The sequence below is a fragment of the Mesoplodon densirostris genome, chromosome 1 (assembly GCF_025265405.1).
Source record: "Mesoplodon densirostris isolate mMesDen1 chromosome 1, mMesDen1 primary haplotype, whole genome shotgun sequence".
Taxonomy (NCBI): Eukaryota; Metazoa; Chordata; class Mammalia; order Artiodactyla; family Ziphiidae; genus Mesoplodon; species Mesoplodon densirostris.
The window spans coordinates 144,490,859-144,562,947 of NC_082661.1; the positions used below are offsets into that span (position 1 = coordinate 144,490,859).

Here is a 72,089-nt window from a genome sequence, read left to right on the forward strand (position 1 = left end):
AATCAGCTATATGTATACATATATGCCCATATCCCCTCCCTCTTGCATCTCCCTCCCACCCTCCCTATCCCACCCCTCTAGGTGGTCACAGAACACTGAACTAGTCTCCCTGTGCGATGCAGCTGCTTCCCACTAGCTAGCTATTTTACATTTGGTAGTGTATATATAACAATTTTCTTTTCTGCATATGTGTGTAAAAAGTATTCTGTGATTCTTGAAGATCATTTAAGTCCTCCGTATTTTTCTCAAATAACCACTGTTAAATTCTGATGTGTATATCTTCAGTCTGTTTTCTGTACACGAGCATACACATAAAGACATTTTCCAACTTTTTGAAACACGAGCTCATAAAGAATTTTAGAGATGTTTGTAGTCTGGGGTCCTCATTTTTAGACCCTGAAGAATTCTTGTAACTGAATATAAGAACTAGTGCTACATGTCACTCCAATTCATTGGAATTTGGCTTTTGATTTTAGGAGCTAAGGAAGGGTGAAAGATAACGTCACATACTGCATTGCATTCAGCAGTGCTTCTAGATCAGAGAAACTGATTTAGATAATTCATCTTTCTTGAAACTCAATTTGGGTGTCTTCCTCCTTCCCAACCTCCCCCAGGCAGTTCTTTCATTCAGAATAGCATTTATCGAAAGGCATAACTCAGAAAGAATGGGAGAGTTGCCTCAGTACACATAAAAAGCTTATCTTCTTTTTGAAGCTCTAATTCTTTGTATCAAAATGAATTGTTGTTACCAGACTGTTGACTTCAGACTCTTTTACTTGCTTGACATTTACTTCAGCAGTAGCTAGGAACATTTCAAGCTGTACATATTGAATTAAAATTTGAAATACTCTATGGAGGAGGCTTTAAGATCTTTTTATGTTGTAGGTGCTCTTACTTTTGGAAGACTCATCCTGAATCATGGCAAACACATTAAAATGTACTGCCATCTCACATATTTTTTTGGTTGAAAATATTTAAAAGTATTTTTAATAACGTTGAGTTTGCTAAGAATAATTTTGTTCTTATGAGTTATACTTTTAAAATTTCTCACATATTTTTATACTTTTTAGAAATCTCACTGTGACTATAGTACCCAATGCATGAAATAGTCCTGAAGCTATAATGTTTTCATTTCAAAGTTTCAGAAGGATATTTTCTGTTCTCATGAACAAGAGTTTAACGTGATGTTTCTCTGCTCTGGCTGCACATTAGAATCACATTCGAATGCAAAAACAAAAGTCTGTTGGTCAGGTTTTCCTCCCAGAGATTCTGATTTAATTGATGTAGGATGGTTCCAGGTACTAGTATTTTTTCAAAGCTCCCCAGACCCAGGAGATTCTAATGTGTAGTCAGGATTGAGAATCACTGTTTTGTTGTTAATAAGTGAATTCTCTAATAAATAGAAAAGTAGATAAAATAATTTAATAAATTTATAAATAAGACTAAAATAATAAATGTCCAATAAAGCCTTTAATAAAAACATGAACAATATATCTAGTTCAACTACTTTTAGAGAGTCTAAAATTCTGGTGTTTGCGTAGATATGTCATAAATCACTTGCTACTAAAAAGTAAATTAATAATTTGCTGAATGAATAGGAATTACTCAGAAATCTGCCATCTGTACTCAAGGAGCAGGCCTCTGGTACTATAGCAGGTTTCTGGGTACAGAGTATGAGGTGAGACCTCATGGTGTTGACATCTTGGGAAGACTCTGTCACAGTCACATGCTAGAAAAGATTCTGTGCTGCTGAGTGTGGTTGTGAAGAATCTTTTCAGTATTTCTTCAAGAGGCAAATAATCAAGACCTGTCTTTAGTGGCTAATGACTTGTTGACTAAAGACAGGAGACTGAGTGGAATAATCTCTTAAGGGCCCCTGTAGTTCTGTGAGTTCCGTTTCCTGGGAGGGACAGCATCAAGGAGTTAGTTGACTTGCAGTCTCATAAGAATTATTGTCAGGAGCAACTCCAAATATGACCCAACATCAGTTCCTCATGGTACATGATTATGAGGTGAAAGACATTAACTATTTGATATTGGAGATCAGGTCAGGAAGAAGAGTGTAGAGACTAGGAGGATAGTTTGGGGTCAACACATGAGATTGATTGATTTTCAAATGTATTATTCTAGAAGTTGAGCCAAGAGATGGTCATAACTTGATGGTCAGTTTAATATAAGAGTAAATTAGAAAGAACAAATATGTTAGGAAAGGAGAATTGGCAATATTGAGTGATGCTTGGGATGGGAGGGATGAAAGACAAGCAGTAGCTTTTTAGTGACCGTTTTACCAAGAGGTGTATTTTTTGAGAGATGAACTAGCACGAATCTGCTTTAGAGTGTATCTTTGGATTCATCCTGCTTTGGCTCAAACCCTGGCTCTACCACATGCAAGCTACATGGCAGCAGGCAAGTTACTTAACCTCTCTGAGCCTTAGTTTCCACATCTAGGAATTGAAGATAATAATAATTCCTACTTTGTAAGACAGTGGTGAGGATTAAGGGAGTCAACACATGTAAAGTGCTTACAACAGGGCCTGACTTAATAAATGTTAGTCATTTTTATGATACGTTATGATGATAACATTGGAAGAAAGGGGAATATTTCCAGAAGACTGAAAAGGCTTGTCTTCAATTACTTGGAAGGTTAGAGAAAACAGCTATGAAAGCTACACTAAACTGGTCCTCAATCTCACGATATAATGAAGAAGACAGATACACAGACCAAATAAATCTGATATAAAGCAGGATATCATATAGCTACAACAGATATAGAATAATGTATTCTTGGAGTATGGGGAATATAGTAGTCATTAGTTGGTTGTCTCCTTAACATTCATATCCCCCTACTTTCTACAAAAACCTTCAGATTTTTCTTTGAGAAACAGTCCCTTCCCCATTTCAATGATGTGGTTTTGATGTTATTGACCCCACTTCTAATTTCAGGCATGGACTCTGATTAACCTAACCCTACTGGCATCCTTCTTGTCTACTATGGTCTGAATGTTTGTGTCCCCCAAAATTCATATGTTGAAATTGTAACCTGGAAGGTGATGGTATTAGTAGATGGAGCCTTTGATAGGTGATTAGGCCATGAGGGTGGAGCCCTCATGAATGGGATTAATGCTCTTATAAAAGAGGCCCCACAGAGCTCCCCAGCCTTTTTTGTCATGTGAGGATACAATGAGAAGTCTGCACCTTCAAAAAGGGCCCTCACTCAACCATGCTGGCACCCTGATCTCAGACTTCCAGCCTCCAGAATTGTGAGAAATAAGTTTCTGTTGTTTGTATGCCACCCAGTCTGTGGTGTCTTGTTATAGCAGCCTAAATGGGCTAAGATACTGCCCTAGTAACTGGTATAGGGATGAGCAAATGAGATGCAAGAGAATGTTTGCTGGGAACAGAGTCTTCCTCATTTTTTCTCAAGAGCTTCTGGCAGAGAATTTTCTGTGGACAGTGTGGTGTGAAGATATACAGCCTTTTTTTTTTTTTTTTTTTTTTACAGTGAGCCTGAGGGCAGAATTGAGAAACTTACACAGAAAAATAGCAGGATGACACACTGAGATTCTAGATAAAACTATCTGAAATCAGCCCAGAATGTACAGCAGCATGATGCTATACATTTAAGCCAGATTGAGTTGGTTTTTTCTGTTGCTTACAATCCAAGGAATCCTAACTATTGCAAGTAGGGAACAAGTAATTCAGTTGGCCAGGGGTGCAGCAGTAGGGATTGAGGAGACTTCTTGGGGCCTGGTTTTGAAGGGAGGCCAGTCTCCTATAGGCAGATCTTGGAATAAAGTACATTCTAAACAAAGAGAACATATATTGGGCAAAGCCTGGAGACGAGAGAGTATAAAGCATTTTTTGGAAGTGGCCAGTGGACTCTATATGGCTGGAATATACAGTATGTCTATGGTATACTAGAAGATAAGCTGGAAAAACAGGAAGCAGGCGAGGAATGAAGCTTTGAACACTAGGCTTAGGATTTGGGGCTTTATGCTGTGTGCAAATGCCAACTGTCAAAGATAAAGGACAGATGAACCTTGTGTTTTAGGGAGATAACTTTGGCAGCAGAGTGATGGATGGATTGGAAAATTCCAGGACAAAGGCAAAATGGTCATGAATCAGGGCAGTCTGGTGAATGAAAATAGGGGATAGATATGAGAGATATAAAGAATGTAGACAAGATTGGTTTGGGTGGGAGAAAAACATCAGGGGAGTAACATAGCTGCAAGGTATGGAGTATAAGCACTTGGAAGGACTGCACTTGAGGGTGCTGCAGGAGGCAGTACAGGAGTAAGAGAAACAGTGTTCAGTTTTGTACACTTTGAATTTCAGAGCCTGGTGGGATGTACACAGGGAGATATCCAGGAAGGGCTGGAGGTTAGAGTCTGGAGCTAGGGTAGAAACCAGAGCTGGAAAGCACAACTTTGCATGTTATCCCCATAAAAAAGACAGTTGAAGTCACAAGGGGGAATGAGGTCCCTGAGAGAGTCATGGAAGAGGAAATGGGATGATGACCAAGAATGATTTGGAGATTCTCTATGTTTAAGGTTGAGCAAAGGAGCTTAAGCCAGTGAAAGGCATTGGCTGGAGAGGTAGGCATGTACAGTGTAATGAGAATCAAGCAAAGACAGAGCTTTAAGATGGGGTGGACAATGGAATGGATGTGCTGGAGATGCTGGGCAGAGTCAAAACTGAGAAGAAGCTATTGTATTTGAGAAGAGAAGATGCGGGCTCGCCTCTCTCTTTCCAGAACTTTTTTTTGTGTGTGTGGTACGTGGGCCTCTCACTGTTGTGGCCTCTCCTGTTGTGGAGCACAGGCTCTGGACGTGCAGGCTCAGCGGCCATGGCTCACGGGCCCAGCCGCTCCACGGCATGTGGGATCCTCCCGGACCGGGGCACGAACCCGTGTCGCCTGCATCAGCAGGCAGACTCTCAACCACTGCACCACCAGGGAAGCCCACTTTCCAGAACTTTTACAATGAGGAATGGTAAAAGTAACCAACAACCAAGTAGCTTTAGGAAGAAGCAAGGTCAAGGTCCTTATTTCTTAAGATAAGGAGATCTAAGTGTTTTTGTATACAATCCAAAGACCATTTTAGTGTCTAATATTTTCTATGTGTTGCTTTGTTACAAGACTCATTTTCTCTACATCTGGAACTTCTATTTATATTATGTGGTCAGATGCATGAAATGACTCCCTTATGGCCTTTCATCTGCCTATAACCAGCCTGACTAATTTTGGGATGATTATCAGTTAGATCTGAAGTTGTATTTTTTACTTTATTTAAAACTGTCTCTCTGTGTGAGGTGTTCCTTGCTGAGTTGTTCTGCTTGGTTTTATTATGTTCACCAAAGCAGTAACGTATGAGAAATGAATGTTCAGAAACACACGGAAAGAGAATTTTTATTTGTGCCTCAAGGGACTCCTCACCAATGTTTTGGAAACTCTGGAAACTAAATTTCTATACAAAGACCATAAAACTTTTCTGCTTCCATTGATTAGCTGTCATTGCTGGTGAAGCAACACTAGTGGAAAATGCTATCTTTATTCTGGAGAAATGTGAAAAGCACTGAATACTAATACAACTAAACTGGAAGTGGATATATTCTTCTGTGAGGGATGAGTGACTTATAATAATTCTCTAGGAAACAAAAGCATTTGTTTTTGCACTGTTCAGTTCCTTGAAAGCTTGAGAAACTTTTAAGAGGGGAGATGACATTAATTCACTGGGTTACAACCTGCAAAAGGCACAGACATAAAATTCGGGACACACATTTTTTGTATAGCACATGCAAACCTTATAAATGCTCTTTTTCTTTGTTACTCAAAATAAAAAAAAAAAAAACTCCAATCTCCACTGATTAATAAATTAAGAACTTTTCCACTCTGTGTCTATGTTGATGTTGTATAGTTCTATTTATTCCAGTAAGTTGCTTCCTGTAAAGGTAATTGTGATGGATACCCAAGAGGCATGTGATTCTGAGGGGGAAAAAAGTGAAGAAGAAACAAAGAACAGCAGAAATGGAAATAATAAAAATAATTTGAACTTTTTCAAAGTATTGAGAAGAGAGGATGCACAGAGGCTGTGCTAGGCATTGAAAATACAAAATAGATTTGACCTAAACTCCTGCTTTTGAGGGAGAAACATTCACATAAACGTAGTCATATTATCGTATATCATATCATAAAAGTGCTGTGTGTATATAGGAAAAGGAAAGTAATTTCCTGGCTCTGTGAATAACAAAATAGTCCAAATTAATTGGTCTAGGATAAAGTATAAATTTAGTATAGCTCTGGATATATTTATTAAATGTATGACTATTGTTTAAATGTGAATTTAAGAATGATTTGTAAGGTACATTTTACATAGCTAGTACATATCATTTGAACCCCACAATATTTTTGATGATAGCTCTATTTAACTAGACATATCATGATAAATATGTAATGTACAGGGTACATTTTACTAAATAAGCATCAACATCATGCATTTCACCATTCTTATTATACCTTAACCACCATCCTTCTACTCAATCACCTGCTCAAGTAAGATTTAACCTCTGCCTGTTTTTTCTGGGAGGATCTCAGTTGAAGAAGGCAGTTGAATAAAAAGCTAAAACATTACTTGGGAAGGACATTTGAGCTGGGTATTGAAGGTCAAATAAAAGTTTTCCAAGACACTAAAGGACAAAAAAAAATCCATGGCAGAAAACAAATACCCCAAATGCCCAAATGATTATGTACATAGGAGCAACTGCTTCTCTTTGAAGGGGTAAGAAGGTGAAGATCCAGTTGGGTTGGGGCTCCTGGGGTTGGGGAGAGGGAGATCTGGTTACCTGCCTTTAATTCTGCCTTGATTGTCTGTCGCAGAGTGATTCTCCTAAGTCACACTTGGCCTTCCATCCACCTAGGAAAATGGAAGCCATCATCATGGAGAGGCTAAGGAAGCCAATGACATCTATTGACTCAGCCTCACCCCTTAAAGGAGACCAGTCCTCATCAAGAAACTATGTGCTTGAATTATACTCCAATAAAGACGTTTAAAAAAAAAAGAAAGGAATTATGTTCAATAAAAATATTAAACTATTCCCTTAAAAAAATAAAAAGAAAGAAAGAAACTGTATGCTTGGAGGAGTCTGTCTTGGATGTTTACTACCTCTCTGCTTTCAAGTCCTGATTCCACTCTTATAGTTGTGGGACTTTGGAAAAGTTACCTAAACCTTCAAATCCCATCCCCCACCCCCATATGAAAATAATTATAGTATCTTCACTGAGTTATTGTAAACATTACAATAAGTTAAGCGAAAGAAAATACCTGGCATATAATAAGTGCTCCAAAAATCGACTTCTTATTATTATATAAAAAAAGCAAAGAGTGTCTTGATTTTTAACCAATCATTAACTAATGGTGAGAAAACTATGCATTGATTGTTTGCAAAGAGATAAAACAACTTTTTTTTTTTCTTTTTTGCAAGACTTTTAGGAAACAAAGGAACATTTACTTAAGGATAAACAATTCCTTGTCTTCACTCTTCTTCTTCACTGATAATTGCTAACCATGCTTGCTGCCTTCATGGGATGTTGCAAGGATGAAGCAAAGGATGCAGCGAAGCATTCAGAACAGTGCCTGCTCACAGAATGTGCTCAGTGAGTGTTGGCTACTTTTATTATTTTCTAAAAATCCTTCTCTGGTGTTATGTGGATTTTCAGTTGGTTACTTAAATTCCCTGCATGCTTTCCACTTTTTAAAATTGTTATATTTTGGGCTTCCCTGGTGGTGCAGTGGTTGAGAATCTGCCTGCCAATGCAGGGGATACGGGTTCGAGCCCTGGTCTGGGAAGATCCCACATGCCGCAGAGCAACTAGGCCCGTGAGCCACAACTACTGAGCCTGCGCATCTGGAGCCTGTGCTCCGCAACATGAGGGGCCGCGACAGTGAGAGGCCCGCACACCGCTATGAAGAGTGGCCCCCGCTTGCCACAACTAGAGAAAGCCCTCACACAGAAACGAAGACCCAACACAGCCAAAAATAAATAAATTTATAAAATTGTTATATTTATCCTTGTGAGATATAGCAGGCAACTATATGGGTGAGTTTGGGGAGGGCACATAGGCGTGCATATTTATAGTAACTGAGATTTTTCCTGTGCAGGTGGCAAGTAATGAAGTTCTGTTTCATTTGTCTCACCAAAAGAATGAGGAGTTTGTTTTATATTTATTAGAATGTAAGACTTGATGAATGAAGCCAAACACTGATAGAAACATCCAAGGCAAGCCTGGCTTTGTGGTGACAAAACCTTCTTTTCCTTGAACATACAAATATGTTTTAAGTTTAAGTTAAAAATAAGTCACACACAGAGAAAAATACACATAGGTGTGTAAGGAAGGTGGATAATGAGAGATAAATGGTGCTCAGGATCTCCCAGTGCATGATAGTCATGAGTACAATGGGCTATGAAATCCAGCCAACATCTGGCAAGGTAGTCAGGGCTCTGGTAAGTTAGAGCATAAATAAATATTGGAAACAAATTAAGTGAAGTAAACAGGAGAAAGTGACATGCAAATACATAATCAACAAATAGCAGTATTTGAAAACTGTAACAGCCACTACTAGAAGGGAGAGTTGAATCTTGATTTATATATTTTATTTGTAAAAGTTACACTTTCTCATTCTGACACAATGTTATAGAAATACATGAAGTAAAAAGTGCAAGTTCCCATCCACCTGCCTCTCTGCTTCAACCATTTCCCAGAGGTAATGTCAAGACTGACTATGGAAAAGTCAATGGTATTATACAAAACTGGCCAGCACTTTGATTATAGTTACTTAAAACAGATTTTTTTTAATCCTGGAAAAATTTAAATGTGTAACTGTAGAGAGAATAGTAAAATGAACCTTTATGTACTCATCATCCAACTTCCTCAGTTATTAACCTTTTGCTAGCCTTCGTATTTACTTTTTTAAGATATGAAGTCCAAAATACTGGTGGCAATGGAACAAAAGTTGGCACTGTCGAGTGTAATTTATGCAGTATGCTTTGATGATATGAACAATTTATATTCTTTGTGCACAAAGCCCGATGCAACAGCTGGAGATACAGAGCAGTCTGTGATTAAGTTAAATTTGCCCTGGGTGGAGCTATTGTGAGGACGGCTCATTTCTGCTCACGTTCACCACTGTAACCCTAGTCTCTCCTGTAATGTCTAGCATGTAGTAGGACCAGAAACTGTTGTTGAAGAAATGAGCCTTATTTACCATTCAGATCTTAGCAACATGAAGGAGATAGTATAATTAATCTTTGCACAATGCTTCCCAATGTGCATTGGGTGCTTACTATGTGCTAGGTGCTTGTGCTTACTAGGTATTAGGTCAGGCTTTATGTGCAGTAACTCATTCAATTCCTGCAAAAACCCCAGGGACACGGTTCTATTATCATCTTTTGTGTTTCATAGATACACAACCAGTAAGTTGGTCAAGATCATGTGGATAGTAAAGCGGTAGACCTGGGAGGCAAGCCCAGCCAGTGTGGCCCCTGTGTACTTAGCACCACTCTTGGCTGCTTCACCCCCAAAGGTGTCTGAATACCATTTATGGGGCACTGAACACACTTGCCTACTTTGATAGGTGGTGATCTTACCTGTACGGTCTGATGAACTCACAAATCACTCCTTTGCAGCAGTGCCAGATAATGGGAGGGTGTTGCACATGGAACAGACTTTAAAAAAAAGAAAGAAAGAAAGAAAGAAAGAAAACAAAAAAACCAAAAAAACCCCACCAGACTTTGTCATTTTTCATGAACACAAGGCACTTCTTAGTGCCGTGTGGGAGGGAATGTGGTAGACTGATTTCATTGAGACCCTGCCAAATTCTGGTCTTGTGGCCATCAAAGACGCATCATTTCCTCCAAGACTTCTAAAGGGGGCTATTACCATGGGCCTGCAGGTTCTGGTTTGCATTCAGAGGAGACACTATCTTCTTAAGTGAGACGTGGAAGAGGAAGTGTCATGAATTGTAAATAAAGCTGAGAGAGAAGAATTGTTTGGAGATGGAGATGGAGAAAAACTGCCTGCTCCAAACCAGGTTCCATCTCCCTCCCCCTTATCCAACTTTGCCAGAGCCCATCCTGTTTTCCTTGCTAAGTTTACTTGCAGGAAGAGAGGAGTTTCTTTTAAGTATACCCCTGGCCCTGATGAATACCTCCTAGATTAAATATTACTGCATCTATACAGTGCAACACCATGCCACTATGAAAAAGAACAAGATGGAGCCCTAAAGCTTGATGTAGGATGACCTCCAAGTTATATTTTAAAGTGAAAAAAAGCCAACACTCAAGCACTATTTATACCAAGGATACCCTTTGTGGAAGGAGGAGCATTATATACTTATACCTATATGTGCATAGAATTTGCTTGGGAAAAAAGGAAAGGTAAAAATGCCTGCCTCTGCCGAAGGAAGGACTTTTCATTCTAAACCTTTTCATATTAAAAAGATTTTTTAAGCATAATGCACTCATTATATTTCAGAGTTAAAGTATTTCAACTGTCACCCCCGCAAAGTAGAAGAGTAAATACAGTACATATAAAAAATAGCAGAAGATGGGCTTCCCTGGTGGCGCAGTGCTTGAGAGTCCGCCTGCCGATGCAGGGGACACGGGTTCCTGCCCCGGTCCGGGAGGATCCCACATGCCGCGGAGCGGCTGGGCCCGTGAACCATGGCCGCTGAGCCTGCGCGTCCGGAGCCTGTGCTCCGCAACGGGAGAGGCCACAACAGTGAGAAGCCCGCGTACCGCAAAAAAAAAAAAAAAAAAAAGGCAGAAGAGAAGAAACACTTTACATTAATGGGTATTTCAGGAGGAGGAGTTTGGACTAGATGTAGAAATAAAATATTTCTACCTCTTCATCTCCCTGAAGGATGGTCCTTTAAGTTGTCATTTAAAAGCACCTGCGAAGTAAGAGACGGAGGATCTGGAAGATCCCATTTAATGAAGTTAGGGGACATCTGTCACTTCCCAGGTGTGGGGACAGATGGAGAGAAAAGAACAAATGTGGTTAGAAAGGAAACAGAGAGTCTACAGAGCCACAGGGAATCTACACCTGCTGAGAGAGTTGGGAGGTTTGGTACAGAGTGTTCTGGGTGCCCAGGGTCTGGGCAGTAACTCATTGTCTCATTGTCAAAGTGAGACAGGGTCTGGGCTTTGCTTAATTGCGTCTCCAGGGAAGCCCGCCGCTGCGGGCCTCCTTCCCCGCGGCTTAAGGAGAGCTCGGCTGGAATCTCTGCTCTGAAAATGCCCGGGAAGCGTCAAGCGACGGACTCCTGGTCGGGTAACCCGGTGGACAAAACCTTTTCTCAAGGAGACCCACACGCGCCGCGGATATTCCAGAGCCCTGGGTACTTCCAGCTCCCCGGAAGCCTGAGGTAGGTTTTTGGTGAAAGCCAGGTAGAGGGGGAGGGTCTCAAATTTAAATGCTTTTGGGGGCGAGGCAGGTAACTTAAAAACAATTGAAGCCGTCAGGTGTACGAGGAAATAGTGGGAACTTTGGAGAGCTGGGCAAGTGAATATTCGGACTAAAGGCATTCAGCTTCAGATTTTTAAACTACAACTATGCTGGCCAAGCAAAACATTCATACTGGCTGGAGTCACAGTTTGCGATCCTGCATTCGCCTCTGCTCAGTATCCGCTTCTGCCTCGTTGCTTCAGCCTGCCGCTGATCCTCAGCCTGTCCCCCAGCCACTTCAGAGGCGCGCAGAGCCAAGACTCCCAAACTTTGGCGCTCCTCCTGAGGGCGCAGTGTCCCTCGCAGCACTCCCAGTGTTGCTCCCCAACATCTCGGGGTGGGAGGGCAGCCACCGACTGAAACTTGGACTGGCTCAGAACCCGTTATGGGCTACATTTTCTTTCAGAAATGGAGTGGTTGCGCCCGGAGCGTTCACCCTCGGGCCACTGCGGGCCAGAAGCAGTCCGGGGCAAGTGGGGAGATGGGGAGATGTAGTGGGCGTGGGAAGCACCGGGTCCACTCACAGAACCCGGCTGAGGGGCGGGGCCGGCTGCGAAGGGAAGCCCCGCCCCGCATAGCCCCGCCCCCGCGCTCTAGAGTTTCGGCTCTGGCTCCCCACCCAGCACTGAATCCCGGGACCCCGGGAGAGCCGGAGGTGTACGGTTGCGTTTCGTCTGCCCGCGCGGGGTATCACTTGCGCGCTACAGAAAAGCCCGAAGCTGTCTGGCAGCCGGGATACCCTCTCCTACTGGCACAAGCAGACGCCCCTGCAGCCGCGGCCGAAGCCGGGGCACCCTCGCCCTGCGAGTGCCGGAGCCCTGCGCGGCGGCGCGCATTCCACCTCCGCGCCTTGTTCGCGGAGCAGGACCAGGGAGAGAGAACCGCTGGCCGAGTTCGGTGCACTGCGCCCGGCGCGAGGTGCGGGATGGAGAGCAAGGCGCTGCTGGCCTTTGCTCTGTGGCTCTGCGTGGAGACCCGGGCTGCCTCTGTGGGTAAGGAGCCCACTCCCTAGAAGGAAAGCGGAGAGGTCGGGTACGGGCGGAGAGATAGGGATGCGGAGAGGACCTGGAGGCCGGACCTAACTCAGAGTCATAGAGCTGGAGAGGTGAAAGTGACTTCACACTGTGTTCTTTCATTTACCAAAGAGGAAACTGAAGCTCAGTGACTGGCCCAAGATTACGCAGCGAGTTGGTGGTCTCCTGAGCCCAGTTCCATTTCCGCGACTCTGGCCTCCGACAGAGCCTGGGCTGGAGCGTGTCCTGCAGAGCCGATACACCCGTGCTCTTAGGAGGCGGGAGTGGGAAAGCGCCTGTGGCTGGCAGGCAGGAGGTGCCCCCGCAGGCGGGAACAGGCGATGAAATGTTGTCCGGCTGCGCGCACCATCCTAGCCAGGACGCGGGGAAGGAAGCCCTTAGGGGGCCGCGAGCCGGCTCGGCAGACGGCACCGTGCGCTTAGCTCTGCCTCTGTAGGAGTCGAACCGGGAACCCGGTCTACTGTTCCCTTTTGGTTCGAACTCACATACACACCCAGTGTATAAGGTGGGGTCTAGGGGAGAGGGAAACTTTTTCTTCTTCCTGGTGCAGGACGCCGCTCTCCTCGCAGAGAGTAAGGGGAATTGGGCTTGGACCTGGGGCTGTGACAGCTTCCCGAAGTGTCTCCAAGTAATAGTCACCTTCTTATGTAAAACAGTTTAACATCTTTCAAAGCGCTTTGGTCTTTCGGGTAAGCACAGGTCAGAAGTTCACGTTCTGAAAACTTACTCTGAGGGTTTTGGTACCTAGACTGGGCGCCATTCGCCACTCTCCTTGTCTAAAATTTCACTCTCCTTCAAGATTAGGAACACTCATGCCCTTGGTGCAATACATTCTGTCTCTCTCCCCCATCCCTATTTCCTTCTCTGTTTATCTCTCTCTTTCTCATCTCTCTCTAATCTCTTTCCTGTAGCCAGTTTGCTGATTTACAGATTTCCACTCTTCGGAGGGTGAGAAAGGGTAGAGGGTGGAAAAGGAAGAAAAGGTAAAATGATTCAGGTGAAAATTCCTTATAAATTAAAGAATCACATGTCTTTTTTTTTTAAGACACCCACACACATATACAGCAACAAGATCATCTGTCTATAGTTACTGAATTTTCTGAATAATGACTTGGTTCATCCAGGCCAGCTCCACCAGGAACACTCATTTGTCCCTGACAAGACCTCTCTCTTCCCCTTTATGGTGAGAGAATGAAGGTCTGGAACTTGTGGTTTGTTCTGTATCCCACAAAGAAGTGAGTTGCTTTTAAGCCTGGGGTGTTTCATAGCACAGCAGTAGTAACCATAATCGGGTTGCCCTGAATATAATGATGAGGTTGCCCTTTTGGAGTGTGTGACTTGCTTAATTGGATTGGGCTATAATTGATGCCATCAAATTCTAGAGACAGAGGCACTGTTGTTTTTCCTTCCTGTCTTTGAGCTGGAAGGGTAATAGTGCACAAATGAATTAATTTTGGCTATGGAATTTGAACATAGAAGAGCTTTTTATTGAGTAGCAGCGTATGTACTTCTTAGAGTTATTTCTTTAGAACTTTCTGAAGAACAGAACTCAAACTTGTCAGTGAAAATGAATGAAGCTTATTGGAGCAAAAAGAAATTGAGTGTTGGTCTACATATATGAATTTGAAGTTATCATTATTGATAGCCTTGTTGAATAGTTTTTTGTTGGAGACATGTCTCTAGAATAGTATGGTGTTGTTTTGGCTCCCTATGAATGGAGAACCTTTTTTTTTTTTTAACATTGGAAAGTGTGTCTAGAGTGTGAGATAACCTGTGGCAGTGATTTACAGGAGAGGTTCAAGAATCTTTTATTTTTGTGGTGGGGTGAGCTTGGCTTAATTAGAGCTTAGTCTTTACTACCATTTTTTTTCTCACATGAATGTGCCCAAATAATGGGTTCTTTCTCATTTGGGTCATCATAGGAATTGTATTAAGTTACTGTTTTTGACATGTCTCTCAACCTAGTGTTTCCCAGTCAAGTTTGATATCTGTGCTCATCCAAATGAATTATTTTCATTTTCCTTCTGTTAGACAAAATGAGGCTCCATTATTGGAAGACTTTTCTTTTGCTTTTAAACACTTTATTGTTTGCCTACTTTGGGAGCAGTTATTTCCTTCATATTGAAAAGTGTCCTGCTGATTAACTGAGCATGACCACCCAGACCAATAGCCATCCAACAGTGGCCCATAGACCATGTATGACTGCGTCACCTACAAATGCAGATTTGTAGGCCTAGGCATATTCTGACACATGCTAAAGTTTAAGAACCACTGCCCCAAACCCATGGCAGTTCCAATGCCACTTAGTTTCTGAGATTTATTGATATAAAGTAATTTCCAGTTAAAAAAATTTTTTTAATATTGATTAACAAATCTACAGCAACCTATTTTACACGTCTGAGTGAGTGTATGAGAGCACGAGTGATCAGCTAGCTGTTCATTCTGCCTGCAGCTGTTCACGTTGGGGTCCACAGATTCAATGCTCTGCATATTTACACTAGATATTTGCTCATACTCTATTTATTCGTACTCTTTCATATTTGCTAACACTCTTTTACTTGCCCAACAATGTCAATCCCAGTTTAGGCCTAGAGAGTCATTTGTTCTTAGTGGATGTGAGTTAAGGATCATATGAACCTTGGGTGCTTACCCAGCATCAATCACTTTTTAAGGTGGTGTTTTGAAGATCTAGATATGAGTTAAGACCCTGACATGGTGGACAATTTTTCTTTCTCTGATGCTTTTTCAACAGCTGGTATTTCTTTGCATTTAGTTGCAGAGAACTCAGTCTTCTTGCTGTAGAGTGACCCATGGCAAGGAATCTGTCCCATGATATATTTAGGTAGACACTTTTCCTGTGTTCCAAGCTTGGTGTCAGGACAAGCTCAGCGCTTTGATCAGTAAGTTGAGATTCCCCAGTTGTAACTCATTAGCGTTACCCCTTTTTTTAAACTTATTTTTTCTTTAATTTTATTATTTATTTATTTATTTACGGCTGTGCTGGGTCTTCGTAGCTAGCTGTGTGCAAGCTTTCTCTAGTTGCGGCGAGCAGGGGCTACTCTTCGTTGTGGTGCACAGGCTTCTCACTGCCATGGCTTCTCTTGTTGCAGAGCATGGGCTCTAGGTGCATGGGCTCAGCAGTGGTGGCTCGCGAGCTCTAGAGCGGGGGCTAAGTAGTTGCAGTGCATGGGCTTAGTTGCTCCGCGGCATGTGGGATCGTCCCAGACCAGGAATCAAACTCATGTCCCCCGCACTAGCAGGCAGATTCTTATCCACTGAACTACCAGGGAAGTCCTGCATTACCCTTTTTAAGTTCTGTTTTTGAGGGAAAGTATATGCATGTTATATGACATGGGAACATGTTTCTTTCCTCAATTCCTCTCATCTAGTTTTAATGTACAGTCTTTCAACCTTGGCAGTTCAGTTACCAGAGGAAGTGCACTAGAAAATTGATAAAGGAAAATGAGACAATGTCATGGACATTCCCACCACCCTCAAAGTACATGGATGAACTATATAGAAATCTCTCTAAGTAGTATTCATTAATCAGCAATTTAGTCGAATGTGTGCATCCTATGTTTTATAAGAAATGTCAGTGGGTCCTTTCCCAGGGGAGTGAGATCATCAGATGAAGGTTCATTTGGTTTCAATGTCCCATATCCTTTTGTAAGACCTTGAAGTTGGCAATGCAGGAAAACAGGAACTCCACCCTCGCTCAATGAATTGCAGAACTGTTGTGTTGGTTTATGACCATCTGCCCATTCTTCCTGTTATGACACAGCTTGTGAACTTTTACTGGGAATGGTGAAAAGTAAATTCACAAGTTTTACACAATGAATTGCTGAAGAGGCCTTTTAAAGTATAGAGTGTGCATTGTTTATGGAAGGTGTTTCCTATTGGGTCTGAGTGGCAATTATATTCATTTATTTAATTTGTTTCTAGGTTTGTCTAGTGTTTCTCTTGATCCACCCAGACTCAGCATAAAAAAAGATATACTTACAATTATGGCTAACACAACGCTTCAAATTACTTGCAGGTAAGGATACATTTTAGATACAGATTTCCTGTGTCAAATATCATTGTTTATTAAAGAAAAAATAATTTCCATACAGCAGAATTATAATAGAGTCATCATAATTGTGTATAAGTAGTGAGGTTTCTAAGAGCTAATGTAATAATGAAAACATGAGGAAGGTCTTCTCTGGAAAATTCTGTACAATTTTGCTGACATTTTTTCCCTACTACCCTCTGCCAACACACACACACACACACACACACACACACACACATACACACACACACACACACCCTAATAATGAGTACAGCACCTAGCATATATTATGTAATACACATTCAATAAATATTGAATGAATAAATGAAATCTTTAGAGTTAAAGAAGTTTGGGGACATATTTGTTACACTCAGAATGGCTCTTAGACATCTGTTTAGCACTTTTCAAGAACTTTATTTTATGGTAAAATTCTGACTGTAGTAGCAATTTTATATTCAGTCATTAATATTGCTGAGTGCATGTCATGCTCTGGCTTGAGGTTCTGGCATGTCTCTTTCACCAGCTAGCAAGAAGTCATGCTCTTGATTTTTGCTAACTGGGGAAATAGGCCTCTTTGACAAGATGAGGAGGCTTCTAAATTTTGCTTTCCAGCCCCCTACCTCAGGAAGAAAAGTAGAAGACTTTAGGGTTTAATGTAGTGATTATGCATGACAGAGCCAGAGGCTTCTTGGGACCGGTGTGGTTTTGGCAGAAATGGTGGGTAGAGGTGATCTTGCCCCCTGAGAAGAGTGCTGATGGTCCACAAAGAACCTTGGGGAGCTTGTTGCCATTGTTTCTGCTTGATGAATGCCAAGTGTTCAGCACAGTGACACAGATCTGTTTTAGCTTGCCGAGTGTAAAGGATACCCTAGTTGCCTTATCAAGGGTAGGGCACCAATACCCAACCCTTGGGAAAAAACATAGTAACAGGTGCTGTTTGCCTAGCTTTGCTACTTCAAGATGCATTTTTTTCCTCTTACCCACCCTTAACAGATTAAGATTTTCCTCTTACCCACCCTTAACAACAAAGGTTATTTAAAATTCCCCAAGATTCTATATATACTCCTCTTATGTCCCCAGAAAAACAATGGAGTGTGTTAAAAGTAACTTCATTAATGTAGCTGCAACTTCGTGGAAATTTCAAGTTCTTTAAAGAAGGGTCAGTGATGTTACATTCTTCTTGATGTTGACTGTCTTCCTTGGGGCTTTGTAGAGAAATGCTGCAATGAAAGTAATCTGTGCTTTAATGCCATCCTTCCAAGGTCCTACAAGGCCCTTAGACAGTTGCATCCCCTTCCTTCCTAACCTCACCTCTTACTCTCCTGACTGCCCACTCTTCTCTAGCTGCTCTGGCTTCCTTGCCATTCCCCGAATACTCCAGATAGGCACCCACCCCAGGGCCTTGACACTGGCTGTTCTCTCTGCCTGAAACTCTGTTCCTCCTGATATCTATAAGGCCCACTTCACCAATCCCCCTCCCTATAGAACTCTTCACTTGTTTCTTTGCATCTTCTATGCTTTCTTCATAGTATTTATCACCACCTTTTATACAATATATTTTACTTACTTTTTAAAAGTTTCAGCTTTATTGAAGTTTACTTACTTTTTTACTGCCTGTCTCCTCCAACTAGACTGAAGTTCCATGAAGACATTGATTTTTATCTGATTTGTTCACTGCTGTATTCCCAGTCTTCAACAACATTTGACACATAGCACATGCTTAATAAATATTTGTTGGTTGAATGAAATAAGTAATAGAAAACTCGGGAATCCTTATAAGTGATTTCTGAAGCTGAGATTCTGGCTTTCTGTCATTTGTCTGTATAATCTGTCATTGTTGGTAGAAGGCTATGAATCTGTCTGTTGAGGAGTTTGTATAAGTTTGAGAACTAAACCTTCTATTTTCTTAGAAATAGCCTCATAGGCATTTCACTTGAATACTTGCTTGGAATGAATTTTTCAGGGGTCAGAGGGACTTGGACTGGCTCTGGCCCAACAATCAGAGCGGCTCTGAGAAAAGAGTGGAGGTGACGGATTGCAGTGACAGCGTCTTCTGTAAGATGCTCACCATTCCAAAAGTGATCGGAAATGATACTGGAGCCTACAAGTGCTTCTACCAGGACACTGACATGGCCTCTGTCGTCTATGTGTATGTTCAAGGTAAGTGGTTAAATGGAATTCACTTCCCAAGTTAATTTACCAGTTACAAAACACAATAAGTGCAAAGAAGAATCCGGACAACAAACGCTCGCTCTAAAGGCTCTCTGCCAACAGGAATCTACAAAATTCTTCTCTCCCAAGGCCTCCTCTTGGTACAAGACTCAGTGATTTGTTCTGCAGCTTGGGCCTTGCTACATCTCTATTGCCCAATTAGTTTGGTTCTGATCTTTGTTTCTAAGGGAAATCTGTGTTCACAGTTGGCAATGGAGATTTATAAGAAGTCTTCTGATGTTTGAGAAAAAAAACCCTGAAATCCTCGAAAAGGAAGATTCAGGGGAGAATTATGGAGATGTTTCTGTGGAGAGATAGGTTATCTACAGCAGATTCGGAGATTTCCCCGAGAATGCACAGGGAATCAGCCAAGGGCTCTGGAGCTTTTTTTGTTCATAGGAACTTTTCTTTTCCCACTTACACTTTATAAAAAACAATTTCCATATGCTTGTGCAAATAAAGTCACCGTCTCAAAAGGCCTTTTGAGGACAGTGTTTCTTTCCTTTGCTTGTGTGGTCTGAGATCTTGGATGACATGCTCCATCTTTCTATAGTTTGCAATTTTGGATTTACACTGTGGAGGCCAACTTAGCATCCATGTAGGGTAAACTCCATGTCACATGTATTTAGCATTTATAATCTGAATTGTTCTTTCCTTCGTGTTTCAAAAATCTTATGCTGACTTAACTAATGAGATATGAATCATATAACTTGGGTGGGTATAAGTCTATAGTATAGTATTTTGCTTAGATATACTAAATATTTTTCTTTTCGGTAAAGATAAGCTTTTTAGACATTTTATTTATACATTTACATACCTCTGTACATCCCAGAGAATTTGAAGCAGGTGAAGATGGCTTAGACTTTTTTCCAGAAGCATCTTTTACAGAACAGGAATTTCATCAGCTTTGGGAGACACACTTGCATATCTCCATTTGCATTTCAATAGTGCAATATGGTCAGTGCAAGGGAAGAATGGGGACCACCTCAAAATAACGTATGTCACTCCTGGATTGCACGGTATTTGAGAATTACTTTTGCCCAGGGTAAGCACAATCCAAGGTAGAATTTTGTGCTCTCCTCCTCCCCTCTGCAGAAGTTGAAAGAGACAAGGCTCAGATCTTCGAGAATTTCTGGCTCCTTTTGATCTGGCAGTCTTGGGAGATCAGGCTTTCTCAGAAGATTGCAAGGATTTCCTGCTTTCAGGCTGTCTGGAAATACTACAAGATGAACCTCTCCCATAATATCTCGTTATTTCCTTCTCCCCAAGTCAGGAAACCTGGAGACATGTGAAAATTCATTTCATGAGTTACAGTAAATATTTTATTTTGAGAGGATGGGTGGTTGTTTGGGTTTCTTTTGTTTATTTCCTCTTTTTGGGATACTGAAATAGAATTGATTTACTGAATAGCTTTAGTCTTACGTCAAGGGGTTAATTTAGCTTCCAAAAACTTGCTCTGTAAGCAAGCTATGTAATATTTCATAGCATGCAGATGAAAGGTAGGTAATATTAAGCAGTAGCAATCTCCAGCACTGTTTATTTGTACACTGCCTGTCTTTGAGTATACCATCAAATTCTGCTTCCTGTCTAAGCCTGGTGTTCTAGGAGGTGAGTTGTCCAAGATTTTTGTCATGAAGTTTAACAGTGGAAAAGAAAACATTGAAGTATTCCCTATGGACGGTCCTTTAATATCCCCTCTGGTCCCCACCTTACTTCCTTAGTCTTCTGACCTCATTCCCTCCAGCAATGGATAGAGCCGGGAAGTGGGTCTTGGTCTCGTAAGATAATGGCTATGGCATGTGGTGGCTGGATTGGCTGCCTTTCTGTGCTTTCCAGCTGGGAGGGAAATCAAACTTCTGCTGTTGCAGGGAATTAGCTGCTTTTCTCCCCTTTGGTTTAATTAACTCTTTCTTTACTTGAACCAACCATCCTGAAGAGCTCTGAAAATGCTTGGTCAGGTGTGTTGGGGAGAGTGGCATGAACCATTCTCTCTCTGAGATTTCAAGCATGGCTTCACACCCATCAACTCTATCTCTGGGAAAAGGAGTCGTTTCCCAGCAGCGTGTTAACATCATATGAACAATGTTTGAATGGCATTAAAATCTCTTTTGGTTTTTTCTCAGTCTTTGCCATGGTGGCTTTTCAGGCTTTTGTCATTGAAGATATTAATGATTGCTGAATCTTAAAAACTAAATGCAATTAAACAGTAAACATAAACAGTTTAACTATTCAACATTATTATATAAAGAATCTTATATCTAGTCTTCACAATCTTAAAATACTCACATGAAACTTTGTCTTGAATTATTGAATTAAAAATGGTTAGTTATTTCTTTACTTTAAAGAATCTTTGGGAGCCATTAACTATTTTCATGACAGTTACACTATTTGCCTTAAGAAAGAGAACATGAATTTTTTAACATCAAAAAACTCAGTAGGTAAACTATACAGGTTTAACTTTAAATTTACTTTAAAATTTATGTACATAAAAGATGTATAGTACATATGAAAATGTATATGAAAATGAAGACGTATGCTCCCTCACTTTGAAAAAACTGTAATGATCAATCTGCTTAAATGTGGAACCTATAAAGTACACTCTACTTGTTGATCATCAGTGCAAAAGGAGCCAGTCTCATTCTGGGAGTTTTCTTCCAGATTTTTCACACATACTCCCCCCACTCCTGTAGCATAACCTTGGAGGCAGATATTTACCAGCAGACCTACCACTGGATTCCTTTGCCTAGTGTGAAATGTCTTTCTCAATAGTTTACTTCTCTGGTTAGAGTTTATGAACCTGAAAGATGACCCACTTTTCTAATAAATGCCATTAACTGGTGGAATTACATTTTCTTCTAGATTACAGATCTCCGTTTATTGCTTCTGTCAGCGACCAACATGGAGTTGTGTACATCACTGAGAACAAAAACAAAACTGTGGTGATTCCGTGTCTGGGGACCATTTCAAACCTCAATGTGTCACTTTGTGCAGTAAGTTACATCTTCTTTCTTCATCTCTTACCCTTTCATAATTTTAAGCTAGTATTAAGATGGGTAGCCTGTTTATAACATTATATATATTATAAATATATATATTACATGCATTGTATAACATTAAGTCAACAATGAGTTTTAAAGGAAACTTTAGGAAGGGTCAAAATGACAATAAGTAAAAGCAATTTGTATTCTTAAAATAAGATGAATTCTTTATTGTTCATGGTTTTTACTTTTGGATAGCACTTGATTAACTATTTGATATTTCTTTTTCTACCCAGAGGTATCCAGAAAAGAGGTTTGTTCCTGATGGTAACAGAATTTCCTGGGACAGCAAGAAAGGCTTCACTATTCCCAGCTACATGATCAGCTATGCTGGCATGGTCTTCTGTGAAGCAAAAATTAATGATGAAAGTTACCAGTCTATTATGTACATAGTTGTGGTTGTAGGTAAGAGGACAATTCCTTTCTGTGTCATTAATGTCAGACAATAAAGATTAGCTTCTTATATTAAGATTCTGGAGGACAAGAGATATTGAGAAATATATTATTTCAAGATTTACTGTTAAGCAGTTCATTACATCTGCTCTTCTCTACCCAGTAAACCTATGTGCAACTGAGGTTTTTCTCCTTCCTTACCAAGACCAAGGATGAATAAGAGTTCTGTTATGGGAACGTGTTTTTTGGAAAATTCAATGTTCAGAGCATTGCTTGGCATCAAATCTTTTTTTTTAATTATTTTATTTATTTTTTAATATGTGGTCTTATTTATTTATTTATTTATTTATTTATTTTTGGCTGTGTTGGGTTTTCATTTCTGTGCGAGGGCTTTCTCTAGTTGCGGCAAGTGGGGACCACTCTTCATCACGGTGCACGGGCCTCACTATCGCGGCCTCTCTTTTTGCATAGTACAGGCTCCAGATGCGCAGGCTCAGTAGTTGTGGCTCACGGGCCTAGTTGCTCCGTGGCATGTGGGATCTTCCCAGACCAGGGCTCGAACCCATGTCCCCTGCATCGGCAGGCAGATTCTCAACCACTGCGCCACCAGGGAAGCCCCAAATTTTAATTATACATATTTTATGGAAAGTTTGGTAACTTATTAAAGCTGGCCCCATTGACTATTGACTTCTCAGATTTTACTGCTTTTCTATCCACTGGGCTACAGCATCTTTGAGATCCCTTTAGGGCTGCTTTGTGAATCTCTGTAGACCATTTTCCTGGGAGTTAACCAAGGTTTGGGGAGGCCCTCATCATTTGGGGAAAAATGATGTGACACATTTTGAAGTTGCATCATGTCTGAAAAAATGTGTGCCAAGTTATAGATTTTGGTTTCCCTCTCACTTTCTGTTTTTCCAATTTACTTGCTCCAGGGTACAAGATTTATGATGTGGTTCTGAGCCCCCCTCACGGAGTTGAGCTGTCCGTTGGAGAGAAGCTTGTCTTAAATTGTACGGCAAGAACTGAACTAAATGTGGGGATTGACTTCAACTGGGAATACCCTTCTTTGAAGGTAACACTAACAATTCAAAGCCGGACCTCCAAATACTTTGATAATAAGCTCCAACGAAGTTTGCTTGAGAAAGATAGGGACCTCTTTGGCCAGATAAAATGTAAGGGCCTTAACTTACACTAACATACACACACACACACACATTTTAAGAGAACTGTAGGACATACAGCACCGATGGAAAAAAAAAGATGCAAAACCAAGAACTCTGTCCAGGCTGTGAAGATTAGTTTTCTTTAGGGGATTATGTCTTTCTAGGTTGCATTATTTCTCTGTTCTCCAAAGTCCTTGATCTGTTTTCCCTTTAAGGGAATTTCTTTTCAAGAGGTGGCATGAGACACACTTCTCCTTAAACAGTGGTCATATTTCCTTGTGTTTCTGCAGTTTATATTGATCTCATTCCCACTATGTGAGGTTTTAAAATGCCTGATTCGGTTGATTCTATTTATTTCTCCTGAAACCACATGTATTTGTCATCAGCATGATGATAAAAGTTCAGAAGTATCTATTATTAGCATTAAATAGTGTTCACCAAAGGCCAAGACTTCTGTGGGTATCTAGAAGCTACCAGGGAATGTTATTCTGGACTTCGGAAGTTCACTAAAACTCTTTTTCAGCATCAGCATAAGAAACTTGTAAACCGGGACCTGAAAACCCAGTCTGGGAGTGAGATGAAGAAGTTTTTGAGCACCTTGACTATAGATGGTGTAACCCGGAGTGACCAAGGGTGGTACACCTGTGCCGCTTCCAGTGGGCTCATGACCAAGAGGAACAGCACATTCATCAGGGTCCATGGTAAGCTAAGATTTCCTTTGGAATTATGCTCTGCCTTGAAAAGTGAGATGATTTAAATAAAGTTAGGTCAGCTAGTGATTCCTATTTTGCTCGTTCAGAAGAGCTCTTGCTAGGAAGGCCACTTGACCTCGAGGTCAAGAGCGTAGCTTGGGATCAAATCCCAACTTTAAAGATGAGATGAGCTGATGTAGTAAGGGCTCACTACATATTACTTGTTGTTGCTATTATTATCACTATAATAAGCAGAGGGTTATTATCTAAGATCATTTTTAAATTTTCATTTGATCGCAAGGCTGAGAGGCTTCCCTGAGTAAGCATGGGCCTTGCAATTGGGGAAACCTGTATTTAGTTACGTTCTGTGGGGCTTTGAGAAAATAACTTAATTTCCCATTTATTCTTTTTCACTCACATAAATGTCTCAGTTTAGAAGATAATTTTTACGTCATCCAACTTATAGGCCTCCATAAGGGTTTGGATTTTATAATATGGGAATGCATAGAAGGGTTTTGAGCAGAGAGACACATGCTCTGGCTTATGTTTTTATAGGATCACTATGTGGGTTATTTTAATGTGAAATACTTTAGGGAAGTAAGGGCAGAAGTAGAGAGACTAGTTAGAAGGCTAATTGCAGTCATCCAGGTGAGAGATGGTGGGTGGCTTAGACAAGGGTGGTAGAAGTGGAGGTGGTCAGAAGTGACCTGATTCTGGATGTATTTTTGAAGATAGAGCCAATAGGGTTTGCCTATCGATTCCCTGGCTGTGGGATATAAGAGAAAAAGAATGGAAGATGACCTTTGCGTTTTTAGCGTGAGCAACTGAGTGAACGGTAGTTTTCTCAACTGAGATAGGGAAGATAGGAAGAGGAGTAGGATTTGGGGACGCAGGGTTAGGTGGCTTCATTTGGAGATGTCCACTACATATCCAAGTGGAGACTTTAATATATTAACCTAGAACCCAGGGAAGTCAGGGGCAGGAGGTATAGATTTAGGAGGAATGTGTAATTGACAAGAGGAAGGTGTTGGTAAAGAGAAGAGGTCTGAGGACTGAGTCCTGGGGCACCTGGGAGGTACGTATAGGGTGTCGTGGGAGCAGAGGAGACGTAGGGAAAGCGTCACCGAGAAGCAAATGCTTGAGTTGAGTGAGATTTGAGTGCTCGGTAGACTTGTGGAGCAGACTGGGGGGTGAGAGAAAAGCTAACGCAGAGACCACAGGTGAGGGACAACCTGGAGTGGTACCTGTAGAAGGGTGAGATGGGGACTCTCTGAACAGCAGTGACTCAGACCCCCAAGGTCTTTGACTCTTCACTTGACATGAAACACTAAACCAAATGGCCGTTTACAAGAAGTTGCCATTTATGAGAAAAATGATTTTTATTTTCTTCCAGAAAAACCTTTTGTTGCTTTTGGTAGTGGCATGGAATCTTTGGTGGAAGCCACCGTGGGAGACCGTGTCAGAGTCCCTGTGAAGTGCCTTGGTTACCCTCCTCCAGAAATAAAATGGTAACGACTGGAAATAAATGCAAAGCCTTGTTCCACCTGAAAGCAAATCCTTAGATTGGACCCATTTCTGGGATTTGTTTTTCCCCACAGGTATAAAAATGGAAGACCCATTGAGTCCAATCACACAATTAAAGTGGGGCACGTACTGACTATTATGGAAGTGAGTGAAAAAGATACAGGAAATTACACTGTCATCCTTACCAATCCCATTTCAAAGGAGAAACAGAGCCATGTGGTATCTCTGGTTGTGAATGGTGAGTCCATTCAGTTTTCCTTTTCTTTATCTATTATAAAGAGTATGATTATGTCCTCCAGAACAGCCAGGCCACCATTCCTTTGGTGTCTCTGCCTCACTTACATCATGAGTAGCTCTGGTGTATAAAAATGATCCAGGACAGTGCAACTGAAGTGAGGTGTGGGGCAGTATGCTCTGGACACGTTTGCTTAAGAGGCCATGCGAATGAAACAGTTGGTGGTCGGACTTGAGCCTAAAGCAGATGGTTCAGCCAATGGCTAAATGCTGTGACATAAGAGTGCCCACAGGGACAGTCATCAGGTTCCAGTTGCAGTACCTTTGAATTGTGCTCCTGGCATGCACATGTTTAAGACTCTTCTTGAATTTTGTGGAAGCTTCTAGTTTGATTTGGGGGTTGATGTATCAGTGATGCATAGGCAGATTCCAATGCAGAAGGCTTTTGCAGGTGGACACTGTTGGCTGGTTGGAAGTGTTTTAATTTTTTTTTCAACAGGAGTCTGGGATCTGACTCTGAGGCTGTAAAGGGGGAGATATTAAGTTTTTGATTTAAGAATGATTTGAATTTTATTTTTCCAAACTGAAAGATACTTATTTACAATAAGGACTCTGGGTGGGGAGGAAAAGGGCATCATGGTCAAGTAAATGTGGGAGATACTAAGTTGATGGACATAGTATACTGCCATTCTCCAGTGGTGGGTGGGAGACATAGAGTAGCCAAGGTTTAACAAATTTATTTGACCAGAGCACCCCTCCCCCATACATCCATTACTATCTTGCTCCAAACACAGGTTGGGAAATGCCTCTCTGTTGTAATTCTTTGTGCTTTCTACTGTCATGGCAGATTAAAACTTCAAGATCTTCTCATGTGACATTAAGGTGCTTCCCTGTATATCCTGCTAAGCTCTGTATGTCTGCTGAGCTTGGCTTCATTTCTTTGCTGGGACATCAGCTTCGGGGAGTATTTTAAAGATAACAGGTTCCAGAAATGTCACTTAGGAGTCACTTGGGTGTAGGAGTTTCGGGAGTATAGAGAAGCTGGGAAGCTGAAAAGTAGGGTGGGGAGAAGGAAAGGAACAAGAAATAAAGACGTAAAAATGGACAGTGAATAACTCTATCTCATTCATCCAGGAAGTCACTAAACGTTTGATTCACCCTAGCATTTACCCTGCTCTATAAAACAAAGATAAAAAAAGAAGTCAAGGTTTGAAAGTATAATCTGAGGCTTTAGGTTGGTAGTGATGAGAAGATAGTTTCACATTAATGACTTTGGAGCCAGAAAAAGAAAAAGAGAAAAAAGGGAGAGAAGGAGGAAAAGACAGGGAAGGAATGGAGGGAGGAAGGGAAGAAAACAAGAAAGGGTGGGAGAGAGGAGGGGAGAAAGGAAGGAAGGGGAAGAAGGAGGGAGAGATGGCGAAGCAGGCATGGTGGGTGACCTTGGGCAAGTCATTTCACTTTTTAATTTTTCCCATGTGTAAAGTGGAGGACAATAACAGTGGCTGTGAGGATTAAATGAATTAATTGATGTAAAGCACTTAGAACAATGCTCAGTACATAATACATGTACTTACTGTATTATTCACAACTATTTTCTTCCTGGAGCTTTGTCTGATCTTGTGAAATTGGGAGGATGAGGAGAACTATCTCTGTAATGTAGATGAGAAAAAGGTGAGGCACACGGTGGCGAGACCGGTACAAAGTCACTCAACTTACTAGTTTATTATTATTGTTATCGTGAGTATCACTAGAAGTCAGGTGTCCTGTTTCCAAATCTAGATGTTCTTGGAAAAAGCAAATGGGGGCAAAAATTCTATGCTTGGAAAAACACAGGTTTTAATTGCTGAAAACTTCTACTTTCCATTCCTCAAAGCTGATTAGCAATTCAAAAGCTGTCTTTCCCATCTCCAGTCCCACCCCAGATTGGTGAGAAATCTCTGATCTCTCCCGTGGACTCTTACCAGTATGGCACCTCCCAAACGCTGACGTGCACGGTCTATGCCGTTCCTCCCCCCAGTCACATCCACTGGTACTGGCAGCTGGAAACAGAGTGTACCTACCAGCCCACGTGAGTAGGGCCACACCCTTTTTTCCTGCTCTTTTGCATTTAAAAAAATATTTATTCATTTGTTTTATTTTTAGATTCCACATGTAAGTGGTATCATAACAGTATTTGTTTTTGTCTGGCTCACTTAGTATGATAACCTCTAGGTCCACCCATGTTGCTGCAAATGGCATTATTTCATTCTTTATATGGCAGCGTAGTATTCCACTGTATATATGTACCACATCTTCTTTATCTATTCCTCTGTCGATGGACATAGCCAAGCTATGATATGACACCATTCTAAGCCAAGAAGACTATCTCTAAGAAGGTTATCCCTCAAGTGGTACTCTTAATCTCCTTCCGTCTTTCTCTGTGCTTACGTCTTTAGGAGATGTCGTTCCTTGGGGTATCCCGCTTTGAGATTAGCTAGCTCTCTCTTCAGGTTGGCCCTGATGTCCATCTCTCTGAATGCAGTTTCTTTGCTCACTTTGTTAATTGCCAGTCTTTGGTTTTTCTCCTTATGCCAATCAACCAGTGAATACCACAGTCTCCTTATCTGTGAGAAGGTACATCTCAGAGGAAGTGCTGATGGATGCAAGGGAGCGGTAGACCTCGGAGCCTCAGGCCCGGCTTATCAGGTCCTAACACAAGTCCAGACATCCTTAGGAAAAAAAACAAGTCACCCACCACCACCCTAAGCAGTTCACTTCCTGTTGTTGTTTTTGAGATGGCCTCTATTAGTTTCTTCCTCAGATGCTGACCATTTCCTACACAAAGGCCACAGTCCCAGGGAGATTAAGAAGCCCAATGGCTTCTTAGTTTCCTTGCCTTCCTTTGAACTAAATTAACTTGAATTGTCTTGTCGATCCAATTTATGAATGGAGGTTTGTTCCCAGAATAGCTGCTTCCCTCCTGTATCCTGAATGAATCTACCTAGAACCTTTTCCTTCATTGCCGAGGCCTATTTTTAATTGGCGCCAAGTCTTGTAACATGGTAGGGTGCGTTGGAAGTTATTTCGAAGAACGTAATAACCAAAGTCTGACTCCTTTCCTTGCTACTGATATGAATTAAAGAAAAATTAAGTCATGATATCATCTGTTACCTCTTTCTTTTAGCCAAGCTGCCTTAACGACAAACCCACATACCTGTAAAGAATGGAGAAACGTGGAGAACTTCCAGGGGGGAAACAAAATTGAAGTCAACAAAAATCAATTTGCCCTAATTGAAGGAAAAAACAAAGTGAGTTTGAAGTTCTTTAATTTGAAAATCTGTCTCTCTTTTATGGAAGGATGGAGTGAAAGCAGGGTAAAATAATATCAATGTGTGAGGAATATTGGCGATTGATCATCAAATAAATTGGATGATAAAATACTAGCATGTTAAGTCAGTTTGAAAACACCATTGACTTTTAGAAACACCATTGACTTATTGTTACTGTATCAGAGAAAAATAAAACACATATGCCATTAACTCTGTACATGGGATGTATGGTAATTCTGATTTTATAAACATGAAAATGAGAAAACGTATGTAATGTTGTATTAAAACACATTCTTTATTCCATGGTTTCCAAAGCTCGTTTTGTATGATGTGTGAGCTGCACCAGCATAATTATAATTGCACAGATTTGAGCGTGGTCAGTGCTCAAGTGTGAATGGAGTAGGCAGGTCGCAGCAGTGGTGGGGATGCTGAATTTTAGTCTGAATGCACGTGCATAAACACAGCCTCCATTGTTTATGGCCTGGGATTTGTTTTTTTCAGACTGTAAGTACCCTTGTTATCCAAGCAGCCAATGTATCTGCTTTGTACAAATGTGAAGCAGTGAACAAAGCTGGGAGAGGAGAGAGGGTTATCTCCTTCCACGTGACCAGTAAGTGCTCTCCAGGGGCTGGGCTGTCTGATACTCTGTTGTCCTGGCCTTTCCCATGAGTGGCGTGGCTTTAGGAAGGGGAGTTGGATGGCTAATTGATGCTTTTGTTCATAAAGGAGAGTTCCTCAGGTAGCTCCTGGGCTCACGTGAAGTCAGTACATCTGACTTCACAGGAGAGGGAGCGTGGGTTCACACGTGCTTTTGAAGCTCAGGTCCTGCGTGATATTTTTGTCTTTGTCATCAGAGTGCAGCACAGTGCTTGGCTTAGCGAGGCTCAGTCAACGTTTCTGCACTTGCTATTGAACAGCTGACAAGGTTGGGTTTTGGGGAGGCAATTGTAATGACATTGGAGCAGTACCTTCCCAATACCACCAACTTTGTTCATCTTAATTTTACGGCTCAGCTTTAGCTGACTGGATGGAATAAAATATTTCAGTTTTAGCTAATTCACTGTAATAAACATAGCTTTCCTGTCAGTGAGTGTTATATATTAATGAGGAATTAATTTTTTAAATCCCAAGTTATAATTATCTGCTTTGAATTGGGGAGGGGGGTTAAATCTTAAAAACCGTGCTTAGAGCTCAAAGTGGAGATTTCATATATATCTGAGGAATTCATTTACATTTCCAAATAATGTATTTTGGCAAAATAATACATTTTGAATCTGGAATTGTCCAGTTTGGTTGTCTCCTTGTATTCCATCGTCTGGGAATGCCAGAGCTTCACTTCTCTTGTTGCTCTATCACAGACTGAAGGCAACAAGGAAGCAATAGTGTGCTGCCCAAGTTAAATCACTGTCTTCTAAGCGTGGGTTTTACATTTCAGGGGGTCCTGAAATCACTTTGCAACCCGGCACCCAGCCCACTGAGCAGGAGAGCGTGTCTCTGTGGTGCTCCGCGGACAGAACTATGTTTGAGAACCTCACGTGGTACAAACTTGGCCCACAGGCTCTGCCCATCCACGTGGGAGAGCTGCCCACGCCTGTCTGCAAGAACTTGGATGCTCTTTGGAGAATGAATGCCACGATGATCTCTAATAGCACAAATGACATTTTGATCATGGAGCTGCAGAATGCATCCCTGCAGGACCAAGGAGACTACATCTGCTTTGCTCAGGACAGGAAGACCAAGAAAAGACATTGCGTGGCCAGGCAGCTTACAGTCCTAGGTAGGGAGGTAACTCTGGACCATCCAGAAGCAGTTGGGATGCCGTAAATGTAATGCTTTCAGGGGCTATGTGAAGATTGTCCTCTAGCAGCTTATGAAGTAGACCGGTGAGCACTTATCTTGTGGAAAGTCCTCAAGTCAGAAGGAAGCTAATCATGGTGAAGTGATGTATTAAAAAGAGAAAATAGCCCCATTCTTTCCAACCCTGATGGTGGGGTCACTCACAACTATCTACAAGGGATTCCCCTAAACCAGGGAAGTTTCTGCCTCATTCTTGGGCATTCAGTTATTTAGATAGACACGTATTTGTGAATGCCTACCATGAGCTAGGAGGGTGCCGGAAGTTCATAGTGGTGGACAGAGTGAGAACACAGACAACTGCTGGGCTGTGGAGTACAGTGAGGTCTCTGTGTCCATGAGCACAGGGGTTGTTTCTGTTCTACTGCTTGCTGAGCTCCAGGCATAGAACATAATGGCACATACTGCGTGCTTGATAAGACATCTGCTGCATGAAGAGTGTGGTGGTGGGGTTGTTTAAGACCTGTGAGAGCCTCTGAGAGGGATGCTGCACTCAGTGCCTGTACCTCTGTGGTACAGCTCACGGTCAATGAAATGAGCATTTTAGTGCGCAGAAAGCTTTGTAAATGCCACACCAAGTCACTCTCTACACCTCCTCTAACCCTATGCCTTGCACAAAATCCATGCAGACACGGCTCTGTCTCTGGGGAAATCAGTCAAATTTGGGGAGTTTCTCTGTGCTATCTCCTTCCATTTTCCCCTCTCCCTAGTGTCCCTTCCTAGTTTCTAGGATGCATGTGTTCTGTTTTTTGTTTGTTTGTTTTTTTTTTAACTGTCGGGAAGGGGGAACTGCCCAGATAAACTAATTTATACCAAAGTTTTAGAGGAATAATATTTTCAAAGGCCTTGACATATTTTAAGAGGTATTTTCGAACAGGCACTAGGACAGATTTTGCTAGTGTTGAGACTCTGGTGTCAGAAGAAGAGATGTTTTTGAGTGAAGTCATCCCAAGGCCCTTCAAATCACACCCCATATATGATCATGGTTTTTCTGTTCATCTTGGTGACTGGTCTGGTTTCAAGCTAATGAAAAAAATTCAGAAAGAGATGTGAAGGAGGTTCCTGGCTTTGCCATGCCCAGGAAATACATGCTCACAATGAGCTGGTTTGCTCTCTAAGGACTCCCAAGTTGTTTTCCAAAAATTATTCTTGGAAAGAGACTAGAGTCCATTTGCTTAAGCCCCAGCGTAGTTCACCATTGAGGTAATCTAATTTTGCTAAATGTTGAAGTGGATTCTTTCAGCAGGATTCTTTTCGATGTTCAGTTGGTTTGGACAAGATATTTCCACAGCACTTTGATGATTTGTAGGAAAGGTTAAATCTAAAGTTGTCCTGTACATTTAAATGAGTACCTATAGGCTTCATTATTTTTAATCTTTGACTTTCCTTAGGGTATCATTGTTTTGTCTGTGTTTTAGTGGAAATGCTGAGTTCAACTGTTTACTTAGTTATAGGGACTGGGATAAGTTGTTTAACCCCTTTCATCTGCAAAATAAGGCTAATACTGCCCACCATAGGGTTGATAGTGAAAAACAGAAACAGGACAAGTGAGTTTTGTAAAAAGTACCAAATAAGTATAAGGCATTCTTTGTTGAATTACACTGAAGTCATGTACTTTCCAAGAGAAACATGGCAGACTTCTTGTGTGTCACTGGCTAGAATTTATTTATTTATTTGGAGGGAAGTCAAGGGTGACAACTTTTATTTTGTGATGTGATTACCAGCTTGAATCGCTAATATGAATGTTCAAAGAGATGCAGTAATCTGTCTGAACTGACTGACTTGTTTCATTTAACTTTACGCCATGAACAATGCTCCAGTTATCAACCTCTGTGTATTTTCGGCTTAGTAAATTAACAGTTTACTAAATGGTTTAATAGTTTACTGATATGAAAACCACTTCAAAACTTATAACTAAATGTCCTATGATTTTTTTTGTGTGTGTGCGTGTGCATAGAGCGCATGGCACCCACGATCACAGGAAACCTGGAGAACCAGACAACAAGTATTGGCGAAACCATCGAAGTTTCCTGCACAGCGTCTGGGAATCCCCCTCCACAGATTACGTGGTTTAAAGATAATGAGACGCTTGTGGAAGATTCAGGTGAATAGAGCATGTTGGTCTCTTTTTGGCTGCAAAATCTTCCTAGAGATATTAACTAAAATCTATATTATTTCTTTCTTAAAAAAATTATTTATTTACTCATTTATTTATTTATTTTTATTAAGGTATATCTATGTACAATATTATTTAAATTGCAGGTGGACAGCATAGTGAGTCTCAATTTTTAAAGATTATTCTCCATTTATAGGTATAAAATATTGACTGTATCCCCTGTGCTGTACAATATATCCTTGTAGCTTATTTATTTTATACATAGTAGTTTGCACCTCTTAATCCCCTACCCCTATCTTGCCTCCCTCTCCCCTGTCCCCTCTCCCCACTGGTCACCACTAGTTTGTTCTCTATATCTGTGAGTCTGTTTCTTTTTTGTTACATTCACTAGTTTGTTTTATTTTTTAGATTCCACATAGAAGTGGCATACAGTATAAAATTCATATGGTTTCTTGATTTGTTTTAGGTAGAACAGAAAGTCCATGGTCTGGCTCATCTCATAGACTCGGAACCCGAGTATGCAGAGCCTGCTGAATTCTCATGGAAGCCAGGGGTGCTGAGACAGCAGCTGACCCTGTTTGACTCTGTTTAGACTTAGATAATAGCCCAAGATAAAGGGAAACATTTACATGAAAAATATTTTTGTCCTGAAAAACTCTACCAGACCACGTCATAAATAAAAACCATCATTTTCCCCCTTTCTCAGGCATCGTGCTAAAAGATGGGAACCGGAACCTAACTATCCGCAGGGTGAGGAAGGAGGATGAAGGCCTGTACACCTGCCAGGCATGCAGTGTTCTCGGGTGTGCAAAAGTGGAGGCGTTTTTCATAGTGGAAGGTCAGTGGGAATTCATAGACAATCAGGTGGTTTTTAAAAATTAGCTTGTATCTTATATATACTCATATACTTTGGGCAGGAGGGTTATGGGTGGTTTTAATATTCTTTGTACTTTGTATGTTTTCTACTGTAAGTATATGTTATTTTAACCAGAAAACATAATTAATGTTATTTTAATGCTGCTCTCATCACATTTCTATCCCCGCAGTTCTCACTGTGGAAAAATTCTTAGCCAGGCGGGTGGAATGTCCTCCTTTCCCTGATTCTTTCTTCATATGAATGGCTTAATTAACTTGTTATGAAAATTATGCCTCTATATTTATTAGGTAGAATTGCTGCCTAGTCATGAAAGTCGGTGCTATCTAGATAGTCACAAAGGTTCATAGTTTTTATTGGACTAAAGATAATTAAGATTCATTTGTAAACAATAGACCATTGCTTCTCTGAAATGGAAAATTTGGGGGTCTTATCTAAATGTGTATGCAGGAATGATGTGAATCTGGCATTTTCTCAGATGGGAAAGGTGAATTTGTGACAGAATATTTTATCTTCAAAAGTTTATTCCTATGTCTTTTTAAAAATAACCCATCAGGGGACAATGAAACTGTATTATGTGGGTGAAGGAATGGTATGCAAGGGGAAAAGAGAGGGGTGGTGATAGATGGAGGAACTGATGGATTTCTAGGCACTCATCCTAATTTATCTCTCAAAGACTAGATTTTAGTCCCTTTAGTCTGTCAAATCTATGTTGCCAAGTATTACATCTCAGTACCTTGACTTCTTTTCAAATCTATAGGCTTATTACCATTTTGTAAACTGCAATTGCAAATAAAGATTTCAAGTGGCATGGTGGTTTTGTCACTTTCAAAGTGCTACATGTTTTAGGCAAAATCCTAAGGGAGACTTCCAGTTCTCTCCCATGCTTTGCCTCAGCTCTGTTAGCTGTCTGCACCTGGTTACCAAGAGGCCTAACTAGGTAACCTTGGCACAGAGATTGTATTTACTTCTCACTAGAAGAGAATATTAAGAAAGGAAGAGGTAAATATTTAATGCTCCTGCTACTTTCCCAAATGTTCATATGGGAATATTAATGCACCAACTTATATAGACAGTTGAATCTTTGAACTTTTTACTATGAACAAACAGACTTTTAAATCTCTATGTATAAATAGAGAATTCCTTCAGTAAGACCACCAGAGAAACAAAATCTACTTCCAAGCATACTTGGTGCTTGTCTCTCAACTATAACTCTTATTTTGCTAACTAATTAATTACTTGTCTTTCTGTCTTCTTGAGGCTGACTGAGCCACTCTCACAGCTTGTGGCCCAGTTTGATTCACACTGCACTCATCCAATGGGAGACCCTAAGTGATAATTGCTTCCTTATCACCACTGTGCTAATCACTCTTGGTTGAAAGCCTCCTCTGGGCTTAATTTTCCCCACTCAGAGCTGTCCTCTGGAGTCCTGAACATCTGCAGCTTTCCTTGCTGATCTCCAGCTTTTTCTCTTCTCTTTCCTTTCCTGAGTATGTTTAAACTCATACTGCCAGGCCACACCTGAGGCACTCACCTCAGTTCTTTCTCTTTCCTCACTGAGGCTCCTGCCACACAAGGATGGGGTAGTGAAATGTTAGCCAGTGTTGGACAGACCTTGTTTAACTCTTGACCATTCCATCAACTTGCTGTGTGCCCTTGATGAAGTAGCTTAACCTCTCTGAGCTTGCTTCTCCATCTGAAAACTGAGAGTTATTGAGAAGACTGAGTGACATGACATATCTAAAGTGATGAACATCTCGTAGGTGCCTAGTCACCAATAGCTCTCTGGCCAAAGGACTCCATTTATTTCCCTACTAGTTTTCTTAAACAGTCCTTCCGCAAACTCCATACAGATCAAAATATAGACCAACAGCATAAAACCAAACATTTATTTTCCCCAAATAGAATACTTTTCTTCTCTATAGAACATGATCTGGTTTTTTTCCATCAAAGTCTGCTTTTCTTCCAAATGCTTTCTCTTTGTCTTTTAGGACATTAATATTTCTCTTTTAATTACTTTAGAATTTTACTGTTGGAAGTTTTCATGAGCGATGTTTTGCAAACTTTAAATTATCCATTAAGAATATTATAAACTCCATTCAAGTTATAGGTTTGTGACTATCATTGTCTAGGATTTTCCTGAGTTGGTAAGATTGAGATTTTGCTTTAGTGTGGAACTTTGTTATTTTATATCAAAAGGTATGAGTTTCCAGTTGTTGATGCTCATTCATTTGTGTCTTTCCAGGTGCCCAGGAAAAGACAAACTTGGAAGTCATTATTCTAGTAGGCACTGCAGTGATTGCCATGTTCTTCTGGCTACTTCTTGTCATCGTTCTACGGACCGTTAAGCGGGTAACAAAATCATTTCCCTTCCGTCCCATGCACGTTGGTTTTCATGATTAATGAAAGCTGACTGGGGTTCTTTGAGTTGATTCTTCCCATTGTTATTGGCTCAATAGGCACAATTTTATTTCTATACAATAACCTTCTTACCCACTTGCTTTTGGCTAGACCACTGGGCTTTAATTGATAGAAGCAACAAGAGAAGAAATGGGCTTGGACTGTCTAGTGTAATTAAGATTTAAGAATTAAATTCTGAGCTCATTTGGGGGTCGAGGGGACACTGGGAGCAGAATTATAATAGGACTACTCTCACACACTGTGAGCCATTTAGAAAATGAGACACCAAGAATGGGGCTTCTATAAACAACAATAACAAGCACAGAGAACAACAGCCAGACAACAGGGTGTGTGTGACCGGAAGGAGCAATGCTTTCCAGGCCAGTGGAGGGGAACTGAAGACGGGCTACTTATCCATCGTCATGGATCCAGACGAACTCCCCCTGGATGAGCACTGTGAGCGCCTGCCTTATGATGCCAGCAAATGGGAATTCCCCAGAGACCGGCTGAAACTAGGTGTGTTTTCAAGTGCTATTAATTTGATGTTGGGTTTACCAGGCCATCTCTTCCTCTTTTAGGCTAGTGACAAATCTAGTCTATTTAAATGTTGGAGCCTGGTTCAGAAAATTCATCCCAGCTCTTGAATTTGAGTAATCGTCCATTTAGTCACTTAGAAGTAGGGTCCCTGTATAATCACCCAAAGCCGGACATTTAGAGGGTGAAGAGGGAGGTATTAAATCATTAAGCCAGAACAAGGGGGTCAACTGTACTGTCCGTGATAAACTGGGATGTATGGTCACCCTGTCAAGTCAGAATCTTTGCCTATCGCTTTGTTGGTGAAATAGTCCAAGTCTGTTTTGTTGTTGACTCTAGGTAAGCCTCTTGGCCGTGGTGCCTTCGGGCAAGTGATTGAAGCAGATGCCTTTGGAATTGACAAGACAGCAACCTGCAAGACAGTGGCTGTCAAAATGTTGAAAGGTAAAAGCAAAATTCTGTGGTGATGTATCCCTCTATCTGTTTCATCTCATCATTAAACATGATGAAAGGCTTGTTATCAGTGGCTCTGTGGCTAGGTGGGCCCACTAGCCAAACATGCAGCCAGACTATACGATGCCTTTGTACAAACCAGATAAAAATTTCCTCTTTTATAGACTCATGCCAGGGTCCACAGCCTGGCAGGCAAAGTTGGGATGGATCTGAGCTCCCCTACCGCCCCACCTTGCCTGGGAGCCCTTGCACAGATCACAGCTTGTACAACTATATTTAGTAGTCTGGCTATAGGAAAAAAATACCTTGGTTACATCAAAACTGTTTTCTTAGTGTACTATAGTGCATTAGTAAGATAATTACAGACCATCAAGAAACGGAAAAAGAAATTTGATGTAATGAGTAAAAATAGCAGCATGCAAAAATCAGCATGTTCCCTAGAATTGGAATATGTAAAAGATTTTCACATATAAAAGACAATATGCAAAATAAGAATGGTTGTGCTGGGAAAAAAAGGATTAAGGGGGACATTTTTAAAATTAAAAGTTTCATAAACAATTGTTAAGCCTAATCGCAATGGAATTCTGGTCTTGCCATTTTAATTTTGGGGGGGTGATGCGTATAAAGCTCTTTGCTAGAATTCTGATGTGCTTTCATTGATGGAGACAGTGCTACTGACCCTTCGCCAATAGGTCTTGTGCATTTTGAAGGCATCTCTCTCCTTTTGCCTTTTCTCCCTTGTGGCAGAGGAGTATGTAATTTTGAGGTGGCTCATCAGGGCCTGAGGTGTGGACCACGTCTGTGAATTAGAGGGAAGTGTACCAGTCTGTACAGGATCAAACTCACAGTCTTAGCCTCATCGGCCTCATGTGCCAACTGGCTTTGCCAGCTGACCCTTGTTAAGTTTCCTGCTCGGCACAGATTGGTGGGAACTCCAGCATGGCCCCTAACGCATGAGCAATACATGATGTTACTTCCTTACGAGGAAGCACTGAAATAATCAGGCCCTAAGAAGCATAGTAAATCTGATATGTGAAAATCCAGTTTTGTAAAAGGAGAAAATCTGGGCATGATTTCATTTGCAGATGTATTCTCCACTTTGCAAAAGACCTCACAATGGCTTCCTTCAAATATCAAACATTCTGGGTGCACTTAAAGAATTTGATTTAGAATTATAAAATATAATTTATGTTTGTCTTTTAATGCAGCTAGCCTGTCAATTGGGTTACAGTTGTATTATCCCTGGAGGGAAAGTTGCACAGATGCACACAGTGCGGCATTAATCCTCCTAAGGTAATGCCTCATGTATGATTTCCCTCTTTGTTTGTATTTGTAGAAGGAGCAACTCACAGCGAACACCGAGCCCTCATGTCTGAACTCAAGATCCTCATTCATATTGGCCACCATCTCAACGTGGTCAATCTTCTTGGTGCCTGTACCAAGTCAGGGGGTGAGTGTCTATAGATGGCTCTGGCTGTGGGATTTTGGCATATACTTTTCTGCTGGTATTTGAGGGAAACCACCCAACTCCCATGGCCTTGGTTTCCTTAACTTAGGAAACTTTGGCAGATTCCTATATATAAATATATTTCATGGAGGTTTAATGGGCACTGTAAATTATTCTAGAATGTGAATTAAAAAATACTACATCATTATAAGACAGTTTGCTACTTATGTAATAGGTGTTCAGAGGAGAAGAGTAAACTTCCCTCCAAATTTGAAAACAAAGGACTTTAAGAGTAGTCCCCTCGACAAGCACTCAAGGAGAGAATCAAGCACCTATTTTTCAGCACCGTGTGCCAAACAACACAAACATTATGTTGTTCTATACAAATTATTCATTAGGACACTTGGAGAAAAACTGAAAGATGTAACCACTGATTTCTGTTTTCGTTAGTAGGAGAATACTTGGAACTTGTGCTTCTTAGAATTAGTCACCTGTAATGAATTACTGAATACACTAGCAGATAAAAGGAGAATTAGGAGATGGGGAATCAAGTTATGGCCCTATTTAGCATCTGGTGACTGAATAAAAGGAAATATTTTGAAATGAAAAAAAAAAAAAAAAAAAAGAGTAGTCCCCTCTAAAATGGTGTCATCTCAGGTGAAAAGCAAGTGGGTGGATTTTCTTCTGAAATTTTGGTTCATCTTCTGTGGAATTGCCTTTTGGAAAAAGAAAAGTTACAATATAAGGGAATTGCAGCCAGCTGATTTCTATGATCCTGTTTCCAGTGAAAGGGTGTAGCCTCTTCTGTGATATTTTCTAGCTCTTCAATATCTTAAACACTTGGTGAGAAATGAGTGAAAATACAAATACATTTTCTCTTCTTGGTATGCTGTGCTGTCTGCAGGGCCACTCATGGTGATTGTGGAATTCTGCAAGTTTGGAAACCTGTCAACTTACTTAAGGAGCAAGAGAAATGAGTTTGTCCCCTATAAGGTATGTCATTTCCTAACTCAACTGTGGTCACATTGTAAAATGGAGAAAAACTCAAAGTGGTACAGGTTACGTTTTTTGGTAAAATTCTGCAAAGATATTGTGAGGAATCTTTTCATGTTACCTCTTGGCTGTTGTAACTTCCTCTTTTACCTTCTGGAGGACACATACTTCTCATGTTTTATTTTTGTGACTCTGATCTACTGACCCATTATAGATGATGCCAAGGAGGGGAAGGTGGGTGTGATTAAGGGTAAGGAATGACAGGTGGAAGGACAGCTCTGGATTATTCTGTCTCTGCCCTGGCCATATGTGGCCCTATAGAGTGTCAATCCCAGTGTCAAAAGTGCCCTAATGTTGGAAGTGTGTCTGAGTGAAACTTGTAACAAGGCCCTTATCTCTAAGCTAGAAAAGAGACAGGCTCTATGGAAGAAAATATATTATGTAGAACACTTGCCCAAAATTTCAGCCCAGAGATTCCATGATCCTGAAACTGATGTCTCTCATCTTCTTTTAATAGTACAATTGTTTCTATAGTTTAACTACATTGGAGAGATTTTCTGGTGTTCAAGGAGTTTGTTTATCTGTTCCTTTATAGACTAAAGGGGCACGATTCCGGCAAGGGAAAGAATATGTTGGGGAAATCACCGTGGATCCTAAACGCCGCTTGGACAGCATCACCAGTAGCCAGAGCTCAGCCAGCTCCGGATTTGTTGAGGAGAAATCCCTCAGTGATGTGGAGGAAGAGGAAGGTACCTGCCATTGCTTCCTCTGCACCGAATGCATGCTCTTGTAGGAACAGACAGGGTGACAGGGTGTTACAATGAATTTTGTCCTGGAAAAGTCCAGTATTACCTAATATTTGAAAGAGACCTAAATTTCTAGGAGGCTTTCATTCAGTCTCCCCAAAAGTGAGGGGCGGAAGGTCTAAATGAGCAGCAGGCTACGTGGTGAGGCAGAATGGCTAGCCTGAGAAATCTCGGTCCCCCAGGAGGGCTAAGCAGTTGGCAACCGTCGAACCAATGCTCTTCAAGTCTTGGTTCAACATTTGTCAGCAGGAGAGGCTCGGCGCCATCTTCCGGATGGGCAAAGGAGGCTCTCTGGTGTTTGATCAGCCCCCGCATTGTCCACAGCAGTTCAGTCCCACCTTGTCGGTTTCACCAGCACAACAGCAGTCCTTCGGTTAATCATACCCAACCTTCTCCAAGGCAGTATAGGCATGTGTTGTTTCTACCCCAAGTGGCTTATCAAGTCTTCCATATTTCGTCAGAAGAGTCTTGGTCAATACACTTTTCTTTATCCACTTATGCTTCCAATGATATTTTAGTGCTCTTTATGAGTGGAGCTGTGTTCCCAGCCTAAGTTTCAGGACCTCTTCCAGCTTCAGGATACACTGTATATCTGCTTCCCTCAGAAGGAGCAGAGACAGCTCCGTGGAGGTAGAGATGGGGCTTCCTGACATTTGGGTCTTCTTGAGGCATGAGCTTAGAAGAATTAAATCATGAAACAGTGGAAGAAACCTGCTTCTTTTCCCTTTGACATGAGGCCACAGAGAGAACTTAAAACTGACTTCTTTCCCATAGAAGCCAAGCAGGCAGTGTGAGGCTAGAACTTGGTCTAGAAAAGCATGGGGAGGTTGCCTGGGCCTCACATAACTGGGTGCACACTGAGTGGAGCCACTTCTCCCCTGTCCTCTCTCTCACAAAATGGTGGCCAGAGAGCTGGAAACCCAAGGGCTTGTGGGAGTTGGTCGGAGTAGAGGGGGCATTGGCCCAGAATTTTGCCTCCATTTCTTCATCTGGAAAATGAAAGAGTTTCACTAATTATTCATGGAGAGCCCTCCAGCCCTGAACATAGAAAGTCACTGAGAAAAAGTTTTGTAGTCTTTTTAATACTTACAAGGTTATTATTACAACTGAGTTTTCATCTGCTCTGGTATTTGTCTTCAGGAAAGAAGCCATGTCTTATCTTATCTGACTGAAGTTAAGAGATCATGTTGAAACGCTCATTAATGTCTTAGTATTTCTTTGTACTAGTTGCCCGGAAGTAAATACCACAAATTTACGTAAATTCATCTTTCTCTTGATGTTCCTGTCTTCTCTCATTCATATCCTTGAAGGAAAAAAGCATCCTCACAGGCCAGATTTAATGTGTTTACAGCCCTTTCGCAGTTTAAAAGTGAGAGAAGTAAATATATTTCTGGTATTTTTAGTTAGCCATTGTAGATTATGGTTTGACCTTTGGCCTTTGTCCCAGGACAAAGCCTGGAGAGAAAAGATTCAATGACCCTGGATATTGTTGTTTTATTTTTAGAGTTCTTGATATGAAAATGATTGTTTATCCCTCTGGGTATATGAAAAAAACACAACACTTTAAACAGCAAATTTGTAAAAGCCTGCTTTTACCCCCCTGTTATCTATGCCAGTTTTTCCTCCATTTTGCCTCCTGGATTTGTTCGTCCAATTTGGCTAAAATGGAAAAACCAATATGTTTGCTAAGGGATATGATGAAGGCTAATAATATACCAGGATTCAGCATACTTACAGAAGATAGAAGCATTTTCTGTCTGCTTCTATTTCCTGAAATTTAACTCCCAATTTTTAAAATGAAGATTGCTCTATCAAACTTACAAACAGTTTCTGGACGAAATACCAATCTCTGTCCTCCTGCATCTTCTGACAGTTTCTGAAGATGTGTACAAGAACTTCCTGACCCTGGAGCATCTCATCTGTTACAGCTTCCAAGTGGCTAAGGGCATGGAGTTTTTGGCATCACGGAAGGTGAGACAAAGTATCTCTTCACATCACAGATTTGCAAATGAGGTGTCCAGTGCCAGCCATTGGTGTTTGTTTGGGACTGTAATTCATTCACCACTGCTGGAGCACTGTTAAGAGAGCTCTACTGGGGAGGCCCCATTTCTGCTCATTAAAGTGGTATTAGGAGTTCATGAAATTAATTCATGTGATAAATACCTACTAAATGCAGGCAGTCTTCTGAGCGCTAAGGACACTGTGTGAGCAAATAGGCAAAACTCTCCACCTTCATGGAGATTATGTTCTAGTGGGTGGAACAAACAATATAAACAAGTAAAATGACTGGTAGGCTAGATGGGAGTAAGTACTGTGGAGAAAAATCAACAGGAAAGAGTTATATAGTATACAGGAGCATTATGTTCCTGTAGACATATGCCTCTGTGTTTGTGTACATTGATTTTAAACCAAGGGGACACGGAAGGCTTTAGGGGAATGTGCATTTGAGTAATGGCCTAGAAGAGGTGAGGGGCTGAGCCTTGCAGATATCTTGGCACAAGTCTGTTTTTCATTTCTTTGATATTCATCACCATCCATCAAAAAGTATCTGGTAGTAGCATAATTAGAAACCAGGAAGGACAGGCTTTAGATGAGAGCGACTGAAAGAGCTAAAATTAGAAAAGTAGGCCAAACAAAGGCTGAGGTGGGTACGTGACAAGTTACAAACATTCCAAAGGTTGTAAACACTGTGGAGGCACCGCTGGGAAAGGATAAAATGGATGGTTTTACATTAAACAAGAAAAATTCAGATTAAGTATCAGGAAGAATTATCAGTTGACAGAATGCAGTTGCTGCAGCCTACCTGTGGGAGAAAGACTTAAAGTTTTTACTTTGTGTTTTTTTCCTAAATTAGAGTAAAACCCCTCACCCATGTCTTCTTCTGGAGTTTAAAGCTTGTCACCACTTTCAGAGCCTCAGGATCTCCGAGGTTTCTGCTCAAGAGCTCTTGTCTTCTCTCTTCCAAGGGGAAGGGAGAGAAGTGAGATCTTAGAGGATTTTTCCAAAGAGAAAGGCCCTTTGCCCTTCTTGAAGATTCTGATTCTATTTTATTAACTTTTAAAGGCCAGAGCCTGCCATTTAGTCAGGGTTCCTTTGATGGGGAAGGTAATGAGGGGTGGAGGGGGATCCTTCTACTTCCCTTGCATCTACCAGCTGAATTTCTTGAATACCACCTGGTTGCTTAAAAAAGGAAGCTCTTCGGTTCGGGGCAAAGTAGGAAGGACTGTGTTTTTTGGAGTCTCCTGTCTTGATCAATCACGCCAGACAATGTGCTTTTTAAAAAAAAAATTTTTAATAGAATTTTTAAAGGTTACAGTCCATTTGCAGTTATTACAAAATATTGGCTCTATTCCCTGTGTCGTACAATACATCCTTGTGCCTCGTTCAGAGGAAAGTGCTCTACAGATGTGAGGTGTAAGGGGTCCGTAATGCCTGGCTCACACATCACTCCTCCACTGACATAAGAATTCCCATCTAAGCCTTTCATTCATTTCTAAATGTTCCCCGAGACTCTTGTTCTCTTATAAATCTATCAGGTGGAGATAAAGCTGCTTAGGGTAGGAAGTTACATGAAGGTAGGGGGATACAGAGAAGAGAGAAACTGAGGAACAGAAAAGAATAGAAGGAAAGCCAAGGAGAATTCGCTTTTCCTTTTTCATGTACCAGAGAATCCCCTTGACTAGTGAGAGGCTGAGAGTGCTTTCATAGACCTCCACGATAAGCCAGCGCTTTGAAAACAGGGTGAGCCCCACTGGGAATTGTTTCTCAGAGCTTGTCCAGCTTCGGTTACGTATGGAATAGAGAAACCAACAAAGGGCACCAAACCAAGGAGAGCCCCTTGTTTCTGATTTCCGTGCATTCATTCAAAATAAACCCCATTCTAGGGCCTCCTTAGAATAACATGTTTTAACAGTATATGGTACCAGGCAAAAGGGATGTGTGGATGTGACCAGAAACACATTCTTAATTGTGTCCAAGAGAAGTCTATTTATGACTCCATCAGCATGCTATAACATAACTATTTAATTCCAGAGTCTGGGGCTGTTTATGGAATAAGCAGATGTGTGTCTCAATGAAACTTACAGACTTTTTTCCGGAAGAGTTGATAAAAGATGTTTAACCCAGTGCTTGTTAATCAGTTGGTTTTCTGATGTGGGTTTTTTTTTTTTTTCCTTTTTTTTAAAGCATGAGGTCACAACAGATGTGGAAGAGATCAGTTATGTTGAGTCCTAATGCACACGATTCTTTTTGCAGTGTATCCACAGGGACCTGGCAGCGAGAAACATCCTCTTGTCGGAGAAGAATGTGGTTAAAATCTGTGACTTTGGCTTGGCCCGGGATATTTATAAAGACCCAGATTATGTCAGAAAAGGAGATGTAAGTTTCAGAGATGCACCCAGTGATCTGTTAAGTTGCAGAATTCAAACTCCTCTCAGCAAGCCTCAGGACCTGTGTCCAGGGACAATGGAAGCTTTTCCTTCAGATATTTGATAAGTTGGGTTCTCATTCCTTGTCTTCTACCCCTGTAGGCTCGCCTCCCTTTGAAATGGATGGCCCCGGAAACAATTTTTGACAGAGTGTACACAATTCAGAGTGACGTGTGGTCTTTTGGTGTCCTGCTCTGGGAAATATTTTCCTTAGGTAAGTCCCTTCTCTTTGTCCCTCCATCCATACTCCAAATAAAATGATAAAAGTCATTGACCCCAGTGCGCCTTCCCCTCTCCTGTATTCCACCTTTATCGGACGAAACTTACTTGGAAGCTTTGGGTTGTAAAACCTAAAAAAGCAAAGAAAAAAAGAAAGGAACAAAAGATATATATGTGAAGAAGGTGTTGAAGAATCAGGCTCAGGGCTTTCTGCAAGAGAAAGTCAAATCAATAAGGCACCATTCCTCAGGACAGGAATAAAGACGCTGACGTAGAGTAGACTTGAGGACACGGGGAGGGGGAAGGATAAGCTGGGACGAAGTGAGAGCGTGACATGGACATATATACACTACCAAATGTAAAATAGGTAGCTAGTGGGAAGCAGCCGCACAGCACAGGGAGATCAGCTTGGGGTGGGATCCCACCCTAGAGGGGTGGGATAGGGAGGGTGGGAGGGAGGGAGACGCAAGAGGGAAGAGTTATGGGGATATATGTGTATGTACAGCTGATTCACTTTGTTATACAGCAGAAACTAACACACCATTGTAAAGCAATTTTACTCCAATAAAGATGTTAAAAAAAAATAATGCCCCATTCCTGTTTTATTCTAGGTGCTTCTCCATATCCTGGAGTAAAGATTGATGAGGAATTTTGTAGGAGATTGAAAGAAGGAACTAGAATGAGAGCTCCTGATTATACCACACCCGAAATGTAAGACTTTACAAGTGTTTTTCTATCCTCCTTCTTTGCTCACAAAAATTCTCCCTGTCTAGAAGACTTTCCATTATATGTACCTCCTTCATGGCCCAGTTTGTGTCTTACTTCTCCCTTGAAGTCTTCCTTGATAATCTTAAGCACAGAGTCATCTTTCTTGAAATGACAGCACTTTATCTATACCAACCAGTCAGCTTTTACTAGATGTTGATTTATGATGTTTCCTTTTCTATACACACTTGATGCTCCAAGTGTAGGGTTCCGTGTTTTACGTAGTTTCGTGTCCCTCTTTAGCATCCTGGCTCATGGTGGACTCTTTATAAATATTTACTCATTCAAGTGCTTATTGTCAGCATCAGATCAGGAGGAAAGAGGCGGTTAATGACTTCAGTGTTTTGCTTCTCTAGGTACCAGACCATGCTTGACTGCTGGCATGGGGAGCCCAATCAGAGACCCACGTTTTCAGAGCTGGTGGAACATTTGGGAAATCTGTTACAAGCTAATGCTCAGCAGGTTTGTGACCTCCATCCAAGAAGCTTCTACAGAGAGTACTTAGGTGTCCAGGGCTCATCTGCTGCCTAGACCTTCTCATGGCCACCATACTGTCCTCTCAGCCACTGAATCCAAGGAGCCATATTCTTCCAGATCTGAGCAGTAATGCTTTTCTAAAAGTCATAATTACCTTTTGACAGATGAGATCCTAATTCATAACCTGGGAGCTGATCACTTTTATTTTTACTGATGTATATTGTGGTGTCTTCAGAGGCTCTTATAAAGTAAAAGAGCAAACAAGCAACAAACAAAACTAAAAAACAAAAAAAACCCCACAAAACCTAGTTGATCAAGTGAATATCAACAGTGGACAGAATTTCAAGGAATTTTAAATACATTTTTCAAGCAAAAACACATCTGAACCCTGCAAAATTGATGTATTTTTTCCCTCTGTAAAATCCCAGGCCCTCATAACTTCCATTGGAGGATTTTAGACTTGTAGCCTTTACTGTTAGAAAGTTACTTAATCTCCAGTCAACACCTCTTACTACAGTGAATGGAAGTCAATTTCCTCCTGCTTTTCTTTTGAACAGGTGGGGGACAATGGGTCAAATCTGTTTTTATCAATAAACCTTCCAAACATTTAGAGGTATCAAATTGCCCTTTATTTCTGTATCAAATTGCCCTTTATTTCTTTCTCTTGATGAAATAATGTTAAGTTCTGCAACCTTTTCTCAGTAGACCCATTTTCCTGAACATTTACTGCTTTTCTTTAGACTGTCATCAGTTTTTCCATTGCCTTGAAGCGTAGATGCTAAAATTGGATGACATGCCCTTTAAAGGACCCAGCTCGTGTAGATAGGACTATGTGAAGAAACGATTTCTCAGCTCTGTGGAGCTCTGCCTGTTCTGTTGTTCCATCTGTAACCACAACCCGTTTCGTCTTCATTGTAGCCATAGTGCTCTGTGGTCCCCTTACTCATCTTGTTTTTTGTTAGATCCTTTAATATACTTTCATCTACACATCGCTTTTGAGTGCCCTTTTGTTTTTGACAAGCCATTTTTAAGGTTGTCTTAAAGTTTTACATTCAGATATGAAAGCCACATTCCCCATAAACAAGAAGCCCCAATGGCCTTTGTTTTTCATAGAAAGGCTCTTGAAGGACTGAAGCCATAACAATAGCACTCTGTGTTTATTGTTTCAGGATGGCAAAGACTACATTGTTCTTCCCATATCAGAGACTTTGAGCATGGAAGAGGATTCAGGACTCTCTCTGCCTACCTCACCTGTTTCCTGTATGGAGGAAGAGGAAGTGTGTGACCCCAAATTCCATTATGACAACACAGCAGGAATCAGGTACGGCCTAAGGTCAACATCCCCTGGGGGAGGGAGCTTCAAGGTCATCTTGGGGAAGGGGATGGAGGAAGGACATCGTATAAAGTTGCTGCATTTCACTTACACATTCACCCTTTGCCCTGAGAGGTCCTCCTTGAAGAGGGCCTGGGTAGGTGAGTCTCTTTCCATCTGTGGTCCACATTGCTGCCTAAGCTCTTCATTTCAGAATTCTAAGCCCTGCAGCTGCAAATAGCTGGAATGCCACAGTTTGTTAATCTCCAGAAAAAGAGACCAATTTTACAAAGACATCTGTATTTAAATTATCCCCATGTACTCTTTTATTAATGTGAATTAAATGGCTTAGGAAAGATTCAGGAAGGAAGAGTTCTATGCATTTATGAAAACAGACCTTTGCCTCTCTGGCTGGGATACAGTGTGCCATAGGGATGCCTCCTGAGTTAGACTGGGCAGCACAACTTCAGAAGCCCATCCCAAGTCTGATTTTCAGCATTTTATTTGCATAATGGGACTTCTGGGCTTATTTAAAACACATGCACTGCCGTATTTTCCTGATTTGTAGAGGGGTCGTAAAGGCAGCTTTCTTTTTAGTCTCTCCCTGCACCTGTGCATAAGGAAAGAGTTGGTATGGTTTCTACAATATGATGTTAAAATTGCCTTTTACTAAGCCTGGGACTACTTCACTTTGCTTTGTTTTGGGTGTTTTCCTCCTGTAACCAGACCCCTGGCAGCATGAGCCCAGCCTGCCCCCTTGGGTGTGCTGTGGCTGCAGGGGGAGCCATGGAGTGCTAGCCTTTGGCCGGGTTGCCAGATGGCAGGTGGGGAGTCACGCAGGACATTTTGCCCCGTGGACTCGCACAGGGAGGGCAGCAGGAACGCTGCTGTGGGAGAGAAGAAAGCTCAGAGTGGGAAGAAGTCAACCCGTAAGGTGTCCATTCCATTTGTGTCAAGAACTTTCAGCATTTTTCAAAGAACTTTTTCTTACCAGATTTTGCCAAAGTTAGGCAAGGTAGGTACTATTATCTTTTGATGTAGATGTCGAACGTGAGTGTCAGAGCAGTTACCTGGGGAGAATACAGTATTGTAGTTCAAGATCCAGATTTTAGAGTCAATGGAACTGGGTTGGATTCCCAAGTCTGCTCTTCGCAGCTGTGACCTGGGGCAAATTTTCACCGTGACCCAGGCAAGGACACTGGTGTTGTACAAAAATGATGACTTTGAGAATTACATGGTATAATGAGTTTCTAAGTGCCTGGCACCTAGAGAGCGCTCAATAAATGATAGCAATTAAGTGAGCTGCTTAAAATCACATCCCTGGGATGAATCCAGTTCCTCTGATATCTAACTCAGGGATGTTTTCTCCCCTACCAAGGAGGGAGCCTCAAAGAGAAAGAGGAATGAAATGAAAACCTATAGTTCCACCCCAACGTTTAAAAAGTCCTCCTTCAAGTTCAGCGGCCTTCTGGTGTGGTAATTATTCCTGAAGCACTGTTGCCTTCTGTGTTATCCGAAAGCCATTTGGGGCCTCCCTGGTGGCGCAGTGGTTGAGAGTCCGCCTGCCGATGCAGGGGATACGGGTTCGTGCCCCGGTCTGGGAGGATCCCACGTGCCGCGGAGCGGCTGGGCCCGTGAGCCATGGCCGCTCGGCCTGCGCATCCGGAGCCTGTGCTCCGCAACGGGAGAGGCCACAACAGTGAGAGGCCCGCGTACCGCAAAAAAAAAAAAAAAAGAAAGCCATTTGATGGTGAGCTGGTGTTCCTTGGGTTTTTCCGTGATCAGGTGGGGTGAGGACCCAAGCTGGCAGCCTCTTGGCTTACTCGGGCGCTTTGCGTGTGGTGCCAAGAGTCGATGAAGTCACGTATGTGTAATGCAAGTGCCCAATGAGATGCTGGGTCTGGAACAGGGCTGCCAACATGCATCCCCAGAGGCGTGGACAAACGCGACACCACGCCCCCAGTACAGGCCTGGCTCCTATTTTCCGTCTGATGTTGGAATTGGTCTTTCCAGTCCAGTTTCTCTCTTATCCAGCTGTAATTTGAAAACGAAAATGGAAATTGGAACCTTTTGTCTGCATCCCCACTCGACCCCCTCCACCTTTTTGCCTTCACTAAAAATAAGGCACCGCGATCACATTTTAATTGTCTGGGAAATGCGGAATCGAGGAAAGGCAGAATCGAGGCATCTGCACACAGCACATGGCACTTGGATGCTCTCTTGTGTTCTGCTTCCCTGGGGAAGAGGAAATGAGGCTGGGGTGCCTCTCAAGGGACTTGTGCTCTTATCTTCCACGTTGCCAGTCAAGGAGAAGAGCCCAGGAGTCTTTCTCACTTGCTTCCTCATAATTTTCAATTTCATTGCATTATAAATAGAGCTGCACAGAGACATCCCTGTGGGAGGCAACCTCCTGATTTTTTGCCCCTTTAAACTATTTTAAAAATATTTGTTCAGCGTTTATTTAGAGAAGAGGCTGAGAGATATGTGGGGGAAGGGTGAGGAGGAAGGACCACTAGTGTCTAGACTTAGGTTTGTCTCTAATTTCCCCTGTGGATCAGCTCTGGCCCCAAGTTTGCATGCTTCCTGCAAGAAAACACATCTTAATTGGACTCATCGTTCTTGGAAGACAGTTTGGGGACCATCTGCGGTTGCTCCACCAATTCCCCTGGGAGTTTCGTCTCCCACTCCAAGCAGCTTATCAAAGATTTCTTTTCAATCCTCTCCCAGAGAAAGGTTCTGGCACACACCTTTTTTTTTTTTTTTTTTTTTCATTTTCGTTAATTACTAGCGATGATTTAAATGCTCCTTGTAGATTGATGCCTGGGACAGCCTGCTGGCTAGATATTCCTGAATTTGGCTCTGATATTAAACTGCTTGAAATGAAACTGTCCTTTCTGCACCTTTTGTCTATCTTTTTTTTTTTAACATCTTTATTGGAGTATAATTGCTTTACAGTGGTGTGTTCGTTTCTGCTGTATAACAAAGTGAATCAGCTATACATGTACATATATCCCCGTATCCCCTCCCTCTTGCGTCTCCCTCCCTCCCACCCTCCCTATCCCCCCTCCCCCACCCCCCACCCCCGCCCCACCGCATGGTCGGTGCACACATGGGAGAGAGCAGGGCTGTGCGCATACTAGGTGCTCAGTAAAGACTTGGACAATCTTTTACTTCACTTTTCTCTTCTTCCTTCTCCTTCCTAATGCTTTTCCAAGAATGTCAATGTGGAATAAGGTAAAAACAAACAAAAACAACCCTGCATGGGCTCTAGAAACCGAAGTTTGAGCCCTAGTTCCAGCTCTTTCCTCCCTAAGCCTTAGCTTCCTCATTTCCAAATAGGAAATAATGAAAACCTATTTTGTAGTTTTGTGAAGAGCAGATGCAATGATGTCCATGGAAATGCCTTGTCAACTGTGAAGGGCCGAGCAATGTTTATTATTATTGGGCTCAGCAGTCAAGGAGCTAGCCTTTCTAAGGCAGCTGCATTACAGCCCAAATACTTCTGGAATCTGTCCACAGACCATGTGGGCATCACCTTTCTTTAGTCAGGCTGCTCTTCTTTCTCCTAGATAGTTGGAACAGGCTCCCGATTGGCCTCATGGCCTCTGGTCTTACCCTCCTCAACCCAGAGTCATCTTTCTAAAGGGCGTATCTGACTTTGTCAATCTCACGCTTAAAATCCTTCAGTGACTGCTCATTACCCTCAAGATAATAATCCAGATATTCCAGTTATGTGATTTTGGACAAGTTCCTTAACCTGTCTGTGTCTTAGTTCCTCATCTGAAGTTGGGATAATGATACCCACCTAGAGAGGTACCATTTGTGGAGATGCCACGAGACAGCGGTTGAGGAGCATTTAGCACAGTGCCTGGCATGTGGGAGAGTCTCAATAAAGGATTCCTGAATGAGTGAATGAATGAATGAATGAATGACTAAGGTACCAGTAATTTTTGGTAACCACCACTTTTAGGGACTGGACTTAGGAGAAGTAGGCTTTTCTCTCTCCTTTACGTCATGTCCTCTTTCCTGTGGAGTTTCCTGAGTGAGGATGTCATTGGTGAACCCCATTCTCTCTTCTTTGTAAGAGGAGGAACCAGCCTCCTGGGGCAGGGGAGGGAGATTTAGTTTCCATTATCCTTTTTTGCCCAAATGAGTCCTCTCTTCACTTGATCACAGAAAACACACGGAATATATAATATATCCAGAAGGCCGTCTAAAGTGGGAAGTATGCTGGGATAAGAGTGAAGAGTGAATTTGCTGTCCCTTCCCATGAAAAGGACTTTCCTTCTCTCCGCTTGGGCTGATTTTAACAGAAAATCAGACTCACCCAAAGTCACGTAGTAGGGAAGGAACACCCTAAGGGAACAGGTGATGTGACAAGTCCTATCCTTTGGACTCCTGAAAGAAACGTGTACCCTTTGGAATTCAAAGGAGGAAAACAAGTTTTGGTTGATGGTGCATCATTCTTTCTAAGACCCCCTTATCAACCACCAATGATCACCTCTTTCATCCTCCAGGTATCTTTGTGAGTGAGGAAAGGAAAGCTCTTGCCAGTACATTTTAAAGATAGAGCAATAGGGGCACAGAAATATATCTGTGACCTTCCCAAGTCTGTGTAGTTCGTGGTAGACTTTGAAATAGACAGAATACCTTGTGACTCTCGAACTACACCCCCAACTCTGTGGGCTAACAATAGGAGATTCAGCCCACCTGCCCCTGTACCCATTACGCCTCTACTACATGTAGAAGAAGGTTGTCTCCAGACCTTGCTGGGTTCAGCATCCTTTACTGGAGCCAGGTGAGATTCAGTGAGATCTGCAGGTGTTTCCTCTGCCCATCTTTCATTGACTGGTTGTTCTGTGGGCATTGTCTAGAAAACTTGCCTAGGAGATGGCCAGAAAGATGTGAAACACTCAGTAATATGCTGAGAGCTCAGTGGAGGAATCACAGGCCATCAGGAAGCCAAGCAGAAGGCAGCTGACCACCGAGTCTGCTGTTGTTGTCTTCAGTCCAGCCCTGGACCTCAGAAGTACGATTCAAAGGAAAAGGGGCTCATCTATGCCCCTCAGTTATATTATACTTTTAAATGGACTTTCACAGGAAATTAAGCCTTCAGTGTGTGCTAGCAGAGAAAGAGTTTTGTTTTGTTTTTCTTTTTCCAAAGGATGTTTTGAAGGTTGCTATTAAACTTGTGGTTGAAAGATAATGAACTTAGGTATCACTTGTGGAATCTGCAGCCAAATATACCACCACTAAAATATAAATATTTGTTCTTTTGCAGTCAGTATCTGCAGAACAGTAAGCGAAAGAGCCGGCCTGTCAGTGTAAAAACATTTGAAGATATCCCGTTGGAAGAACCAGAAGTAAAAGTAATCCCAGATGTAAGCACATCTTTTAAAAATAGTCTTAGAAATAATACCAAAGATGAAACATTAGCTAGATAAATATTAACCTAAGCATTAGAGACTTGGAGCCCCATTATAAGGCTGTTCTTGAGGGTATGTGTGATGGGGTCATTACAGCAATGGAACTTATTGGGCCCCCTTGGTTTTTCCATAAGCAAAGCCCCTGGTCTAAGGTTCAAGACAATCCAGCTTCATGCCCAATCCCACTCAAGTGTATATAGCATCATTGTGAAAGAGGGATAGAAACGGGTCTCCTCGGCTGCTTCTTCCTAAATTTCTCTCTTCTTCCAGGCCTGTGTCTGTTTCTTGGAAGCAGTTACTTCCTTTTGTAGCCTGCATGGTTTCTGGCTATGATACCTTTACCTGCCTCTGCAGAACATGGGAATGTTGTCTGATAGATGGGTTAGGAAATCAGTTTAATTAAGTAATTGTTCAGTGTACACAATCAACTGTGCCATCTCATTGTTTCTTAAAAAGGACAACCAGACGGACAGTGGTATGGTTCTTGCATCCGAAGAGCTGAAAACCTTGGAAGACAGAACCAAATTAGCCCCATCTTTTAGGTAAGGCTCAGCCAAAATAGAAGGACAAATTTCAACAGGAATTTTCGGAAGAAACTTAGGACTTTGAGTGTAGGTGCAGAGTTTTCCCTTTTTGTGTCTTTGTTGGTTGGGCAAATATGCATCAACCTAACTAATAAAGAATGGAAACAAATCAAACTAATTACCTGGCAGGTCTAAACAAGAATCTGAAATAAGAGGATTTGGTCAGTTTTCATGAGAATTTATGAATACTAGGGAATTTTTGAGCATATTTACTATGGTCAGTGGTTTGTGTGGTACTGGCTAAGTAAAAAAGAGGTCATTGGATATAATCCTTAAAACTATTGAGATAGTTAAAACCTTTGTGCACTCTACTCTGAAGAATTTTCAAACTTGAACAGAAACAGGCACATCTGTCTTTATGAAATATAATGTATAAAGAAGCCATTATCTATTTGCTTAGATACTTAAATATTTTTGGCTGAATTATTAAGTACTTAATTGTGGGAAAAATGCTGAATTTGGTTTTGAATATTTCTTCCATGTGATTCTGTAGGAATCTGTAGCTGTTTTGAGTAGATATACCTGCTTTTAACTTAACAAATAAATAAGATTCTGTATTTATAAGAATATTGGGATTCAGAGTAGTTATTTATTTGCTAGCAGGTTCACTCTAGGTGAGAATAGAGAAGACTTTGATCTACTTAAAATCGAACTGTTGGATAAAATGGGACCACCCTTGGTATCGAGTGATGCTCATGTAAAACAAACAAACAAAGAAAAAACCCATTAAAATGTGCCATTGTGCCATTTCATTGTCTGCCGTAGTTCCAGGATGAGAGATTGTGAGAGTCAATCATATGTTTCATTCACTGATTCAAATATATTTGTTCAGCAATGCACAGGTACCATGCCATTGTCTGAGACACTAAGCTCATTTTACTGAGGTTGGATTGAAAGAAAAAATGTATATCTAGTCATTTGAAATAACTTTTAAACCATATATGAACACGGAGTTAATAAAATCCTTTTTTGCAGTTTTCAACATGAATAGCTTGGTAAAACACCTACTAAGGGGGAAAAAACCCCACCCTTCAGAATGGCTTAAGCTCCACACAGCCTACACCAAGCTACAGAAAGCCTTTTTAAGCTTTTTTTCTAAGCTTGGACATGATTACCGTCTGTCACGATTCCACGCCATTGAAAACATTCCCTAGTTGCTGCTGAGTGATCCAGGTCCTCCGAACTTCCAAAGAATGTGGTTTTGATGAGTAAAAAGCACTTTTTGACATGTCTGGCTTGATTGCACACACACGCTTCGACTTAACTAAAGTTTAAAGTTGTGCAAGAACTTTATTAACAGCACCCACAGGCCTTGTTATCCCTTACTTGACAGTGTGGGGCAAGCACTAGTGGAGAGCATCTTTCAGAGCATCCCAGTTTCGCTCCACATCCTGAAAGAGTCCCTTTGGCTCCTATCCTTGTATACAAACTTGTCAATCTGCAAGGTCATACAAAGGTTCCATTGGTTGGAGCCTTCACATAACTCAGGAGAACTGCCTTTTATCTCATCTCAGGCTTGAAAGACTTGGACCTGAATAAGAGGACTTATCTGAAACTCCAAATTCACGCGAGTACCTGAAAATAGACATTGTCTGAGTGAGGCTGCTATGTTGATGAACAAGTGGGAGGGAGAGGGACTGGTGTCTCCAGGAAGATGCCAGCCCACATGGGGTTGGGAACGGGGTTAGGATAAGATGCAAAAGAACTCCCTTCTCTCTGCCGACTCATTTGGTTGCCATCTCTTCTGCAGTGGAATGATGCCCAGCAAAAGCAAGGAGTCTGTGGCATCTGAAGGCTCAAACCAGACGAGCGGCTACCAGTCGGGGTATCACTCCGATGACACGGACACCACTGTGTACTCCAGCGAGGAGGCGGAACTTTTAAAGCTGGTAGAGATTGGACCACAGGCTGGCAGTGCGGCTCAGATTCTCCAGCCTGACACTGGGATCACACTGAGCTCCCCTCCTGTTTAAAAGAAGGCACCCACGTCCCCCAGTCCTGGAAATCACATGAGAGGTGCTGCTCAGATTTTCAAGTGTTGTTCTTTCTACCACCAGAAAGTAGCCACATTTGATTTTCATTTCAAAAGCAAGGACCTCCGACTGCAGGGAGGCAGTCCTCTAGGCATTTCCTGAGAAGATGCTTGTGACCCAAGAATGTGTTTGTGTCTTCTCCCGGTGTTGACCTTATTCTTTTTAAAATTCATTTAAAAAGCATGTCTGATGCCCCCTAGTGTGGGTCACCCCAGGAGTTACAGCAAAAGAACTTCAAGAAATGGCTGCATCCTCCAAGAAGTAGCAGTACCTGGGGAGTTGACACCTCTGTAAAACTAGAAGATAAACCAGGCAATGGAAGTGCTTTAGGTGTTGAAGATGGGAAAGACCTTTAGGGCTGAGTCCATCTAAGAAGCTTTGTTTAGGAGATGGGTCCTGAGCCAAGTCTTACGTGTGGGGCTTGGATTGATGGAAAGGAAGATGCTGGCTTGCTTTGAGGATGCACTGGAGCCTGCACATGCGTTGCATTGGCTCCGGTGGAGGTGGACATAGGGTCTGTTAGGAAACGTAAAGGCTTCATACAAGGTGACTGGTTTTAGAAGGTTGCGTGCTCTTCCCATTTGGGCTAAATGAGAGTTCCTTGTGCTGTTTCCGACTCCTAATGAGAGTTCCTTCCGGACTCTTACGTGTCTCCTGGCCAAGCCCCAGGAAGGAAATGATGCAGCTCTGGCTCCTTGTCTCCCAGGCTGATCCTTTATTCAGGACACCACAAAGAAGGGACACTCAGCCTCTCTGTCGCGTCGAAGGTTTCTGACTGTGTAAACCAGCTTCTGGTTTCTTCTGGATGAATACCGACATGTCTGTCCTGATGCGATATGTCTGAGCCCGAATGCAGTAGATTCAGTATCGAGCTGTGGTGTCAAAGCTTCAGGAAGAATATTACTCTCTTGTTCCTTCTCCCCTCTCCATGCCTTCCCCCTCCCTTCAGTATTTTCCTGACTTCCCAGCCAGTCAGTATTCTAGTAATTTGGCCTCTACACCCTAGTAAAAGCTGATTTGGTTTGTTCCCTCTCTGAGTAATTATTAGCCAGATCTCAAAATTACTTTGTAGCCAAAGTTATAACAACTGTTGTATTACTTAGACTTTTAACATGTAAAGCTCTTTCTACTGGTTTCTGCCCTTGTTCTTTCCTTTTTAAAAAAGAAAATGTATTTTTCGTTTGGTACCATAGTGTGAAATGCTGGGAACCATGACTATAAAACATGCTATGGCACATATATTTATAGTCCGTTTATGTAGAAACAAATGTAATATATTAAAACCTTATATTATATATAATGAACTTTGTACTATCACATTTTGTATCAGTATTATGTAGCATAACAAAGGTCATAAAGCTTTTAGCAATTGATGCCATTTTATTAAAAAAAAAAGTGAAAAACTTGAAGTAATCCCTTTGCAAGGTTGCATCACTGTATCTATCATTTCTCTCACTTCTAGAATGGAGGAGGGGGAATCAGACATCATTTCCATATGGCTGTTTTTTATTTTCACTTGTTCCCTTAATCTTCTTATGAAGGATATTTTCATTAAATGTTTATATACTTTTTAAACCAATAAATGTATTCTTAGTAAAAAAAAAATACAGTGGTATAATACTATCACAGCTGTTTTGAGGGTAAATATTTCTGGCTTAAATGCTTCTCCCCCTCCTCTTCTTCATTACACAGATAATTCACACACACATGCACTCTTGTTAAATTCCAAGCACTTCTGAGATTCTTAAAACATGGACTGAGAGATACCTGATAAATACTCCAACAGTATCTGTGGCTCGCTAGTAACCCCTATGCCTGTTAGAACAGCCAACCATGAAAATTATGGGGCAAGAGATCCCGAGATAGGTGGCCAGACCTGGCAGTGCAGGGAAGCATGGAACATATCTATAGTTTTCAATAATGCTTTACTCTGTCCTTGCCGCGTCAGAACCTCAGATCCAACATTGCCATTTTAAATGATTCCTTTTGCCTGAATTCAGTGAGTGGAATTATCCAAAGATCATTGGCACCAAAGTATGGTCCTACTCTTTCTTCGTGGGATTTTTTTTATACAAGATTTTGAAACGTTTGTGTAATCGAAAGCTATGCCTATTTTTTAATGTCTTCTAGGTTTTTAAATCATATTGAGGAAGGTCTTTCCAATTCTAAAATAATGCAAAATTCTAAATTGCCTTCTTTCTTTTATTACATTTAAATCCATTTGGGATTTATTTTTGTATATGGAATGAGGTAAGGACCTGGCTTTGTTTTCTTCAAGCGGCTGTCCATCATGGCAGCATTGTTTATTAAATATACCTCTTTTCCCCTGTGCTTGGGGAAATACACACGGTACCATTTTTCAAACCCTATCATCTCACTGAGACATTCTGCACAACGTTATGATGGACAAGAGGGTGGCTCCGGGTGTGTGTGGTTCCTGGGCACTGCACTTACAGATTGGCCCATTGGCTAGAGTTAGTGGAGTAGGGTCTTCTGACAGATGTTAAACTGTAGGTCACGCCTGGCCTTGTCTTTCCCATTGTTACAGTGTTGTCCAGTAAATGATTGGCAGAAGAGTCTAGGTTATTCAAGATGGAGAAGACCTCATAGACAAACAGAATTTTCTTTATTTTAGGAAAGAGAGATTTTGTTTCTCATAAGCGGCCCCTGGCACTGTTTCCAATGCCAGGAAATTGGATTCATTTGAAACTTCACACTTCATAAAGAAATGCTTTCAGCACCTCAGGCAGAATAATTAGGAGGTGAGGTTTGGCCCTCTCCTTCTTCTCTTTTCTGTTTTCCACGCCCCTTGTTCTTAGCTCCTTCTCTCTCCTCATTTGCCCCTGTATTGAAGAGAACGTTGTAGCTTTTTAAAGTGCTTCCTGCACGGTCTTATTTTCAAGGCTTTCACTGAAGGTATTTGGTGTGTTTTAGGTGAGGCCACACTGTCTCCCCTTGGCTCCTGACCTCTCTCATTCTCTCCCTTGACTTGCTTTGTTCTTCTCCCTCTTCTCAAACCCCTTTGTCCCTTTTCCTTCTGTTTCCCTCTTTCCACTAAACTTCCTCTCCTGTGAACCCTCCCCCCAGCAGCCTTTCTCCTCAACCACATCACAGGAGAGAGGAGAGTGGTGGGAAGTTTAAGTTCATTACCCCTGGACTAACTATTCCTATCAATGTCTGTTTCAATGAAAGAAGAAAAGTAAAAATCTCAAATCCACAACTTTGTAGTTAACCCATTTTCCTGTCTCCCCTAGTATGTTTTTCTTTCTACCTCTCACTCAGATATTCATCACCACGTGGTAAAATGTAGGCAAACCCAGAAAGCTAAAGCCTTTCAGTAGCTCTTGATATAAATCTTTCCACATTTGTGTGCCCTTGTCCCTTAGAGATAGTAGGCATGTCATGTCCATGTGAACACAGATCAAAGGAGGGTTCCAATCTGTTTTTATAAAATTGCATTTTCTACATGAGTCTCTCCCACGTAAGGGTTTAGACATAAGTGGAAATCTGGGCAGTCTTTGTGAAACCAATATTAAGTCTGATTTTGGAGGGGGAAAGTTACAGAATGCTCCTAGGTAATAGAGGTTAAAAAGGTAAAATAAAGCCATTTGCTCCAGTTTTGATCAGAATGGAGAGAATTACAAGAATCTGGGAGGAGCAACTCAGAAATGTAAGTTGGCCTAAAGTTCTGGAGCTAAAGTGGTAGAACATACCAGGCTCAGCTGAGGTCTGACTCAGAGATAAGAGCTCTGAGTTAGGAAAAAAGTATTCTAAGGAAGACTATTGATAAGACAAGGATTGCAGTAAACTGTGACAGATACGTGACAAGTGAATGTTAATGAGAAGACATCAAACTGTATCTTAGATTTTATTTTCTTTACAACACAGCATATGACCTTTATGTGACTTTTTGATACCTGTAGAACAGCATTACTTTCAATAGTTTCACTCATAGTTTTTGGTTTAAAAATAAAAGAATGAAAACCTATGGTTTGATTTTTTATGTTAGTCTCACCTTTTGTTTATTCCGAGTACTTTAGAACCCATGATCAGTGTACTTACCAGTAACTGGTGACAGCATGCCCCCATACTATACTCTAATTGCTAGAAGCTCTCAACTTTTCGATACACTGGAATAGAAAAAGGGCAGGGAATAAGAAAGCAGTCCTTCGCTCCAGTTGTATTCCATTCTTTGCTCTCTGTCCTCTCCCTTCTTCAGGGAGTGACGTTTGTGGGGGGCAGGGGGTGTGGAATAAGTCCAGGAAAGTGGGTTGAGTTCTTCAGTGTGAAGGATACTCTCAGTGGCTGACTCTGATCCCGTGTGTACTTCACAGGATATGGGGTAAGAAATGACTCATCAAGAGCCCTCTGAACCATTGTTATGGGGAGAGGTTTCATGGGAGCCTGGTGCTTTGCATGGAATCTCTTTAAGCTGAACGTCTTATCCTGATAAAGGGGATTGAAAACATTCCGTTCATTGCCACAGAGAGAACAGAAATGGAAATGAAAACCGAGACGCAAAGTAGAGAATTCAGGCTAGATACATAGTGAGCAACAACATTCCACATTCATCCCCCCAAGCTAACAAGAAAACTGGCAGACAGGAATCCTGCAGCACATAGTGGGGAAAAAGCAAGGCCCTCCAGAGAAATCAGGTACCAAAGATTCAGCCCTTAATACTAAACTTTAAGCAAGTAATATTTATTTGTTTGTTTATATTTAACTGTACTTTAAAAATGCTACATTGTGCCAGACACTCTTTTGAAAAGAGTTTATTAATATTAACTCATTGAATTAATCGGGACCCTAAAGCAAGATGTAGGCATCACAGTGTAGATTGGGTGGCAATCTCCTTTTATGTAGGAGACATAAAAGGATCCTCACTGATGGTTTCTACAAATGTTTCTTAGGCATTTACTATGTGCCAGGCACCTTAACAGACAGTGGTCAAAACTGTTTTCTTAGCTGCTTGGGTTACAGGTTATCAGCAGAACCCTAGAGAGGAGGAACTCCAATCTTATTCCAGAACTCTCTACATATCCTTATGGTACCCCTTTAACAAATTGAGCATAGTTCTCATTATTGGTTCATTCTTCATTCAGTCATTTTTGAATAAAGATCTGAGTTCAAGAACCCTTCTAGGTATTGTAATACATAGATTCCACGCTTAACCTGACTTCAGAGTCAGGATGCTCATGGGACAAACCAGATAAGAAGACTTCTGACAGAAGGCTGAGGAAATGCTTTTCTTGGTCTGGTTCACCTCACCTTGAAAAATTTGCATTTCACTTGTAAAGCAAGAGGAGAGGGCTTCCCTGGTGGTGCAGTGGTTGAGAATCTGCCTGCTAATGCAGGGGACACAGGTTCGAGCTCTGGTCTGGGAAGATCCCACATGCCGTGGAGCAACTAGGCCCGTGAGCCACAACTACTGAGCCTGCGCCTCTGGAGCCTGCGCTCCGCAACAAGAGAGGCCGCGATAGTGAGAGGCCTGCGCACTGCGATAAAGAGCGGCCCCCGCTTGCCACAACTAGAGAAAGCCCTTGCACAGAAACGAAAACCCAACACAGCAAAATAAATAAATTAATCAATAAACTCCTACCCCCAACATCTTTAAAAAAAAAAAAAAAAAGCAAGAGGAGATTCTGTTAATGCATCCAGAAGAATTCCGTGTTGGCAGGCATTGTATGGCAACATAGAAGGAATCTTTTGTTTTGTCATAAGTAACATTGTTTGACCTTTATACTACTGTTCTACATTTTGAACTTTTCCAGTGGATGAAAACCCGAAGTATGGAAAGAATAAATTCCGTCATTGCCATTAGTTTTACTAGGAATTCTTCAGTAGGGATTGTTCTAAATGTATAATGACTTCCCCTTGGGTCTTTCAGAATATTATCAAGTAGCATGCAACATTTCAGGAATACATCTGTTTTACAAATCAAAGTGTACTCCTGTATAAACCACCTTGAGAATCTTTTAAGCAGCATATACTTGAAGTCAATAGAAACAGAATTTTCTTTTAGTTCAATCACCATGAATAGATCATGATATATTGCTGTGCCTTTTCCCCCTGCCCCTGTCTAATATGGTTGGCAAATTGCCTTGAGGACCTGTCATGCAGAGAAAAAAAGATCCTCATTCTTCCTTTATCAGCCTCATTCATCAGTAAATTTCAGTGTTCTGCCCAACTTTCATTCTTGTAGTCTTTTGCACTGCAGGAGAGCTTATTCCTTCTCTGACTGATGAACAAGACAAGAGGATGTCGTGCCAGAAACTATTCCTGAGTCCAATCTTACAGAATTACTTAGTAATGTTCACTTTAAAAAAAAGTACCAATAAGTATTAATTTTGGATGACATATATATTAGAACAAGTTTAATCATGGTAATAGAATTTTTAGATAAATATATATCATGGATTCAACTTTCATTATGTTTCTCTGTTTCATGGTGATAGACATTTCAAGTAGCTCTGCAGCCACTCAGACCTGAGTAGCCTGAAGGACAGAGAAATAACCTTGATCGTTGATCGTCTGCCATATGCCAGGCATTGAGCTATGCACTCCTCACATTTTATCTCATTAAATCCTTGTAATGGGCCCTCATTTTAGGTGCTATTATCACCAGGTTACAAGTGAAGACTGGCAGTTAAAATTTGAAACCCCGGTAAGCAAGGTTATGCCGGGATTGAATCCAGTCTACTTATACCTTGGGGACATGTTCATATTTGGGATGGGAACCAGGATGGGATCCTCTCTCCTGATGGAAGGCAGTGAGCTGACTCATCTGATAAATCAACCAACCAAATAAAAGGTACATATGAAGGTGGCCTGGTACCTTTAAGTGTCTTAGTTAATATATGTTGGCTTAAATATTTCCATCTTTCAGGCAGCTTTATCTACAAGCTAAATCCACTTTGACTAAATGTAGAAGTTTAGTGTTACAATAAACATCTGATTTCCAGAGGGAAGAAAGTGTGTTACTTACTAGCTGTATGGTCTTGAGCAAGTTACTTAACCTCTTTGAGTCTTCTTTTCCTTAGCTGGATAAGAATTAAATGAGATATGTATGTAAAATACCCACCATACTACCTGATAAGTGGAAAGTATTCAATAAAGGTAGCTATTTTCTTATGCTGCTGGGGATAGGGAAGTTAGGTTTATAGCTTGTTGAATGATAGTTCTCAAAGATTGTTAATTAACTTACCATTGACAAACTGGTTGGAGGTCTCCAATGGTACTTTCTGCTGTCCCTGGTTCCCTAGGTTTGAAGACTGGCATAAGGACACAGCATGAAGAACAAATTGCTGGATGACAAGTGCCTGGGAAGATTGCAGTGTGATAGAGTCAGGATTCAGTAAAAGCTCACTGGTCAGTGACTCAAATAACTTAATTCAGTTTTTCTGCACAAATTTTGGGATGGGGCACCATGGCTTAGCAATAACTTTAAATTGGTTAACAAATATCAGTTTGCCAAAAATCGGCTAGACAATGACCAATTTGCTAAAAATCAGTTTGTCAGATGACTGGTTTGCCCAATGATGAACTCATCAAATTAAACTTGTCAATAAACACCAAACTTTTAAGAATTATCTATAAAGTTTACAGCAATTTGTACTGAAGATTTCTGTGAAGTTGTAATGGACTGGTTTTCACTCTGTCTTCAAAATAGAATTTTATGGAAAGTTCAATTCTTCAAAAGTTGATGGAGGGCTTCCCTGGTGGTGCAGTGGTTGGGAGTCCACCTGCCGATGCAGGGGACACGGGTTCGTGCCCTGGTCCGGGAGGATCCCACATGCCGCGGAGCGGCTGGGCCCGTGGGCCATGGCCGCTGGGCCTGTGCATCCGGAGCCTGTGCTCTGCAACAGGAGAGGCCACAACAGTGAGAGGCCCGCGTACCACAAAAAAAAAAAAAAAAAAAAAAGTTGATGGACATAGGCTTCCATTTCCCATTAATACATTTAATCATTTTCAATGAGTCATTCAGACTCATCAATTTCAGCATAAAATTGTATTATATATTTGCCATTGATATATAAATTCTGTCAAGGGATCCAAACTAATCACAATGATATGAAATGCTGAATTTTTTCTTACTAACTGCTGCTACAAATGCAAGATGAAGTCTCATGTGCCATTTGAGGCATTATTGAAATGACATTCAAAGCAATAAGAGCTCAAAAGTGGCTGGAGCAATTCCATTATACTAAGAATGTTAGCTTCATCAAGACAAGAATTTCTGTCTATTTTGTTCACTACTTTATCTCTAGTGTCTAGAACAGTGTCTGGACAGTAGTAGGTACTCAATATCTGTGGAATGCAATGATAAAATTGGTCATTTGGTAAATAGAATTTTAGCCAATTGGCTCTCAGCAAATTGATTTTTGGCATTTTAGCTTGGTTTCCTAGGTACCAGCAAGAGCAAAAAAAAAAACCTTAAGGGCTTTTGTTGACTACATGTTCAGGGTACGTTGGAGTTTTCAAAGAGGCGAAGGAAATTTTAAGTTGTGTAAATACGGGGAGATCAAGGGAGGGAGTTGTCCCCGTCTCCTTGCTGATTAGACCAACTTGATTCTGACTCTCTGTTCTTGTAACCACACTTAAGAGATAATTTGACAAGCTGTAGCGCACCCACAGGAGGGTGACTGGGATGGTCTTACATACAGAATGGTTGGCAAACTGGAACTAGTTAGACTGGAGATGATTTAAGGGGTTATGCAAGGGCTCTCTTTTAATATGTGAGGAAGCTTCCATGGAAAGTGCTCTTTCTTTTGTGTTGCCAAAGGGCAGTTCGACCAATGGATACAAACCATGAGACTGGCAGACCCTGGGTCATCTGATGCCCAATCACATGTTCTTTCCTTTGTGCCTCACAGAGTCTCCCTTCCCTGGAGTACGTAGAGATTGTTCTGTAAGGGTGTTGGAGAGGAGTTATAAGAGTTGAGGATCAGGGTACCAGTTGGCTCAGATGGCCTCCAAGTCCTCTTTCAGCCCAGAATATTAGAGACCAGGAAGCTGGGTGCTTGAGTAAGACAGACGGGTTTGGATCCTGACTCTACCATATACTAGCTGTGTGATCACGTACAAGTTACTGACCTCTCTGAGCCTCAGTTTCCTCATTCATGAAATGGAGGTAACAACCGTACAGGGGTTGTCATAAGGGTTAAATAAAGTAATGGATGTAAAGGGCTTAGGACAGTGCCTGGCACATAAGTGCTCAATAAGTTCCTTACCTGTTATTATGAATCAATGAAAAAGAATGTACTGTCTTCCTTTCTTTTTTCAAGAGGTGATCATCAAGACTTCAGTCTCAAATTGTTAATGTAGACACTTCTAAGAGCTCGTTCTTCTGAGGGCAGGGAAGTACTTTTTTGTTTTCAAAATAGCAGCTTCCACAGATGACGCCCAAATATATACACAACACTTTAGTCTTTGCCGTGGACTCCAGACTTCTGCTTTGTTCAGGGGCCTGGGTGGAATGGAGACAGGAAGAGGCTCTGAGACACAGTGGCCGAGGAGCCGGAGTGCAGGCTGGGTTCAGCAGGGAAGTGGCCCCGTGAGTCACAGGCTGGAAAACTCCAGCAGGGCCCCTCTGGCTCCCGGGCTCCGCACGCTGGGAGACATTTCCTGCTCTTTACACTTGGCGGCCCCGCCTCCCCCAGGAGTTCCTTAAGACTCGGTCTTTAACTGAATTGTTTGTAACCCAGGGGAAGGAGTGTTTTCTGTGTCTGCCAAGGCGGGAATCTCCCAAGCCTTGCAATAATTGTGTATGAAGCAAGTTGTTTCTCCGGCTGGGGCCTACCTTGCCATCCTGGCAAAAGGAAGGCGGTGGCGTTGACTGGTTCCCTCGGGGGTTGGAGGGGCTTAGCTAACTTGTGAGTTAAAAAGCCAAGTGTTACTACCAAATGAATCCTTCTACAGCACCCTTGGAAGAGCAAAAGCTTCGCTTTGACTTTGGATAAGGTGCTCAGTAATCCCCTGGGCTTTGCTCGCTCAAGCTCCACGTGGCATGGAGGTCAGCACAGGAAGCCCTGGTCACCGGGGCAGTGGAGCTGATGTGGGTCATCTGGGCCCCAGTTTGGCCTTTGACAGGTTTATGGAGGACAGAAGGCAGGGAGGAAGCTCCTCCCTTGGCTTTGGCCTCCCAGCTGGTTCAGGTTGGGACTCTGTTCAAGGCCCCTCTTTGGGCCTGCAGACTGATTAGGCCCCAGACTCTCCTGGGGTCATTTGGAAACAGTCCAGGCCCTCTAACATATGGCCCTGATAAGGATCTCCCTCTCCGAGATAAGGAGCTGTTTAAGGGAATCCGAGGAAGCCCGGGGTTTGTTTCCATAAAGCTGCACAATGTAAAGTGTAATCCCTACACAGATGCAATTAGCTGTTAAGCATATTAAGTCGTGAGGAAGGGGTGCTCTGCTGGCTCATAAATTACTGTGAGTCCACCCCAGGGGGACTGAGGGCAGGTATCTTTTCCTGCCAGATCATTAGAATGGTGACCGATGATGGGTCAAGAGGCTGAGCTTTCTGCAGCTTCGGCAACCACGAGCCTCCTGAGGAGGAAGGACCCCAGGGAGCCGCAGCCACAAAGGACCATTTGTTTCCGTAATATTGAGAAGGCTAAAGAGTCACCTCTGAGGGAGACTTTGAAGTCCTGTCAAGGCTCAGTGTGGCAGCCAGCTGGCTCGGCGTTTCCTGCTAACTCAGCGTTTGGCACTGTGGCGTTAGGTTGCCAGGTGAGCTTGGTGAAGGTTGAGTGGCCCTCCAGAATGGCCAGGTGGATGCCTGGCAAGGCCATTATAACTGCATCTGTCAGAAGGAAGGAGACTATAAGTCTCATTTCTGGGCAAATAGCTACTAAATGGCCCTTACCTTGTGTACCAATGGCACCTTCTCATTACTTCCATTGATTTCATAGAAATAATAATGACAACAAAAATAATAATTGATAAATTATTAAGAACTTAGTCTGTGCTAGGCAGGGTACTAAGCAGTTGTAAATATAGTTCTCATAACAACCCTCTGAGCTAGGTGCTAACGTTATCACCAATTTACAGATGAGGAAACTGAAGTTTAGGCAGGTTAACCTATTTGTACAAAATTGTACAGTTAGTAAGAAATAGTGGATCCAGATTTTTTTTTTTTCTTTGCGGTACATGGGCCTCTCACCTCTGTGGCCTCTCCAGTCGCGGAGCACAGGCTCCGGACGCGCAGGCTCAGCGGCCACGGCTCATGGACCCAGCTGCTCTGTGGCATGTGGGATCTTCTCGGACCGGGGCACGAACCCGCGTCTCCTGCATCAGCAGGCAGACTCCCAACCACTGCGCCGCCAGGGAAGCCCTGGATCCAGATTTTAATCCCAGAAGCTGATTCAAGCACTGAAACTCATAGTAAATATTTTAGGACCTGTTAGAAACATCTCTCCACTAGGCTTGTGGAGAAATCTGCCATTCCTCAGACTCCAATTGGTATCAAGACCAACCCAAAATAAGATGTATTAGAAAAATATGTTGGTAGCGCCCATAACAATATTATCTTCTCTATCCCCTCTCTTTATCAGCCTGATTAGCCTGACCTTCAGAAACTCATTTGGGGCTTTTCTGTCATAGTTAACTTTATGTTGTTTGGGAACTTTTTGAGATGGTGTAAGAACAAAGCAATCGGTGAAAACTCTTGTAATTATGTCTTTGAGTGTCTTCAAATTTTATAGAGACAGGGTTTTTCAGGCGAATAACCAACAGTTGGGGTGGGATGCTGAGGAAATCAAGTTAAGATTCTGGATTTCTAAGCAGAATCTAGGAAAGTCTCTTTCCTTTGAATTGGCCAGCTAGCACTCCAACTGTCAGGCTCTCTGGAGTTTGTGTGCCCGGGCAGGATAAGATGCTTAAGGCTGGGTGGGTGGCAGACTACATTTTTTCAAGGTGACATTCTCTTTCTCTTCTGGTATCCTCTATGCAGCTTCCAATCAGAAATATTTGAACACTGATAATGTCTGATCTGAGAATCCAATGAACATTCCCTGCTAAGGCAGATTGTGATGTGACTGCTTAGTGATGTCACTGCTCCCTTTAAGATGCTGGCTGAATCTTCCATCCACTGACTTGTGATGGGAGATTCCTAGAGACTGATTCACTCTAAGTGGAAGCTTTATTGATTTCTCTTAAGTGACAAGAGGGTCTCCTACCAGGCACTTTATTGAAGGTTAGTCTCAGCCCACTACCGACCTCCACAACCTGCTGGGGTTCTTAGTCCATGGTCGTCCTCGGACCCTGCACTGTATGTAAAGTGCTGAGTGCATACGGGGGGACAGCATGACTGCCTTGAGCATTTAGCACACCAGATAACAGAGTCCGTGCAGTAGACTTAGGATGGCAAGACTGAAAGTGGCTCTGTGGCCAGCAAGAACCAGGTGGGAGTGCAGTAGAGAGTGATAAGGTACGCCAGGCTGTGCCGAGACGAAAACACAGCTTACTCCGTGTCTTATCAATTGCCATTTTGTGTGACTTAAGTCAGCCCAGTATTAAATGTTTTTAAAAGTATGGAGTCAGTGGTGGAGTGGGGCAGGCATGGACGAAAATCTAAATACTGTGGTACTCATTTCCAGGACCTTCAGAAGATAATGTCCCACCAGGAGCGGTGCGGGGACACTTAGGGTAGGCTTGCCCCAAGGTGAAATAATAATCACAAAGTGATCTTTACATTTTCTGATAAAGCTCTCCCTCTTGCTACTAGCAAAATCTGATGAGCATTGTATTTGAGTTAAGCACTGAAAGCAGCAGGGAGTGTTGAGATAAACCACCACAATTATTAACATACTTGCTGTTTAATGGCACGAAAACCACCATTAGTGTGGTGGGCCTGACTGGGTTCCCGCAGGGATCCTGCTTTCATGTGGGCCCAGCTTATTACGTTTTATTGGCAGCCCACAGCTCATGTTAATTGTACAGCCATCCCTATGAAGCGTTAGTCCCTGAAAGGTGTAAGCTTGTCCCCTCCTCACACCAGTTTGCTTTCCTAGGGCCTGGTTAGGTAGAGTGGTGGGTCAGTTTGAAAGTTGTCATTCTTATTTGTGGCTCTGATTTTTTTTTCACTATGTATCTCACGAGATACCTGTGTTCCCCTCTCTCTTCCCCCTCTACTGTACCCACCAACTGTTCCGATATGGTGCTTTTGATGGTCTGTGTTGAGAATTGATGCTCTGGAAGATTTCATTTCCAAGAGCTTGTTGAACTCTTTAAAGCAGGTACTATTTATAACAGCTTCCTTGCTAAGAGTGATTTTATAAATGTACTTGCATGAAAAATATTTTTGAAGCTTATTGGCAATTTATAAAAATGGAATGTATGAAGATTCTAGCACCCTATACCTTCCACAGTGTACCAACCAAAAACATAAGACATTCAAATATTGTATTCACTTGATAGTTAAACTCAACATTTACTAAAATATAGTATCACTTTTGTTAAAGGTAACTTGTCACAAAATATTTATTGAAAACATAAACACTTTTCGGAATGACTGAGTAGGTTCATCCACATCCTTGATCGTTAATGTGTTACAAATATGCAAAGTCACATGGAACAGGCTTTGGATGGGTTTTGTTAGGTCCCCGAGAAACAGACGTCAGTAATGGTGCACTGTAGAGGCAAAGACCTCAGCCCAGGAGGAATCAGTGTGAGAAAACCCCAAAGCAAATCCCTGCCTTGAAGGTTTAAGAAAAACAACAATGGAGATGTCTGCAAAGGTGTCTTTATCTGTCAAAGTGCTTTCAGGTGTAACGAACAGAAAACCCTGACTCAGATAGGTTTGCCCCTGAAGACCTTGACTTGACCTTGGAATAACCTGGGGATCAGTAGTTTCTAAACTCCCTAGAGATTCTGATACACAGTGAAAGTTAAGAGAAACTGGTTTAAACAATAAGAAAATGTATTACCTCACATAACAACAAGTCTGAAGGTGGAGCTGTCTTTAGCAGCTCTGCGATGCCACCAGAGACCCAGGTTATTTCCATCTCTCTGGTTTTTGATCATCAGTGGCAGTTTTAATGTCACACAGAAAGCAAGATGGCTGTGGTTGGTCCAGATGTGACAGTGTGAGAAAGAAAAGGAGAAACCATGTCATCATGGGGCTGTCTCTCAGAGACAAGCAAATGATCCCCACTTACACCCTGGACTTCACCTTGATGGCTCATTGGTCAGAGCTGGCCATTTCTGAATCAGTCACTGGCAAGGAAGATGGGATTATCCTTAGATCAATCAGGAAGCCCTTGGAACCAAGGATGGGATGGCCGAAGCCCATGGCTTTGCCATGAAGCACAGGACCGTGTGCCTGAATAAACTGGGTTTGTTATGAAGGAAAATGAAGTCTGGATGAGGGAGCCATTCACTGTGAGTGATGAGGCGAACTGGAGTGACTTGTTTGGTTTTATTTTTCTTTTTACTGCTTTGTTTTCAAGTCACAAAACTAATATATGTTCTTTGTACAAAATTTTTAAAATTCAGGAAATTAAAATCACATTACTTTCTACCTAATAACATTATTATTACTTGGTTTTAACATACGTACTTTAAATATATATGTTATATATATTTAGAATATATGTGTATATTTAGAATATATATGATTAGAAACCAAATATTAATAATACAAAACATACATATTTTATGTATATATGTGTGTATATTTTACATATATATACATAGATAGATATGTAAGGATATAATGGGATAATAATGTGCATGGTATTTTGTAAGTCTGCTTTTTCACTGAAAATATACTGTGAACATTTCCCCATGGTAGTAAATACTCTTCTAAATCTTGATTTTTGATGGTCACGTAGTATTCCGTTATTAAATGTGTAATAACCAGTCCCCTGTTGTTTGATAATTGTTTTTCTCATGTTTTTACATTATAAATGTAAAAATATTGTATGTAATATTTATAAATGTAAAAATATTAATTTGATAAACATAATTGTGTCACTTTTCTCTTTCTTTTAGAGATCTACTAGAGGTGGAGTGGCAGACTTAAGATTAAGATCATTTTTAAAGCCTTTAATAACTACTGCCAGTTTATCAACTGATATGAGTGGTACAATGCCTTAGGAAAGCAATTTTGAGAATGTATCTGGTCCATTGTATCAAAAGCCTTAAAAATATTTATATCTACTAATCCTGTTCCTGGGAAATTTATACTGAGGAATTAATCTGAACTAAACAAAAGTAAGAGAAAGCTCTCTGCACAAAGATGTTACTGGCAGCAGCCTTTATAACAGTAAACTTTTGGAAACATTCTAAATGCTTTAGAAACACATTACTGGAAGGGTTCTTGGAGATCATCTAATTCTTACTTTTCAACGTGGAAACTAGTGTCCAGAGAGTTAAAGTGGTTTCCCTAGGATCACACAGAGTGCTGAGGTGTTCAGACTCCCATTCCAGATTATAGCTTGTAAAAGTTTCACTTAACGCCTTTCAAAATGTTAAACTTTTTTCATAATGAACACTCAACCCGTAATCATTTAATTTCTTTTTTGGGGAAATAGAGTTTTCAAAATATAAGTTAAATCTTTTTGCACAAGTATGAAATATTCAAAGTATATTGATTTTACAAATGTAAAATCTCATCAGATTTTAAAGCATTGAAAAGCTATATATCCTGCCTGAGCTTCATCGTGCAATGCCTACATGATAGTATTATTTTTTAAATTAGAAAACATGAAAGTTGTTTTATGTAAAAGGTATACTTAAAAACAATGCTCTATAAGAAAATCCACCTGTTATGAACAAAGCAAAATATTAATCACTATTTCTAGTTTCTTCTCAAATAACCTGGGATTTTAGAATGCATTAATTTTAAACTGTCCCAGTCTTCATCTTCATGTTAACTGGAATTTAAATTCTCTAAAATTAGCTTTCATTAAAAAAATTTTTTATCCTTATTTAGATTTAATAACATATTACCAACATTTTGTTCACCATTACTTTATGCATTCACTTCTTCTGTTTTCAATTTCTTCTTCTGTACATTCTTTTCTGAGGATTTATGCATTAAAAACTTCCTTGACCTTTGTCAGTCTAAAGATGGCTTTATCTCACCTTCAATCTTGAATGATTGGTTAGCCAATTATACAATTCCTTCTTCACAGTTTTTTCATAACTGTGAATGTATTATTTCATTATCTTCTGGTACCTGTTGTTGCTGATGAGACGTTTGCTGTCTGTCTAATTG

The 72,089-nt window shown here is 41.5% G+C and overlaps 1 protein-coding gene across 1 annotated transcript; it reads left to right on the top strand.

Moving 5' to 3' along the window:
- The first annotated feature begins 12,410 nt into the window (after positions 1-12,410).
- On the top strand, positions 12,411-55,808 carry KDR (kinase insert domain receptor). The gene is made up of 30 exons (XM_060090951.1): positions 12,411-12,492; positions 16,477-16,570; positions 18,549-18,745; positions 21,656-21,786; positions 22,071-22,239; positions 23,160-23,299; positions 23,914-24,091; positions 25,476-25,590; positions 25,681-25,844; positions 27,752-27,908; positions 29,004-29,127; positions 29,650-29,758; positions 30,584-30,925; positions 32,960-33,106; positions 33,825-33,956; positions 36,238-36,344; positions 36,773-36,908; positions 37,266-37,370; positions 38,716-38,829; positions 39,731-39,819; positions 40,415-40,568; positions 42,499-42,596; positions 44,880-45,002; positions 45,155-45,266; positions 45,883-45,982; positions 46,393-46,498; positions 47,683-47,834; positions 53,107-53,206; positions 53,708-53,793; positions 55,586-55,808. Exons 1-30 carry the CDS (start codon positions 12,426-12,428, stop codon positions 55,806-55,808), a joined length of 4,071 nt encoding a protein of 1,356 aa, XP_059946934.1. The 5' UTR covers positions 12,411-12,425.
- Positions 55,809-72,089: the final 16,281 nt, after the last annotated feature.

What these genes read in the sequence shown, in the direction of transcription:
- KDR (XM_060090951.1), top strand. Translation starts at nt 12,426, where the DNA reads ATGGAGAGCAAGGCGCTGCTGGCCTTTGCTCTGTGGCTCTGCGTGGAG. An exon ending in ATGAGTTTGTCCCCTATAAG is followed by an intron (nt 39,820 to 40,414) that starts GTATGTCATTTC and finishes GTTCCTTTATAG; the next exon opens with ACTAAAGGGGCACGATTCCG. An exon ending in GACAACACAGCAGGAATCAG is followed by an intron (nt 47,835 to 53,106) that starts GTACGGCCTAAG and finishes GTTCTTTTGCAG; the next exon opens with TCAGTATCTGCAGAACAGTA.